At 46.1% G+C, this 72089-nt stretch overlaps 1 protein-coding gene and 1 long non-coding RNA gene across 6 annotated transcripts; both read right to left on the reverse strand.

The window, feature by feature from the left end:
* Positions 1-33374: 33374 nt before the first annotated feature.
* On the reverse strand, positions 33375-42862 carry LOC135388438 (uncharacterized). 5 transcript variants are annotated; one of them, XM_064618001.1, is made up of 8 exons: positions 42617-42862; positions 42115-42238; positions 38957-39176; positions 37921-38858; positions 36548-36605; positions 36124-36290; positions 34582-34732; positions 33375-33491 (listed from the first exon to the last, which is right to left on the reverse strand). In XM_064618001.1, the coding sequence occupies exons 2-6, from the start codon at positions 42232-42234 to the stop codon at positions 36136-36138; spliced, it is 1491 nt and encodes a 496-aa protein (XP_064474071.1). In that variant the 5' UTR covers positions 42235-42238; positions 42617-42862; the 3' UTR covers positions 33375-33491; positions 34582-34732; positions 36124-36135. The 5 variants fall into 5 exon arrangements, with proteins under 5 accessions (XP_064474071.1, XP_064474073.1, XP_064474072.1 ...); XM_064618003.1 differs by lacking the exon at positions 42115-42238; XM_064618002.1 differs by lacking the exons at positions 42115-42238; positions 42617-42862 and adding an exon at positions 39528-39656.
* A 1699-nt stretch (positions 42863-44561) lies between these two features.
* Positions 44562-45243, reverse strand: LOC135386914 (uncharacterized). The gene is made up of 2 exons (XR_010420708.1): positions 45094-45243; positions 44562-44742 (listed from the first exon to the last, which is right to left on the reverse strand). It is a non-coding gene; the product is annotated as an uncharacterized LOC135386914 (long non-coding RNA).
* Between the last annotated feature and the right edge of the window lie 26846 nt (positions 45244-72089).

Below are 72089 nucleotides of genomic sequence, written 5' to 3' on the forward strand. Positions count from 1 at the left end.
GTACCATACATGTACTGCGTACAGGATGAGGGCAAGGAAGCAGAGGGATATCCCCCATAGGTTTCCAGCTATTAGTAACTGGAATCCCATTCCAGTTACTAGTGCAATGACAGCCGCTAGCACGAGCAGTATAAGAACCTTCAGGACGTCCATGACGAGAAGTGAGTGTTCATGTTGAAGTGTTCGAAAAGGCATATTAATATCATTGTTTTTGGCGAAACGTTAGTTCAGCTTTGACAACTAGTTGGCAAACTACTTCCTTTAATAATAATATTTATTTTACTATTATAATTGCCATCTTCTAGATTCCCTTGTGTCTTAGAATCATTCATACTGTCAAAGCGGCTTATATCACCGTACATTATGTGGTTATGGTTTGTTGGTCTAAAACAGAAAGAAATATGGAAATGTTATTAGGCCGCCTACATCAGCAGACTCATTCCAGCTCAAACGTCTGAGGTTGATGACTCGACCATCAGGGATTTCGACGAACTTTTTTTTATCTTGTGGTGTTTCACTTCACATGCACAAGATAAATGCAAAATATTTCGGTACCGAAACTAGCCGCTTCTCCACTACGTGGCGCTTCTTCTGCGCCATTGTGTGTCATGTTGCAAACGAAAACTCATGTCGCATAATATTGATACGGGCAGCACAGCGTGGCGATGGCAATGATGTAATGGACAGAATGATAATGCGTGAGATGACATGAGTCGCGTGAGATGAGTCCTCATTGTCGTCGTCACAATACCCCCCCCCCCCCTCGAAGTCGTGACCTCCTGGGCACGATGGTCAACGATGGTCAATGGGCACGATGGTCAATGGTGGCCAAGTGAGCGAAATATGAAGTGACGCTGTGCTGCCCGCAGTAGTACCCCGGTGCCTCCTTGGTAGCGGTGCCGCCTGATGGATGGTAGCGACGTGGATGACAAGGCACAGGGCTAGGAATGACGTTCGGCACCAATGTGGACGATGAGGCGATGGGGACGCTGTGCTGCTCGCTGGAACGTCTGTGGTCCGAGGGCGGGAACTGAGCCATCACTGGGTGCTGCTGTCACAGGCGTCGGTTCTCAACAGGGCTGGGGGCTTCTGGTCAGGTCGGGTCATCTTTGGTCTGTCGGCAGGTCGGGGCTGGGGTGTCGATGGCCATGGCAGCAGCAGGTCGGTCGGGGCAAGCCAGCACCTCCACCAAATGATACGGGCAGCACAGCGTGGCGATGGCAATGATTTAATGGACAGAATGATAATGCGCGTGACATGAGTCGCGTGAGATGAGTCCTCATTGTCGTCGTCACAATATATACATGTGTCTGATGATAAGCATGCGGTACATGTGGAGAAGTAGAGGGATGTGCGGACCCAGGCAGCACAACGCGACGACCCAACATCGGCGCGCCGGCGGCGACCAACCCGTGGCGCTTCTCCTGCGCCATTGTGTGTCATGTTGCAAACGAAAACTCATGTCGCATAATATATACGTGTGTCTGATGATAAGCATGCGGTACATGTGGAGAGGAAGAAGGATGTGCGGACCCCAGCAGCACAACGCGACGACCCAACATCGGCGCGCCGGCGGCGACCAGGCCGACCGTGTCGGCTCGCGACCATGGTCCGGCATACGCTTTGCAACACGGGGATGTTAATGGTCCGTTCTCGGCAGCCTGTATCGTACCCCAACGATTTCCCGAGGTGTAGCCAATGCACACTTACGGGTACTTCCTTCCCCCCCAACGAGAATTAATTTGCGCGATTTTTAACAACAAAATCAATATGTCATTGTAGAAAACTCTTTATTGCGTCATAGTCATCAGATACATGGGTTCTTTATGGCAACAACAACAACAATAAATCATGACGATGGTGATCGGGTGTATCACCGCGGTGGTGGGGTACCCACGAGAACTTTATGTGAAGATTATGAAGGAAGGATGAAAACACAAGAAAGAACTAAAGCGTCAGAAGCAATCCAGTGGACGACAGGAAGGTCCATGAACAGGTGAAGAACACGACGATGGAGCCCAGGATCTTCATAGGTGAGTGCAATAAGTGCAGCTAAGCTGAGCGGCCTCTTGCTGATGCGGGCCAACTCATCACGCAATGGCATCACTGCACCAGCAATGAAAAAATGAGTGTTACATTGAAAGTATACAGTCACCAGTCCCGCATATGTACTATTTACTTCACAAATATTCACTTAACAGAGGTTATATGGAACAGAGATAGAAGTTGGAACTCGTGGCCAGTTGAGTTAGACTGTTGAAAGATGGATGTCATTGAGAAGGTCAGCCAGAACATAACTGTCTCGAGTTATACTGTGTAAGAGTTGTAGGCCAGTTTCACGTCAGCTCAGACAGGCAGGTCCTATGGGCCTTGTGGACTTTCCATAGAAGCTCATCGTACATGATGATCAACATGTGTAAAATTAATCATTTCTACCGAATAGTTTCCGGCCCTGAATTCGAGTGTTGCAGTTTTGCCGTGTTTGCACGTGTATACCTCCCGAGGTTTAAAAGATATCATGGTGAATTTTTTTCATGCTTTAGTGTACCTACAGGCCAGCAGTCCGTACGCAAATTTTGGCGCACAGGTGCAACTGTGTTGTATAAAAAGCGGCGAACATGCTCTCTCGCGCAATTTTGTTCCAACTTCGACGCTGCTCACTTGGGCTCATTTCACTCAGATTTTAATGCTTTTACATTTGATATATCTGTCCTGCATATACCTCCTAGCCGTATGTGAAATAGGCAAATATTTATGCATGTTTCGAAAAAACATGGATTTTCCGCGTGCATTTCTCAAAAAGGCCCCTCTTCCTTTCATTTATATTTTGTCAAGACATGGCCCGAAGACATGGCCCTTTCATCTAACGCAACCATTAAAAATAAATTATTGAAAAACACACGCTTAAAATTCCAGTCACCAAAATCCATCCGCTGAAACAAACCTCTGAAAAATCTATCCCTTTGAAATCCACACTTTCAAAATAAATCATAGTGAGGCTTATGTGTACACTATGCCGTGCTACATTGGGTGAGCAACGCAGTGTTTTATGTGGGTGGCAACAAAAGATTAGGGCATTTTGCGATGTTCTGCCTCGCATTTACCGTGTTTCTTCAAATTTGTAGCTGGTATCATCGAAATATTGGCAAAATAAATTGTCGGGTATGAATACATCGATCTACAGGTCCCTCAGCGGAAAGCAACTGACACGAGGCTATCGGAGGCTATCATGTCTGTATGAAGCGAGAAGTTACGACGTAAACAACGAGAATTGCCGAGGTAGACCACAATTAGGGACGACACAGACATGTGAGCCTCAAACCCCCCAAAATAAACGAATTCAAACAACTCAAGGAAAAGAGATGCTGACGTCAGGAATGGAGCGATTGCTGGCGTGAGCACCTCTTTTCTCCGAGTTGTTGGAACTAGTGGTAGTTGTATCTGGTTGTGTTTGTTCAACTTAATATGGCGAGTTGGAGCAAAAAAAAAAAAAACAGAGCGAATTTCAGCATATGTGTCCGTTTCTCATGCGGTTGATCTTGACACATAACACTGCCGTGTTTTGCCCCTTCGTGTATCACAGATTGCTTGTACGGCGTTTAGCTGTGTGTAGAACTATTACACTTCGTGTCTTCGTTTCTTTTTACACCTGTCATTCGTCCCTTCAAGTATATCCGAATCCTCCTCTATACTCTTGCAGCAGGGTGGGAAAGCAATATAATATGTAAAATTGTAACCTGCCTCCACCCGTCTATGTTACAATATAGGTATTGCACAGATGACCCTATAGTTAATTTCTGAACTGCACGCATGCCACAAATCTCTGTTTTATCTTTATTGCGGCTGTGTCTGTAGCGAACCTCGCAGAGGAGCATTTCAAGGATGGCCTCCTATGCGAAGAAGCAGGCGAACTGCTGTTTTCTTCTCTTTTTCTTTCAAATGGCTGACTGTGTCCTACCCATGCGCCCTACCTATGAGTTGAACTAAATTGCCTGCTTTTTCAAATAAAATAATAATAATTTATTTCACCAATGACACTTGGTGAGGGGATACAGACAAATGCTGCAAAAACTGCAGCTTGACCAGGTCTGACCCCCCTTTGTACACTCGACAGATACAACAACGCAATGACAAATAGCAAACCAGACAATGCAAAGCGAACAGCAATGACAAAATAGCAAACCAGACGAATTACGGAGTGATACACAATGCATTAAGATGCATAAAACAAAAAAGTTATGAGAACACACGAAATAATATCACTTTCCTGGTGAACATACATGGCCTTTATAGAGCGAATTGAAAGACAGCTGATGTTAATGTTGTTTTGGATATGGGAATTGATATGTCGTGGAACATTATATGAAACCAACTGTGAGCCATAATTAGTTCGTGCACACGGTGTGAAGTAGGGCTGTGAAGTAGCATAGCAAATAAGAGGTTAATCTCATGGTTAAATTGGCTAGGGCTAGAAAGATGTGATTATTTTGCTTTACTGAAGTTACATACAGGGTGTCCCAGAAAACGTGTCATTGAATTATAATAAAAAAACTACGCCACCTAGAATCATGCGGTCAACGGCATTTGTTCTTATTATGTTTTTGCCACCTTGTAAAGTTAATGTCATGTACCCCAAGTTTAATATATGCTAATATTTGCGAACTGAACTCAGAAATTTGCCAAGGGAAGGTCACTTTTTTACCCCAATATGAAGAGCGTGCCGAGTTCACTCAAATTCATGATAATTGACAGTGATATTCACGAGCTATCCCATCGGAAAACTCGCCGAATATCATGCTTTTCGGAGCACCGGACCATAACGCGCGATCTTTCTGAGCGCAATCGCTCGCAGTCCGACGAAAGGAGGTTCCGAAGCCAGCCCACAGAGTGATAGTAGAAAAAGTAACAGTTCCTAAAATTGGGAGAGGGAAAGCATTATCCCAGCGAAAGTCGGGCGTGATAAGCCATGCCTGCGTTATCTCTTTTTGCGATGCCGAGGTGGGCTGGGTTTCCAACCTCCTTTCGTCGGACTGACACAGATTGCGCTGAAAAATTCATCGTGCGCTATTCTGTGCGACCTCCGTAAGCATGATGTTCGGTTATTTTTTCCGATGGGATAGCTCCTGAATATCCCTGTCAATTATCATCAATTTGCGTAAATTAGACACGCTCTTCACATTGATGGGGTAAAAAAGTGACCTTTACTAGGCAAATTTCCGACTTAAGCTCGCAAAAATTTACATAATTAAACTTACGTTACACGACATTCGCATGAGGAGGAGCCAAAAACCTGGTAGAACAAATACCGTTGACCGCATGACTCTAGGTGGTGTAGTTTTTTTTATTATAATTCAATGACACGTTTTCTGGGACACCCTGTATGTAATAGACATACGGTACTTATAGAGATCCATAATTCTGATTATGCTAAATTTCGCGAAGACGGATCCTGTTGGATGTAAAAAGGAAAGATTTGCTATGTGACGAAGTATCTTCTTCTGACACAAAAGTAACCTTTCAAGATTTGTTTGCGCTGTGGTTCTCCAAACTAGGTGACAGTATGTGAGGTGAGGGTAAACCAGTACGTTATAGGTAATAAATTTTGCCTTAGTTGGAAGAACGTTTCTGTGTCGACCTAAAATGCCGATCACGCGCGATATTTTGTTAGTGATGTAACCGACGTGTTTATCACACGACATTGTATCAGTGAACCAGACGCCCAGTGACTTCACCTCCTTGACAAAAGATATCGTGCTTGTACCGATAACAATAGGTTCGGAGCAGGAAATAGCCTTATGCCGTGGGTGGAAAAGCAACAGCCTTGCCCAGGCAGCACAGCGCGACAACCCAACGTCGGTGCGCCGCCAGCGACCGACCCGGCCGGGTCGGCTCCCGACCATTGGTCCGGCATACGGTTTCCAACACGGGGATGTTAATGGTCCGTTATCGGCAGCCTGTATCGTACCCCAACGATTTCCCGAGGTGCAGCCAATGCACACTTGCGGGTACCTCCGACCCCCAAACAAGAGTTAATTTGTGCGATTTTTAAAAACAAAATCAACATGTCATTGTAGAAAACTCTTTATTGCATCATAGTCACAAGATACATGAGTTCTTTAATGCATCACTTCACCAGCAACGAAAAAAAAAAGAGTGTTACGTTGAAAGTATATAACCACCAGTCCCGCATATGTACTAGAGCCCTGCACGGGCTGACTTTTCCGGGCCCGACCCGGCCCAGGCGCATCGAAAAATGACCCGGCACGACCCGGGCCCGGACCTTCATATTTTTATGCGGCCCGACCCGGTGATCCAGTGACTAGAGCCCGGCCCGGAATCTACGCAAATAGAGCCCGTCCCAGCCCGGCCCGGCCCGGTGACCCGGCGAGTAGATCACGGCATGGTATTTCCAGCCGCGACGTACGCGTTTCTGGCGATTATCAAACAAATTTATCAGTAAATTTATAAGGAGAGAAGACAAACATACAAGTGATGGCGGTTTAACACCATAACCGCACCAGACCAAATTAAATCCAGAACGTACGCGGGCATGGGCGTTATCATTACACTGTCAAGATTTTGCGGAGGTAGAGGATGCTGTCGACAAACTCCTTCTCCCAGTCCATACCCCTCTCACCAAGCTTTGCCAAGTGATTGTGAAATACGTGAGGAGTGACGAGCAATGTAAAATGGCTTTCAGAATGTTCTAGAGGGTCGAATCATATGCCTAATGCAGTATCCCTTGCTTGTCTTTGCAAAACATGCACAGGAATGACGCAAGCGCATGATGATATGAACTAATGCATCTCCATTGTGTGGAATTAGCTGCGTGGCCCGGCCGGGCCTGACTCTCGGAAACATATTTGTCGGCCCGGGCCCGGCCCGGCCCGCGGTGGTGGCGTATCTCCCGCGGTGCTAGCGTATTTTGTCGGCCCGGGCTCGGCCCGGCCCGGAGCACACAGCCAATAACAAGCCCGGCTCGGCCCGCGGGCCGGGTCGGGAGCCCGGGCCCGTACAGGGCTCTAAATGTACTGGTTGCTTACAAATATTCACTTGACAAAGGGTATATAGAACAGAGATAGAAGTTGGAACTCGTTGCGAGTTAAGTTAGACTGTTGAAAGATCGAAGTCACTGAAAAGGTTAGCCAGAACATAATTGTAGGCCGGTTCCATGTTAGCTCAGACAGGGAGGTCCAATGGACCTCCTGAATTTTCATAATTTTTTATATATATTTAGATGCTCATCGCAGATGATGATCAACATTGGTAAAATTAATCATTCGAATACTTTCCGTGCAAAAAATCGAGAAATCCAGCCCTGAATTCGATTCTTGCAATTTTGCCGTGTTTGCACGTGTGTACATCCAGAGTTTTAAAAGATATCGTAGTGCTTTTTTTTTGTGCTTTAGTATACCTACCTGCCAGCACTCCGAGCGCAAATTTAGGCGCACCGGTGCAACCCAAGAACACCCATGTCTCGAATTTGGTCGGTGCTCAAAGGGCTCGCCACTCCCGTTTTCCAAAGGCATCCTTTCCGCTCACTATCGCTTGCCACTGGGTGCCCTGAAGTCGAGGTTGCAGAGCAGTACTGTGCCCGCCTGACGTCGACACCTGCCGCTCCTCTCGCGTCTTCCCTTGACATCCCTGTAGCCCTTGAGTCCTGCGCAGATCCGTCATTGGATGCCCCATTTTCGCTTACCGAGCTCGAATCTGCTATAGGGCTCTCGCCTGCGCACACGTCGCAGGGTCCCGACGGAGTCACCTACAAAGCATTGCTTTATCTCCCGCTCTGTGGCTGCCAGCTCCTTCTGGGCCTCTTCAACGAAACTTGGCAGGCCAGCTCCATCCCGCCGCACTGGAAGTCCGCGATGATCGTGCCTATCCTTAAACCTGGCCAGTCCCCTCACAACATCGGCTCTTTTCGGCCAATCGTGTGTACAACAAGCGCGATCGGAAGGGAAGCTCACAGCAGCGGTCTTCCTTGACGTCAAAGAAGCATATGACAGCGTGGTGCACAGCACTGTCATTGCGACGATCCAAGAGGCTGGTATTGGGGGCCGCCCGCTCGCATGGATTCGGGACTTCCTCGTTGATCGCACCTTGTTTGTGCGCACCTCTCAAAGGGACACTGCACACTACAGAGTTCTGCGAGGTGTCCCGCAAGGGAGTGTGTTGAGCCCACTGCTGTTCAACGTCATCATGGCCGCTTTACCTGCTCAACTAAGTGAACATGTCAACATCACAATATACGCCGACGACCTCTGCATCTGGGCCTCCTCCACCCGTCGGGATGTAATCCAGCGTCGCTTGCAAGGTGCTTTGGACACTATCGTATCTTACCTCTCCAACCGTGGTCTTTCTATCTCACCTAGCAAGACTGTTGCCATGGCATTCCATTCCATGCCATGCCATGGCATGGCATTCACCCGCCGATCCTTCCGCAAATTCCCCCTCCGCGTTGACGGCCAACAGCTCGCCTTCGTACGTCATCACAAATACCTGGGCATAACCATTGACAGGGAGCTGACCTGGTCCAAGCACGTCAAGGCCCTGTCTACCGCGGCGACTACCATCGTGAACGTCCTCCGCCGCATCTCTGGTTCGTCCTGGGGCCCATCATACCCTGACCTTCGCCAGGTGCATACCTCACTCGTCCTAGGGCTCCTGCGTTACAGCTTACCGGTATTGCACGGTCTAAGTTCAACGACAGAGCGCGAACTTTTGAACATCCAGGCGCGAAGCCTTCGAGTGTGACTTGGTGTCCCCAAAAAGACCTGGTCTTGGCTGAGGCGAGGGAGATGCCAGCCCACGTCCTACGCGTATGTACGCAGAATTATGTATTTCTAGCCGTAACAAAACGCTTTTGAACATGTTTTGTGTATGGTCGGCTAATCTAACCAATCCAATTCAAGTCTCGGAACCGCTGGATGACCTCGTGACTTCACGCCCATCATATCCCTTTCCACACTGTCACGCACAGTCACACCAAGTACAACGATGCTGTGGCAGTCGAGCGAAATGAATGAACGTCTACTTCAGCTAGTGAGGCAGCCAGCCCAGCTGTCCAGCCCCAGCCAATAAGGCAAGCAGCCGCACAAATTTCACAATATGGTATGCGAATAGAGATGCTCCCAAACGATGTTGTGATGCGTTGGCTGTTGTATCGTGAACTAACTGCAAAGTGAACCAAGCAGAAATCAACCATATGAGCGGCCCCTCCCCCGTACAGCTGCAGTGTATGTCCTGCACATGGTAGGAACATTTTCTTGTAGGTTAGAAGTGCATTGCGTATCATAATTCCATAGTCAGCATCATAAAAGAATGGAACGCGTACTATAACAAGCATACGAATTCCCCTGTCATTAATTTTTCGTTTTCTTTCTCCCTCATGTTGTACGTAAGTAGCTGGTGCTCTTAACGAGTGCCTACATGTAAATTTTTCTTCTTTTTCATTCCATTCATGTCGCACATAGATTTCCAAATCTGTAAACACATTTCTAACACTCTGTGCTCATGAAAGAATCGTGCGCTTTTGACGTAAAAAAATCACCTTTTGTTTAAATGCTAACGTTTTGCGCAGGTCAGACGAGCAGATGCTTGGCACATCGCTCACATGTGTGTAGCTTCTTCCTTAATGTCGTGGTAGATTGCATCTTTTGTACAATGTTTCTTCCCAAACAACCACAGACGACCGGAAGATATCCTACGGACGTCCAGTATGGGACATACAGACGTCCACAGGAGATCCGTTTATGTCCGAAAGACGTTCGAAAGACATCCCTCGGACGATCCTACTCACTTCCCGGGACGTACTGTAATAATCCTGCGGACGTCCAGTGGGACATTCCTAGGATATTATTTGGTTATTTTACTGCCACCCCTCCGAGCATTGGCACAAGGGTTGCATACTGCACTGGCAATGCCAGCGGGAATGCATATGAAGGCGGTATAGGGCCTTAATATGTATTACCAGTAGCGTTACCAACAATTTCACGTATATATGCAACATGTTCCATGCCTACCAAGAACGAACTGCAGTTTAGGCCTCCTGGTATAAAAGCTGCATGCAACTAAGTCGGACATACAGCATGCAGAATAATATAGTAATGGTTTTATTTGGCGGATGTTAAACACACATTTTCACTAGGTCACGCAGCTCTTATGCATGATGCGGCTATATGATTTATATAAAGACTACAGAGGTCTTCTAAGATTAATTCACATAATATGCTTATGTAAAAGTACAGAAGAATAACAGCTAATAAGGCATAAAATGGTATAGAGAATGCTGTGACTAGAATTATGGGACATTTTCACCAGGCAGAGCAGCTCTTATGCATCATGTGGCAAAATATCACAATGACTATATATTATATGACATATGGTTAAGGAAACTTTAAAAGATAGGAACGTTTACGCAACATAACAACAGACTGAAGGAACACTGTTGTAGTACACTAACTGGCAACAGTTACTAAGCGTACGACAGTAATGCATTGACTAAAGTTGGTAGCACCCATTTTCACAAGGTCAAGCAGCTCTCATGCATCATGTGCAGAATATCACAATGACTATTATGGACCTAGCTATGACAACTATGACAACGACTACAATGATGTACATGAATAGTGTACATAATATAACAGAAACAATAGACTTAAGGGGAGTGTGCTATAATGTGCTGACAAATAAGGGTACGAAGGTATCGAGAATGATATGACGAGAGTTGTAGCCATAACACACATTGCAGAATATCACAGACACTATAATATAATGTCTATGATGGCCACAAAGGGATCTATGGAATAATGGAAAATTTACATACTATTATAACGACTGTAACGATGGTGTTAATAAGGGTACCATCGTATATACAGTGCTTTGACTAGGGTTATAGCCGTAATGAACAACTGACATCATAAACGGTAACAAAGCTCCGCTATAAAAATGACTGGTATGAAGAACTAACATAATATAATGTAAATGTTATAATATAAAATGTTATGAAATGTAATAGCTATACGAAGTGTCAAAAAAATGGCATAGAAAGTTCTTCAGCTCGATCTAATTGCCACACAGGAAATTAACTGAAGCGTGCCAAACATCTCTGACACCTCTGGACATCGGAACATATCTGAAGGTAAATAAGACTGATCCCATATTTTCACCGCCGTACTAATGAGGGCCGTCACAGTAGGTGGGATATTCTGTGTACAACAAGGTTAATAAAGTACAGGGTGAATTTAGCAAAAGATACACATTTCGATCAAGTCGTAAAAATACAAGATAACGTCTCTGGCGCTTCAAACTTTGCAGACTGATAGTCATTCGCTCGAAGTTTTACCGTTATTATTATTATTATTATTATTATTATTATTCTTTTTCAGATGCCATCACTTAAGTTAGAAGAAAAGCAAGTCCTCACCCCATGCACTTCTTAAGTTCTTATGGCCTATACTGCACGCAAACTGCCATTTTTTCCTCTGTCTGCTTCACGTTCATATCACCACGTATAGGTGACGCAGCTTGGAGACGAAGCAAAATCAGTACCTATGGAACAACCAGTAACCGGATGGACCAGAAGCAGGGTTTCGAAGCAGCACCACCTATACATGGTGATGTGAACGTGAAGCAGAGAGAGGAAAACATGGCAGCTTTCGGGCGGTATAGGCCATTGGAAATGAATGGGGTGGCAATTTGCTTGGTTTCTAACTTTTTTTCTACGAAATGAAACCGTTTGAAAAAAAAAAAAAGATTGGATAAAACTTCAGATAAATGACTAAGTGTGCAAAGTTTGAGGCGCCAGAGACGTCACCTTCTATTTTTTTGAAATGATCGAAATGTGTTATCTTTGCTAAGTTCACCCTGTACTTTACTAACCTTGTTGATAACTTGGCACGAAGAGAGCAAAAAGTCCAAACGCCCTTATGTAATCCTCCTAGACGATGTGTGAAAGTACACAGCAAAGGTGAGCTGCCCTGTCTCCCTTAAGATACAGCGTACCACACAGAACTGAAGCATACTAAATTAAATGAATGAGATCATGTAGAAATGTCCTCTGAACGTGATGCTAGCTTCTCCCGTGCTGTCATCCTCTCTTTTGCATGGCGCAGCCATGACTTCACGGCGCTTTCCACTTCACTCAAAGATGCTGACGTAAACGCTTTGTTCATTCTGAGGGCGTCTGAAACATTGCGGGTCATATTGTATATGGCTTGCCACTGTGATACATTGGTCACACTCACCGAGAATAACACGTGTGAAGTTCAATGCCGCAAACTTCTTCTTTCCTTTCTGGCCAAACCAGCTATATTGATTTGCGACGTCATCAGTCATTAGGTAGGACAGCATGTTTCTGGTTGCTTGTCCCACTGTTCCTCCCCCAAGCGTAGAGAGCTCCCGAGCCTGTTGTGGTACAATAAAAGTTTAGCTCCCATGATTTGAAAGTGACGTTACATTCATGAGTATGTAGAAGCTTAATATCATGTACAGTAATGCATTCAAAAGGCATGCACTGTATTTCATTTTGTTTTAGTGAAATTTCTGGAGAACAAAAGGACTCAATTCACAGAGAATGAGAAAGAATACAAGCAGAAAATAAATTGAAAATTGCATTAAGACAGCCCTGCTTACAAGTCGTGCTTTTTGTGGTCTCTCAAGCGTAGCACAGAACTCTTCAAGACCATCAGGAGTAGAAAACGGACCATCAATTAGGGCAGCGGCAGCAGCACCAGGGTTGACGCCGGTATCAACGTTAAGGTGGCGATCAAGAATTGCTTGAAGAACATCTGTGTATAGCTGCTGTGTTAGCCTGACGAGGTTGAGAAGTCTCAGAATCTGTCGCTGAAATTCTAAAACAAAGGTTGTACAGATCAGGCGAAACTACTCTTAAACTCTGATGAAATGAAATGTTACTATAGTCAGTGACAACGTAAGTCATACACTTCACCCCTCCCCACCACACAAGAATTGCTCTGCACGCGCGAATGTAATGTGGCGCGGCCAAGTGGGGAGAGGGAAAGCCGGCACTACATCCCGAAGCGGGGGCGTCGTGATAAGGCTGGCAGCCAATCGCAGGAGCCTTCCACGGATGAGAGGGCGGTTCCAATTCTGCTATGCCCAGATAAGTAGACTCACCTGGAATAACAGCACTCAAAACAAAATTACTCACCAGCATCCGGAATTGCCCTCTTTGAAGGTTGACCCAGATTACTGAGACCATCCAGACCGTCTAGAAAACATGTACATGGCTTTCCAAGAATGGTGACGTTCACGTGATGATACAGAGGAATGGGAGCGCAAAGGCTTGAAATGTTCATACTCTGTTCCTAAGCTTATACAGGGTATTTCACCTAAGGTGATCAAAAATTCTAACTGGCGACGTACTAGCCGGAGGATTGTGGGACTTTTGGCAATTACCTTCTGAAAACTTTTACCACACTCTAGGAAGACTTTGGTCAATTTTTAATTGAGGGAAATTAATTTTTTCAATTTAACTTTGAAAATTGGCAAGCGAACCTCACTTTTTTTACAGAAATATGAAGTCCTCCACGGATAACCACGGACCCAACAAAAACTATGCACAGTATCGCAACAGAAATAGTCGAAAAAAATTTGTGAAAATTACGCTTTAGCCCCGCCTGTCTGATTTTCGCAAAAACGCGCGCGCGACAAGTGCGTCTAGAGGGAGGAGTGTCCCCGCCGGCATTTGTTTTTCCTTCCTTGTGATAAGACGGTTATTTTGTTTTCTTTGTGATAAGTCAGTAGTCACCAGCATCAAGGTCAAAGCAGGGGAACGAAAGTTAAGACAAGAGGCGGGGGCACTTCCTCGTCTCCACGCACCTACAGCGCGCTCTTCTTTGCGAAAATCAAGCAGGCGGGGCTAAAGCGTAATTTTCACTATTTTTTTCGACTATTTCCATTGCGATACTGTGCATAGTTTTTGTTGGGTCTGTGGTTATCCGGGGAGGACTTCATATTTCTATAAAAAAAGTGAGGTTCGCTTGGCAGTTTTCAGAGTTCAATTGAACAAAATAAATTTTCCTCAATTAAAAATTGGCCAAAGTCTTCCTAAACGGTGGCAAAAGTTTCTAGAAGGTAATTGCCGAAAGTCACACAATCCTCCGGCGAGTACGTCGCGAGTTATAATTTTTATCACCTTAGGTTAAACACCCTGTATGTACAAGCTTTGTTATAGTATTATATCAGGTGTCCCGGAAACAGTCTCCACTTTTTGTTATAAGTGTAGTGTGCTAATAGTACACTTGTGGTTCTGGGAAAATTTTTGCTGGGCAAACTAAAAACAGAATATATGGCACATGCTCCTAACAGCTCATAAGTGTGAGCACCAGACATATGAGAAGCCCGTGAGCAGCCTGTGAGCACCAGATATATGAGGATACTTGAATGTTGATTCTATCTTCAAATCAAATAAACATATCGGAAAATTCTTATTTTTCGTATAATTGATTGCAATGAACAGATCTCAGTTGCCTCGCGACGTAAACCCCCAATTATTATTCTTGCAATGAAGAGCAAGGCTGCTCTGTAAGCAGGCTTCGCCACAAGCTCTCGTGAACTACATGAAGCTCACTTCAAGGCATTATGGGTGCTGCCGGATACAATTCTTGACTTATTGCACTCTGTCCTGTCTGTCCTCAGGCTGGTTTGTCAACCTTAACGGGTCAGTGGTGTACTCAATTTCTGGAAACTTCATAGGAAAGGAAACTTGCATGCTAGCTGCTTTCCTGAACCCACATTTCAAGATTTGTTAACAAATAAAACTTAGCAAATTATCTTAGCTTAGTGGTCTTTGTAGGAAGTATCAAGCAGCAACACTGTTACAGCACATCATGTTATGATAATATGATAGTTGCCACCAGCATACAGAAACTGAACAAAACCCGATTGTTAATAGCAGACTGAAAAGACCGTCATGTTATCAAATGAATTTGCCCATCCACATATAACTCGATTTTTACCCCAAATTCAGAAAAAAAGTATTTCCAGAAAACTTCTGACTCTATATATAGTGTAGGGAAACATACCTTGCATTCTGGATAGCACAGCTTCTGAGGAAACGGTTGAGGTTGTGTCTGCCGTGACAAAGTTCACGGAGAATAGGGCGTTAGAGCATAGCTTATTTAATAGCCATATACAGCACTCACCATTTCTGTTATCTCCTGAGCTGATAACGTTTCCCATTCGGGCTGTGAAAGCTGGTCCTTCAATTTCATCACCTAGAGACATATGCAGTATTGTGGAAGTGCAATAAAATTTAACATTTAAATGCTGTTGAGACTTGTCTTACATTGAGACGAGCTCCGAGGAAAATTAGGAGGAATGTGAGGAAGATCCATAGAATCTACATGGTGGTCCTCATCGGAGTCGTCAAGAGGCGGTAGAGCTCGTTTGCGTTTCCCTATTAACCAAAATATGAGGTGCCATTTTAATAACATTAAGCCACTTACGACAACAAAGCTAACTTTGCCATTTAAGGCACAAGTTTATCTTTTTTTCAATCATGAAGCAGCATAAGCATCTGCTATGTACAGTGTCTTTCATTTCAGAATTGAACAAAATACACTAGAGTTGCAACATTAAGCAATTTACAGGACTATATCGGTCAGACATAGCATCACTGAATGCAATGTTCTATTGCACTTTGAAAGCAATACTAGCATGGTGCACTGCTGCACATGGTGGTAACACTGCTATGGTGCTATCAGCAACGAGATGCATTTTTTTACATACCAAAATGCAAGGACAGTTTCTATCGTACTATTTTGAAGCATTATTCTGGTTACACTGGTTTGTTGACCAGTTTACACACGTCATTAATTATGTTCTTTCGTAACCCCATACTAATAAAAACGCTCATATATAGAAACCGGGCTAACAAAAGTAATTATAGTTCAATTCTCACTGCGTGCTGAACGCTGTGGGTAGCTTGCAGGGATAGCATGCTGCTCCTGTGGGCGTTCTTGTATCTCGTCATCTGAGCTGTGAAGTGCCACCTGGTTGTCTTCTCTCTGATTGTGACTAGTAAATTCAGTTATCCCTGAACACTTATTCAATGCTGATGTGTAAGGTCTTTATAAAAGTACTGTTCTCTGCAAGACAAAAACAATGTGTTCTGTAGTTGCACTTACAAATATAGCGGACATCCTCACCTGACATTCGGGTACAAGGGCTTTGTACGTGAAATACAGTACAGAAACAGGAAGGTTTCTATTATCAGCAATTGATCACATATGTGTATTCACCTTGCAAGTTCATCACAGGGCTACTTTCAATGAAACGAGATGGTGGCTGACGTTTCCGTTTTGTTTCTACGCCAGAATCTGTGTTTATGTCAGATGTATATTGCACTAGGTCTAGCTTGCGGCATGCTTCTTTGTACGTAGCTGGAAATAGTGAAATAAAATTGATTAATAATATATAAAAATGGAACACTAGTTATAACACCAGATATGGTTATACTGGATACTCTGTCACCATTCCTAGATAATACGTCATGGAGGTGAGGATCAGCATCATATAGTCCAACACGATGTTACAAAATCAAATTTATACAGGTGTAACATGCATGTGCAAGCATCTATGACCATTAGCTGTGTTCAGTACAAATACATATACTTACGTATTCAACTAGCTGAAACAGAAATGAAAGCAAAAAAGATCATAGAACAGTGGAGAAAAACCCATTGATCCGGTAGGACACAAATTGAAGAAAGCCGCCTCAGGTTGGGATTAGCCAATATTTCGCACAGCCTGTGCTTCTTCTGGAAAGTAGCTTCCACTGCTTCCAGAAGAAGCACAGACTGCGAAATATCGGTAACTGCCAACCTCACGCGACTTTCTTCAATAAAAAATAATGGCGATTCATGTGGACAGTATGGATTTACTTACAAAATACCCCTTTGACTGTAACTTGGTTGCTCTCCCATGTAGTACTTGGAGGAGTGCTGTTTAAAATTAGCTTCTTTGCTTTACCGGCAGGTAGTTTAGGCCACTTGTATTTTGTTCCGTTAACCCAGCTAGCAGGAACGATTTCGACTTCATTCTTCTCAGGAAAGTGTGCAAGCAAAAACATCTGCAAAAATGTAAGCATATTAAAACCTCTGAATGTTAGTGGTTATATACTTAACATACATTAAATAACAAGAATGCATGAAATTCACGTAACATTTGCTGCAATATACTGGAAACAATAAGCACTGCGCAGTAGCAATAAGTAGACTAACCTCTAATGCAATAAAGGCACTACAACATGCCTGTCTCTAAACGGTAGTTTCACCATCTTCTTAACTTGTCTTAATGGCCAGCACTTTAAATCAGAAAGGTTGCGTATAGTGTAAATGCCAATGGAAGAAGAGTCACACGGCCGGCGGTACAAGTCGCACTTGTCTCGAAACTCCCGCCCTACAACACAAGGCTCTCCTGTCAACCGTAATGTGGCAAAATTTGAAATAATGACGATTCGGCCTCCGAGCGAACAGCAGTTGTCCCCTTCGTTTGTTCCCAACATGTACTCCTCAAACTCCACGATATGGTACTCCGGGCCTCTGCATTCTGGTACAAGAGGTCCCTGGAAGTGTGGACGATGAAATCCAAACTTCTGGTGTCTTGGCTGCAAACACTGAAGACTGCTTCGTCTTTCAGACAGTCTGTTGTACAGCTGCTCCAGTGGGCATTCTTACTTCCGTAATTGTCTCTTTACAAATTGAATGTTTTTCTCGAATGCGAAAGCACTGAAGGAGTCCAGTTGACCATGCTTTTTTACGTCTGCAGCCAGGTGAATGACCAGGTGGGAGACATGATGATCCCCGTAGCTACGAGCGAAGTGGTCCACAAAGCATCGCAGCAGTTCATTTGCGTAATCAGCGTGGTGCTGGCACAGATCTTTGTTGGCAAGGATAGAGAGCGCACAGTGAAGTGTCAGGAAATTTGTATACAAGTTGCCAGGCAACACAGATTTAAGGATGACAGGTCCAGTATAGAGAAGAAACATGCGGAACTCCGTTGCCTTCCACCTGTCTAGCTCATCCAAGGATCGGGGAACTCTGGCAAGTTCTCGCGGCATGCAACTTTTAAGGGCAGCACTGCTCTGGGAGAGAATGTGTCTATCAGCTGGGCCGAGAGAACATTTAGGACCGGCAACCCAAAGTTTCAAAAGTTTTTTCATGACTCCAAGACATACGACATGCATGTAATCGAGAGGCACTGAGGACACACAGTCAATGTCCAGCTCTGTGAGTATACTTGTTCCCTTATGATAGTCACTGTCGTCCTGGTTTCGAAATGACTCATCGCTTCGCAATGGCGCATTTGAATTTGGAAAGCACATTCTTCTTTCTTTATATACACCTTCAACAGTACACTTCGAGCAGGCAGACTGAGCATTGTGACCCTTTGTTACAAAAATAAGTGCGCGAGCTGGTGCGTCACATATAATGCTCTTGATCACGACTGCATGACTTCTCTCCTGGATGGTGATTCCATCTGTCTGCAGAGCTCTGAGATCCTCCACGAGGGGTTTCAAGAAGTCATTTACTGGAGACGGTTTCTCGTGGCCAGCGTACGCTCCGATGAGAAATGACCTTTCTCCAGTAATATTATGAACCTGCCACTGAACTGGCCACAACTGAAGCTTCGAACTTTTACTTATTGGAAGCCCGTCGATATTAACAGAAAATTCAATAACAGAGGGCACGTCGCGTCTCTGATCAAGCACAACGTGAAGGGCATTCGATGTACCGAAGTGACAGTATCTTCCATTGTCCAAGGCTATCGTACGCTCTGCTGTACATCGTGGTGTACGAAGAAGGCTACGAGCATCACAAGGAAAATTTACGTGACATCGATGAGTCCGAAGGAGTTTCAGTAAGGAGCTTATCGCAGAGTGTGTCACGTTTTGTTTCAAAGCCCAGTTTCTGAGTCCGTCTAGCAAAGATTCGGCGGTCGGTTCGGCAGGCTGAGAGTTCGATGTTTCGAAGATATCTGCTCATCTGGGGTGACTGCTACGCTCCATCAAATCATTGTGTCCTCCGATATCGGAGGATACACCGACCTGCCACTCATTTGAATCTGAACTGTCAGCAGCATAGCTCTCCCCAGAATCTGATTCACTGAACTCGTTGTCTGATCCCTCTCCTATGCTGTATTGAGCAAAATGTGGAGTTTCGACAGCGGAGCTCGATGAACCGCCGTGTCCACAAGCGTCCACGTTGTCACGCAAGGCGGCAAATACATTATTAGCCTCACGTACAGCTTTGTCGTAGATGTAACGCTTATTTTTCACCTTTGGCATATTTGCTCAAGTCAAAGAAAGTGAGAATTCATTCCACTTACGCCGATTCACCAGCGCCAATCTTCAAACGCAGGTTGCACTTTGTCCAACACGGCCTTTTGCTTCCGCATAGCCTCCTATATTTGAGAATGCCTGCTCATTCGCCTCGAAGCGCCCGTTCAACCTCCTCCCCTATCCTCCTCTGCACCGCGCAGCTTGGGGCGCTCGCATCCTAGGGTTCTCCTCAATGCAAATGCTATGGAGCGCTCGCGCAATTAGTAGTAATATGCGTTGACGACTGCCACTACTGGGATGGATGATTGGGAAATCTATTCATATTAAATCAGGTATTTTTTAAGAAATTCGACTGCTCGGGATATTGATTCTGAGCTGCGCAAAAACCTAATTGAAAAGTGGAGAACCCAACGCTGCCGGCGCTCTTGGTGTCATATGTGTATTTTGCATTATGTAAAATTGCAGTTGCGTCTTGCTTTGAACTGTATGCGCAAATACGTGGCCTACAGGTTTGACAGCAGCTGTTGCATGTGTACATGTGTACACATTATTGTAACGAACTACTCCAGGAATTACGAAATGGTGTTAACTGCGCGCTTTGATTTCTTTATTTCTTTCTCTCAAGAAATATAATAAAGCTGATCGTTACAAAGAAGCAGGCTGCTTGCTGTTGTGCCCTCTTGTACCAGCATCTTCCGCTACGTCAAGGTGCAGTTATTGTGCGCCGGTCAAAAAGAAAAAAAGAAAGAAAAAGGAGAAGCGGGTGATCAAAATACCGCGGTTGCTCATCCCCCGGGACTATTTGGCTAAATCATTTTAAATCTCCTAAAGCAAGTACTTCTTTTCAAAAGACTTAACTTCATGAAAACGGCTTCAACATGCAAATGCACTTCTCTGCCAGAGGATGTGCGATACGAACGATAGCGCACCTGTTCGTGACCAAGCTTTCGCGGCTAGGCGTTCCCCGCCACGAGGCACACATAAAGCACACATACGTGAGCATGCATTGGCAGCATTGCAAACGGCTTTATTTTATACTTGTACTTTTTGCTTTCCACCACCATGAGATTATTTGTTAATTTTTATTTAAAATGCTTCCGGCATAGAAAGCATTACGAGGAAGGTAATACATTGGAAAACAAATACATTGCTTGAAAATCTACATTCAGGTGATGCTAGCAAAGAGGAGGAACCTGAAACATCCCCTTAAAGCAGCTGTGGAGCACATGCTACTGAAATATTAAATGAGCGGGAAGTATTAAAATGCTCTGTTCCTTGACATAACCGGCAGCTTCTGGAAGCGTTGCTTAAAAGTTTTTCCGCACACTGTTCACAAATTTTGCTCTCGGAGTAACTGACAAGAATGACAAGGCAAACTTTTTCGCCTCCAAGCCCCTCTCACCGAAGGCACAAAAACTATGAAGAAATGCGATAACAAGCGGGGCGGAGTATAACCGGAATATATATAACCGAATAAATAATTTGTCTGTATTTTGTTTGCTTGTATTTTTACTGTCATTTTTGCGTCGCACATTCTATGCGTATATAATCTACACCGCTGCACTATGATGATCTGTGCATTCGTGAAGCTCGCTCAGATCTCGGGGCATCCATACTAAAATCCGTGTCATCAGCCCTTTTCACTCCCTAGTCACAGTACAACATGTTCACATAATCTCCCCTGCTTCATAACGTCAGCTACAATTCGACGTGAAACATCTTACTGCCGGAAAATGGATATTTTTTGCGGCTCCGACGTTTGCGCCTTTCATCACTAAACACCCTCGAAAATAACCTAGCGCTTATTTTCTTTCTATTATCAACTTCTCAACTAATTATCGTAAGCCCTAGTTCGCGTTGCAGTATTAAAATGTCGAAAATATGCCACATAAAATTAGTTTCGCGATGCAACATCGCTCATAGAAAAGCATGACAATCGCAGCGCAGTATCCTAGGGAGGCAGCGCCCCTTGCGGTGGGCGCCGGAAACGGATTGGACGGGCGGTGCTCTTTGATCTCGGCGCCGTTGAACAGGCATTCTCAAATATAGGAGGCTATGGCTTCCGTGAACAAAGGAGAGGAAGCGGATGCGCTGCTCTCCCTTGCGATGCGGATTCCCTTGTCAATGCGAGCGTCGCCGCCCCAGCTTCTCCGCTAAGGGAGGAATTCACGACAGGTTTCAGCTGAAATTGTGTGCCTGTTGTACTATACAAATTCAGCTACGGTCATAATATACTTAACTGCAGTAAGCTGCTCTGCGATTCCTCTAATACCCTTGCGATCCGTGAGCGGCATAACGAAGATGATTGTAACTAAGCGTGTTTGCATTTTATTATTGCATGTTTATTTCATTATTGCGTGTTTGCATTATTGGGAATACATTTTGAATATTCGAAACGTCGTCAGCTCTGGATATCCCAGCAACGTCCTAAGGACATCAGACCCAACATCCGGTGATGACTGGTCGCGGATGTTTATTTCATCCTGACGTGACTTCCTACGGAAGCCCTGGGGACGTTACACCGGGACTAGGATGTCGGGACAAGTTTGGGACGTCCCTGGGACATTGATGGTTGTCTGGGTTCTTTTAAGTCTTAGAGTGTTAACAGGTGCTTCCCGAGGGCCGTCTCAGGAGGTCTCCTCGCATCGTAAGCAAATATCTGCATTTGCTTCAGGCGAAAGGGCAACAAAAAAAATTCTATAATTTAATTTAGCCTTTACAGCTCAAGTGCTCAGAATGGTGAATGGTGCAAGATCAGATTGGTGCGCGGAGCTTATTCAGGGGCACCACACCGCGCAGCCAACTAGAGTTTGCGAAACCAATTGAAGACGAGAACATAACAAGAAAAGGCGATAAATGTTGCATATCAAGAACAGTTGTGGAATGTTTCGGAATGCTTTGTTCGCATGTATCTTTTCGTTGAAACAAAGTAATTAGCTGTGAGTGATTTCTACTATTTCTAATTATCTATTTTTGGGCAGAGCTGTAAGTTCGAAAGTTGCAGGCTGTCTTGGGTAAACACCATTCCAAGTGTTTGCTGCAATGAATGCCTTGCGTAGACGATGTTCGCAGCAAACAGATCGCGAAATTACCACAACACGAATAGAGTTTCCAATCTAACTTAGAATTGAATTGCAATCTTGAACTTAGCCAAGTTAACAGCGGGACCAACGGAAGAACCTGCAGAAAATGACATCTTGAGGGAGCCATTCTAGTGTCTTCAAGAGCTTCTGCGATTCGATGTCTCTCTTTACCATCACACATGCTATAATTCGTACGTTCTGCACAATCGCACGCATACTCCATATTGTATACATATATTTGGGATGAGGTTGTTCGTAAAGTTTTGTTTTCGTCAGTTGAGTAGCTCATGGCTTCTCTTAATTTTGCGTAACATGTTCTTCTGACATGCGGGGGCAGCGATGAAAGGGGCACCACTAGACGGATAGAAGGTTGCCCACTCGACGGTTCATCCAGTGTATAAATTTGTTGACGGATTATTTGCCCCCTGTAATCCTGTTTTCTATCGCAGGGTTTAATATTCGCAGTGGTGCACAATGTATTTTTTTTTTCTCTTTACTGCATCCACTGTAGCACTTTTTTTTTTCTTTGCTAGACGTCTCTGTTGAAAAGAACATTTATGCAGGAGAGTTGCAATGCGATACTTTTCCGCGGCCAACTAGATCTGCGTGTCAACAGTGCAGACGGGAGTTATACTGTGACATTTTCTGGAGTTTCTCGATATTTTCATAGTTTATCCAATAGAAGTAGTGTACACAAGAGTTTCTTGGGATGTGAATTGAAACGCTGTTCCTTGAAACTGTATTATGCCAGGGAAAAATCTAAATCTTTTGTGGTGTACAGTCTCAGCTACGTATGATGGAACGACGAAAGTAACAAGAAAAGGCGATAAATATTGTATATGAAGAACAGTTGTGGAATGTTTCGGAAACTAGTATGCTTTGTTCTCATATATCTTTTCCGTGAAACTGTGGGGGCTACGGCTGGGGCAACAACAGGCGTAGAAGGAAACGGCTCTTTATTCTACGACTTACATTCGCCAAGATGGCGTGGCTTGCATTTGCGCTTGGTTCTATCACGCGCTCGTCTTCTCAAGTCGTCGTCTTCTACGCTTGCGCTGCTTCCATACTCACATCCTACCCTTCTTGAAAAATTGACGAGCCGTTTCGGCATAAAACAAAATAAACCCTTTAAAATTACGAAAACTAACACAAGATAGTTACACAAAGTCACAGTAGAGTTCTCGTTTATGAGATTGGTTGGGGTCGTCCACTTATACGATGTCCCTTTCGTGGAGGTAGCCGGAGTTGTTCATGGAGGTGCCGGGGACTTCGTCGCTTTCGTGTGGTTGGTTTGTGTGGCGGAACAAGAAAGGGTCTTGACAGGGTGCCTTGTAAGGCTTGATTTGGCTGATAGGGACTATACGCTGTTCCGACTTGCTTCTTGGTGAGCTTGGGTTTATGCGTACCACCTTGTAGGTGTATGGTGTTTTCCTTTCGAGAACTGTGTAGAAACCCTTAAATCGGGGAGCCATCTTCGAACACATGTCTTTGACTGATTCTTGTCGTTGTATCCATACGATATCTCCAATGGAGATTTCCTTGTGACGGTGTTCGCGGTTGTATCGTCTCTTCTGATCTTCACGGGCTGTTTCAGACGTTGTCTGAGCTTCGCGGCGGTCCTCGCAAAGCAGTAGGAGGTGATGTTCGACTGTGTTTTGCTATGGTAGCTTCGGTGTGTAGCCATGTAATAACTGGAATGGCGAAAATCCGAGTGAAGCATTGGTCGAAGTGTCCACTGCGAACGCTGCCTCTTGAAGGTACTTTTCCCATGTTTGGGGGTGATTTTGGCATATTTTCCTAAGCTCTGTGATGAGCGTGGCATTACTGCGTTCAATCATGCCGTTGCTAGCTGCTCGATATGGTATTGGGTGATGTGAACTTATGCCGTGATGAAGTTCGCATAAAGTTCGTGAACTCTGTTGCTCCAACACATTTTCCGTTGTCTGTGAGGCAATGGTCTGGCGTTCCGTGGAGGTGTGGCGTTCCGTGGAGAATACATCGTGGAGGTGTGAAAGTACTGCTTTGGTCGATGTGTCTGGCACTGCTGCTGGAACGATGTATCTCGTAGTGAAGTCTATTACATTCAGAATATACCGTGCTTTGTTGTCTTCTGACATTGTGATGTGGTCCATCGCGATAATGTTGAAGGGAATGTCGGACATTGGCATTTCCCCCATATGTCCCACTGACTTCGTTATTGGACGATTGTTGATTTGACATGTTTCGCAAGCTGTGACGTAGTCTTTTACAATTTTCTCCATTTGGGGCCACCAGTAGCGATCTTGTACTTTCGCTAATGTGCGGTCATAATCCATGTGATCGTTTCCATCGTGGGATAGTTCAGGTGCGGATTGTCGCATACTTCTTGGCAGGACGATGACTAGAAGTCCTGAGCCTGTTTTGCTGTACAGTGTGCTGTCGATGAGTGTGAAAGCGTCATCGCTTTCTTCAGTGCTTTGGACATCTGAAATGATGCCCTCAATTTCCGGATCTCCTTGTTGAGCCTTACTTATTGTCGATGAGCTTAAAGGGACTATGAAACGATTTTTTTCTTCGTTTCGTTCGAAAGAAGACATTTTTCTGAGTCTAGAACCGAAATTTTACTTTCGTCGCGCGAGCGGATTTCTCGGGAGCGAATTTAAACGGAGCGGCGAAGGGAGGACAGCTGGCGCCGCGCCGTGACGAGCTGCCGAGCGGAGACACAACGGGTAACTTGACGCGACCACGGCCGGCTCAGCAACACGTCATCGTGACGTGTTGCCGAGCCGAGGAATCCCGCCAGGAGCATGCGCCGTAGGACCCCGCGTATGCGTTCATCGGGAGTGGAAATCTCCAAGACAGCAGCTTTCGCGCGATCGGCAGATTTCGGCAGTGGCGGCAGCCACAGCGCGAGCTCGCGGCATTACTTGCCATTGTGCAACACCGGTGACGTAACGGGGAACCGAAGAGCGGTCCGTACAGTTACACCATCGGCAGGGAAATATGCGGGGGAGAGGAGGAACGCGGAACAGACATTTCCAGCGCGCGCTCCTCGCAGAGTGGAGCGATTTCGTCCGGAAAAATTTGTGGCATATTCATTTCTCTGCGGGAAGAACAGTTTCCATCGAAAAAAAGTATGGGGGTTCGGGAAATTTCATAGTCCCTTTAAGGTTGTGTACGACAGCGTGGAAAGCATGTCTGCTATATTGTTTAAACGGCCAGGGCGGTTCTGACCTGTGAAATCAAACTCTGTGAGGTTCATTAGCATTCCAGTGAATCTTCTGGACGGCTTCGTGCTTGACGTTAGACATGCAACTGTCCAGTTGTCAGTCAAGATGCAGAATTTGATTGTTAATAGGTATGGTCTGAATTTCACGAATACTGCCCAGTGCACCGCTAGCCATTCGAGTACGTTGCTATGGAGGTTCTTTTCGTGTGATGTCAGCGAACGGCTGGCGTTCTTTGCCTTTTTGCTGCTGCGATAATACGGCTCTGAGTGCAACGCCTGAGGCATCTGTGGCTACCGTGGTTGAAGACTGAGGGTCGAAGTGCCCTACGCTCTTAAAAACGAACTTCCCCACATGGCACGCTCGTAGCCGACCACTATCACAAATGACGATGTTCAATAAATTAAGGGCGAGAACGTTATTGTTCGCGATGATGGTTCGTCACCAGCGTGTTATGTGGTGAAGTTCATTTTAGGAGTGTAGTCAACCATCATCCCGAATATGACAGCGTTCAATAAATCACGTTTGAGAACAATGTCATTCAAGAATATTATTGACTACGCTCTTAAAGACGAACTTCCCCACATGGCACGCTCGTAGCCGACCACTATCACAAATGACGATGTTCAATAAATTAAGGGCGAGAACGTTATTGTTCGCGATGATGGTTCGCCACCAACGTGTTATGTGGTGAAGTTCATTTTAGGAGTGTAGTCAACCATCATCCCGAATATGACAACGTTCAATAAATCACGTTTGAGAACAATGTCATTCAAGAATATTATTGACTACGCTCTTAAAGACGAACTTCCCCACATGGCACGCTCGTAGCTAACCACTATCACAAATGACGATGTTCAATAAATTACGGGCGAGAACGTTATTGTTCGCGATGATGGTTCGCCACCAACGTGTTATGTGGTGAAGTTCATTTTAGGAGTGTAGTCAACCATCATCCCGAATATGACAACGTTCAATAAATCACGTTTGAGAACAATGTCATTCAAGAATATTATTGACTACGCTCTTAAAGACGAACTTCCCCACATGGCACGCTCGTAGCTAACCACTATCACAAATGACGATGTTCAATAAATTACGGGCGAGAACGTTATTGTTCGCGATGATGGTTCGCCACCAGCGTGTTATGTGGTGAAGTTCATTTTTAGGAGTGTAGTCAACCATCATCCCGAATATGACAACGTTCAATAAATCACGTTTGAGAACAATGTCATTCAAGAATATTATTGTCTACGCTCTTAAAGATGAACTTCGCCACATGGCACGCTCGTAGCCAACCACTATCACAAATGACGATGTTCAATAAATTAAGGGCGAGAACGTTGTTGTTCGGGATGATGGTTCGCCACCAGCGTGTTATGTGGTGAAGTTCATTTTTAAGAGCGTAAGATGGGTGCATTTGTCAAACACCTCCGAATCGTTTGGAAAGCTTGCTCGCATTCGTCGGTCCAAACGTATTGTCCTGATTTCACGATGAGTTGGACAGGGGCAACAATTGTAGCAAATCCTTGGATAAATTTTCTGTGGAATCCTTGCGGTTGCATCCTTGCAGAAGAATGCGGTTTGGATCCAAGAGAGGACAGCTTTTGCTGTTGATGGGGCTGGAATCTTCACTAGTAAATCTACTTTCGCAGGATCTGGAGATTTTCCTGTCCCTGATATGATGTATCCGAAGAACTTCATGGCTGTGACTGCGAGACAGCATTTTGTTGTAGATATCTTGAGTCCACTCTGTTCCACAAGTGTTAGCACGTCTTGAAGAAGCTGTAGAAATTCTTGAAAGTTTTCGGCGAACAGCAGAATATCACCGAGGTACACTCTAACGCCACATTTTCGATGCCGGCGCGGGCACGTTGCGCAAGCCGAAGGGCACTCTTGTCCATTGGCACGTTCCAGTGTGAGTTATGAAGGACGTTTTGTGCTGATCCTCTACTTTTAGAGGTATTTGCCAGCAGGAGGATTTTAGATCCAGCGTTCCAAATAGTGTGCAACCGCAGACGTCTTCCATCAGATCTTCGGCTCTTGGTAGTGGCTGCGCGACCAGAATCGTAAGGCGATTCAATGGAATGTAATTGTCGCAGAGCCTCTTCTTCTTATTTCGCGTAACAACTACGGCCGTGCACTTGTTGAGCGCTCGATGATACCGCTTGCCAGAAGTCTGGTTGTCTCCACTTCACGGTATCGTCGATCATCTTGAGAATAGCGGTAAGGTTGTCAGCTGTAGGGCTGGTGTCCTGCTACGAGCTGAATTTCGTGCTTCGTGCCCGTGTAGCAACCGAGAATGTCGTCGTTTTTAGCGAAAGCATTTGTATGCTTGTTCAGAACTGCTTTGAGCTTGTCTTGCTCGTCTGTTTGCAACTGTGGTCCCAATTTGACATCAGAGAGCAGTAGACTGTCTTCTGTAGCTAACTCATTTGACTCAGCTGGCCCGTGTACTGAACAGTTTAGTTTTGTCCACTCTGTCTTCTCCGCTGGGAAAATGCGTTCGGAGCGGACTCCTTTGCCCTGGCTAGGTGATTCGGTGAATATGCCCAAAGCTGGTAGCTGTAAAACAACTGCGTTGAGCATTTTGCGAACTAGTTTCTACTCGCAGAGGATGGCAGTTCCAGACGGCGGGTGACGTATTTCTGAAGGATGGGGCGGTTTGACGTGAAGTTCTGCTTGCGCGGCTAGGAACCAATCCTCACCCAGAATGAAGGGCAAAATGTTGCGGTGAAGGATAGCTGCTTCTACAGTTCCTGATATTCCTGCAATGGTTACCGTGATGGGCGTAGTTCCTACAGGAGTAACGTGTCCACCACCAACCACAGACAAGGGGGGCTCCATTCCATGGAGTTACTGGTCTGTTAGTGTCGATGTCTGAAATGATGGTCAACTTGGAGCCACTGTCCGGGAAGGCATGAACGGAACCATATCCTTCTATGTTGGTTGGTACCATCGGACACAAGACTTGTGATCCTTCCAGCATATGAGTGTGACAAGCTGGTAACTTTGGGGCTGGGGAGTTTGTGCCGTCTTGTGCTGTTGCGTGTTGCTGTCGGCAATGTGCCGCCAAGTGCCCTTTCTGTTTGCATTTATAGCAAACTGCTTCATTAATGTCTTGTCCTCGGCGAAAAGCTGGTGCTCCATACTTCTCCGAGATAGCTGCATAACGTGATTCTTGTTGTGTTGCAGGTAATGCTGTGATGCGGCGCGTTGCGTCTGGCTGGGCCTGTTGTTGTCCTTCAGGACGTGGAGTTACTTGTCTACCCGGCGCGCTAGCGGTACTAACTGTACCTGTTGAAGTTCGAGGAATGTCCACTGCGTGGTTTCACGTGAGCTAAAGTGTTATCGAGCTCCGTGACGATTTCGATAAAGTCATCGATAGACTTTGGCCATTGTGCGCATATTGATGCCACTAACATTGGGTCATTAACTCCTTGCAATGAGAGGGTTACCGGACTTCGTGCCAGAAGCCGCAACTTTGAAAAACTATACTGGTGGAGCGTTTCTTGCGGTCCTTGCTTCCTATCTGCAACTCTAGTTTACCACTCTACAATCGTGAGTGTGTCGTCAAACTTCTTAAAAAAGGCGGCTTTGCATTGGGTCCCCGTGTCGAATAAATGCCAATCTTTTGCTGTTCCACGAAGTTTACTAATTGCGATTGCTCGCACCGTTGAATCCTGCCATGTCGCTAATTGTTGCGTCTTTTCCATTTCCTCAATCCACCGCTTAGCAGATGTGTGTTTGCAATCTTCGAAGGTACGGACAGAGGCTGATGAGTCTGGCAGTGTTGCTACCTGCAGTGGCTGCTGCGGTCGGGAAGCTTGTAACATTTGTATAAGTTGGGCATTCTGCTGTATGCAAGCTGCCAGCAACGCGGTAGTATCCGAAGGCGCCTGTGACGTGCCGGCCGGAAACGACGGCGTTTCTGTAGTGTCGGCAAGCTGCGTTCTTTCAGATAAAATAGCTTCATGAAGGTGCTGCACTATTTCATCTTTTGGGCAGTAGTTTCCGATCCACGGCGGTCAAGCTCAGCTCTGAGAAAGTCGATTGTCAAGGCATATAACTCACTGGACGTTGCGTGGGTCCAGTTGAATGCTGTCTGGCCGAGGGAGTCCGTTGTCGACTGCGCCAGATGTGGGGGCTACGGCTGGGGGAACAACAGGCGTCGAAGGAAACGGCTCTTTATTCTACGACTTACATTCGCCAAGATGGCGTGGCTTGCATTTGCGCTTGGTTCTATCACGCGCTCGTCTTCTCGAGTCGTCGTCTTCTACGCTTGCGCTGCTTCCATACTCACAAAACAAAGTAATTAGTTGTGAGTGATTTCTACTATTTCGAATGATCTATTTTTGGGCAGAGCTGTAAGTTCGAAACTTGCAGGCTCTCTTGGGTAAACACCCATTCCAAGTGTTTGCTGCAATGAATGCCTTGCGTAGACGATGTTCGCTGCAAAGAGATAACGAAATTACCACAACACCAAATAATACCACAAGTGACAATCCGTTTTACGCATGCCTTACGATAGCCTCTTCACTCGTACTGTAAAAAGATGTCCACCCTTTCTGTGGATTTCCAGATTGTAACGCCATGCATTTTCTTTAAAATTCAGACTAAACGTGTACTTGAATTGATACAAGGAGGTACGTGTTTCTTACCTACCTAAAAAGGCGCACGCAGTATCATCCCAGCTTCATCGCTCGGGTGATCCGTGGGTAGCTTGCAGGGATGTTACTCGGGTGGCCAAGTTGTGCGTTTTTCGGAGTTTTTTCGTGGATATAACCACATACGTATAAGGGATCAAGGGAAGTGCCTCAGGACGGGAGCCGGCAATATTTCGAACAGTCTCTTCTACAGTCTCTGTTTCAAATTTTCGATCAGTCTCTGTTCAAAATATCGGCGGCTCTTGTCCTGAGGAACTTCCCTTCATCTCCCTTACCGGTTCGCTGGATTTTCTACTCATCTATGTGTAAGAGATGTTCGTTGTACATGTTCGTCATACATGGACGACGTCATGCTCGTGTATAATGTCTAATGTATAAGAAGTGTGACTGCCGCCTTAGCGATTAAGCCCTACGAGATAAAACACGGCATACAGGTGCGATAAGGCATGCCTGTCTTACTGGTACCGAAGCAAGAAAAAAATAAAAACAGTCATTTGCCGCATGTTGAAATTGGGAGTTTGTTTGTAGGCGTACTGTTACATCACAGAAAAGCGGTACAGATGACTAGTGTAGTCTATTCAATAAATGAAAAAGCCCAGGTGGTTATAACTCTGGGTGCTGCGAATATGGACTACAATACTGTCGTTCAAAAGAACAGAGAAGTAGTCCCATGTGGCAGAGTGCCCACAGCACGAACCATTAGGAGAACATTTACGCGCCTCTCTTCAATTGGCCAATTCCAATCCAGACAGCAGACCAATTTACGCGCTCTGGTGAATCAATGGATGGATGGATGGATAGTAGGGGCACCCCTGGCGGGCCTCTTTGTAACGAGGGTCCAGCAAACAGCGAACTGTGCGGACATGCCAATAAGTTTCCTGCATTTCAGTTTCAATGCCCTTTCAATTTTCAATGTTTCTTTTCATTTGCGTCCCTGTCTTTCTGTGGTTCATATTTGGCTTCCGGTGCATGTGGTGGCGCTGGCCTCTTCGCCGTTGACTTTGCTTGGTACTTCGCGTATGTGTAGGTTACAACTGCCTTTGTTGCCCGGTACTATTTCGTAGTTTGTTGTCGTTGAGCTGGGTCCTGTTTGTACTGGGGTATTCTCCTTGCTGCGATCCTGTTTCTGTCGTTCCTCTCTGTTCAGTGTCATCCACCGTCTCAAACGGCGTTTCGTTGCTGTCACCTCTGCGTTTTCTCCGCTGGTCGCATAGAAGCCGAGTGCTTCTTCTATAGGGCATGTCCGTTTACCTCCCAAGGCGACGTAGTCCAGTACAACATGCAGTATGTTCTCCACAAGTCCTTCCTTGCATAACTGGCAGTGAGCATCGATGGGCTCAAACTTGCTCCTCCACTCCCTTGTGCGCAGCACTCCACACCTTGCCTCAAACAGTCTACCGCTTTCCTGGGAGTTATCGTAGAGCCCAATGACATTTGCTATACGTGTCTTCTCCGTCCTATAGATTTCCAATGCGTTTTTTTTCTCCATGCTTGTTCTCCATGTATCTGTTTCTGTTGCCGCAACTTGTTCTCGAATTTCTTTGTCCGACAGTCCTGGTGATGTCCTTTCTAGGAGCATAACAGGTATATTGTACTTGGCTTCTAATTTTCGCGTTCTAAGATTCCACCGAGTAGAAATTCCCGCAAGCAACGTCATTTTGTATATTATTCTTGGCCATCTGTGCTCTTCCATGTTCATCAGCCTGTTTTCGAATGTCGCTTTGCTACTTGTTTCCCTTGCTTCAAATGTGGAGAGGCCAAGGTCTCCTATTACAGCTTCATTGGGTGTTGATCTGTGTCCTTTCAGTGCCATTCTTCCAATTTCTCGTTGTTTCCGTTCAAGAAATTCTCTGGTACTAGCAGATATGCACAGTACTGCATTAGCATACGTTATTGTGGGCACCACGACGGTTTTCCAAACTTCCCGTACCACTAGTGTGTAGTTAAAGCTCCATTGTGCCGTCCTATTCAGATATCCAATTGCTCTTTGTACTCTTCCTCTTAGCTTTTGTTCATACTGTTGGAATCCATGCTGTGCAGCCTCTATATCAACACCGAGATAGGTATATGATTCCTGATATGGTACAACTGAGCCCTGAATTGTGAATTCCGCTTCTCCCTTTTGGTCTCCGATACTCAGTATGGCTGATTTACTGGTGTTGAATTGCAGACCCCTTGCTTCCGCAAATTCTCCGCAGATACCAAGCATTTCCTGTAGCTCTTTCTTTTCCTCTGACAGCAGTACAAGGTCATCCGCGTAGAGCAGCCCAGGAATTGTCACCATCTGTTGCAACCCATTCTCCCAGTAGCTCAATTTCACTCCCATGTTTGCTTTCATCAGTCTTTCTTCCAGCTCTGCTATGTATACATTGAATAGTATTGGTGACATGGGACAGCCTTGCCTTAATCCTTTTCTAATTTCCACTGGCTTGGTTAATTTTCCTTTCCACTTTGCTGATGCAGTAGCCCCGCTATAAATGGCCTGGATAATGTTGATCGTCTTCTCCCTGATGCCATATCGCCTAAGCAGGTGCCAAAGTGGTCCATGTAGTACGGAGTCATAGGCCTTCCTAATGTCAAGAAATGCTAAATGTATCTCTCCTTTTTGTTTTTTTTTATGTTCAGAATCTGTGTGAGTATATATAGATTGTCCTCCAGTCTTCGTTCCTTCCGAAATCGGTTCTGCATTTCCCCCAGGATCGCGTGTTCTTCTACTTGTTCTTCTACACTGAGAAAAATTTCTCCGTTGTTTCAACGGGGAAATGCCGGAAATTAATAACCCAGGGCCCCCGTTGAATAATACGGGATCCCTGTTAAAAATGATGAGTACGGTGTTCGTAAGTATTACGGCAAAACCCGTTGCTTTGACGAAAGCATCTGTTTTCACTTAATAACAGGGATCTGTTAATATAACAGAACCTGACTGCCATTTTACGTGCAACACGTATTGTATTCATACGGGGCCAAACCGGCCCAGTGGCATTACGGATGCCAGTTTTGCCTTCAGAACAGGGCGTTCCTAAATTTATCTGTTGTTGTTTATGCGTAATATTTGATATAGTTGAGGTCTGACCGTGTGGAGGGTACTGAAACAAGGAAGCAGGAGCAAGGATGTTCTGTGAAAGTCAACAAAATTACGTTTATTCAATAATGCTTACAATGTTTATCCACAACACAGTCCCTTTCGGTCCACCGGTGCTGTATCTTCCAGCGCTGGGGAAGGATCCACCTAAGGATAAATGAGCTGTGTGAGCAACAGTCTTGACTCAAGCAAAAGTCACATTTTAGGGAAATAAGTGAAATTACTAGACCCTGGAATTCTAAGCAAATGCCTTTTTTTCCCACATCCCATCGTGCCTTCTTAGTGTACAAGCACGAAATAGGAAACAGGCATCCCAGTAACATTGATTCTATATTGCCTATAAATGCCTATTTCTCAGTTTGTGCATAAAACAGCAATTATGGTGTGAAAAATGCCCAAAATGACATTTCTGGGCAAGAAAACAAGATACGTCTAGCATGTAATGTGAAAGTCATGGTGAAAATGGTCAGGGATCGGAACCAATATTTTTTCTGTCAGGGTCAGGCACACACATACTAATTCGATTTGGGGCGATTCTGCGAAGCCGCCTTCGTCTTGTGCATGCTCTGATGATGTTTTTTTTTTTTTTGGAGTTCTCTGGTCTCAACACAGTGGAACCCATCGCATGTTGCCCGACAGCTGCTGTTCAAGATGGTTCTTGTGGTTGTTTTGCAGTTTCATACCTTCGTGGTGATCTTCGAATATGGCTATACGCATGCTGTAGTGCACTGCAACTGAAATGGCTATATGCGCTATGCGAAAACTGGTGAATCGTATGCTGGAGCTTGACTTCTTCTGCAGTGTGTGTGTGTAGTTTCTATAGCATGTACTTCCGTATTGAGACCACTAAAACGCATGTGAAGGAGTTTATAACCCTTCATAAACAACAGTTCACGGAAAGCTTTTTAGTTGATTTTTTAGTTGATTGTTTTTTAATAATAAAATTCACGGGTAGCATTAGTAATGACGGCAACAGTTCACACCAGTCTTTTTAGTTGAATGGTTTCTTTAAATAAAATTCACGGGTAGCCTTACTGGTGATGGCAACAACAACAGTAGTAATAATAACAGTTGGCTGTGACTAATAATGATAAAAAAAGGATCGCAGGGGGTCGAACCCACGCTGTAAGAGCATCAGCGCTTCCGCACACATACATCCTACCACTCGTTATGGTTATTATATGGGTTATAATTTTCGGCTTCTTTTGTGGATTGTCATATAAACATGTACACTTACGTTTTCATCAGTTCACCCAAACACCCAGCTGTTGGCCTCATAGCGTTTTATGTCTTCTACGAAAGACAGCACCTTTTGGATCACTGCTCCTGGTCCATGACGCTTCTTTTTAAGCCTAGTTCCAAGTTCAGGGTTGATTTGAAGGAAGCACCTGCACAGAAGAGTTGCGTGTCTCAGGGTTGAGTACTTGCATTTGCGTGAGTACGTGAGCAGCACTCTGAACTGCAATTGACAAACAGATGTGTTGCAAGGTGCTTGTTGTGACTTTAAGGGGTTGGGACAGTTCGCTAACACTATGTGAGATAAATGTGGATTATGAATCTCTAAAGTGAGTTAAAAGTAAGTTCTGTTTATTAACCCTACAAGTGCAACACAAAGAGAAAAAATCTGCTACAAGGTGGTGGTGGTGGTGAAAGGGCTCGCCGGTGTCAACCCCACATAGGTGGGCAACATCACGACTGGCGTCCGGGGGAATGTGCGTCCTGGGCAGACTTCTAAGGCAACTGTGTCGACATATGTTTGAAAGTGTCTGAGGAAAACCCAGGAAAAACCCCAGACAGCACAGTGGACACCAGGATTCAAACCCGGGTACCTCCCAGTCTCTGCTGCAGGACGCACCTTGTCCAATTGTAGGGCTTACGCGTGCAGTACAGCCAATGTGTAGCCATGTGTCTGACATCTGCTTTTTTTTAGCGTGCGTATCTTGGAAACTACAACACGACGAGCGAAAATGTTTTTCCTCAACTGCTGCTCATTCATGATAAGTAGATGCAAAGCTGTGGAACTGTCCCAACCCCTTTAAGGTTCCCTCACAATAAGTAATGGCAAGAAAAAAAATGAAAAAATGCAGTATCAAGAAGCACTTGGAAATGCATTACTTTGGGAAGTATTTGGGCTTCTTTATTTGAGCTTCTGGGGGATTGACCTATTCTACTATAACAATTTGACCTATCATAATGGGTCATTCCATGCATAACATGTCAACCTTCTCAGCCACCTTGTACTCGGTAAAAAGAAAATGCGTTCGAAGTGTTTTGCCACAATATTTTGTCTCGTAAATTTTTTTTCTGCAATGTGGGCAATTTTAAAGCGACGGGGATTAACAGTAATGAACTGCTCAAACTGCACAACATTTGGTATTTTTTTACACTACAAAAATAATACACGGCCTTTATTAAAATCACTCTGATCATGTCACCCAATAGTCCTGAGGTCAGCTAAACTAATAGTATGTGTTTGTCAATGTGGTATGCATTTGTGCTAGCACATGGTCAGAAAAGTGGCTAAAATCGCCAAAACCTGCCTTTTTGGTCATATTCAGCCGTGATTTGCGTACTGAGGTGGCCCTACTAAGAATATTTGCTTGCACTATTCATTAGGTAAACTTAACGTCAACCGAATCACAAAAGTAGGTCAAAAAACCTTCCGTTTTGAGAGAGATGATTTTTTGAAGTTGAGTGCAGCTCCTTATTAGCACTTCCTTAGAACCTTGCACATTTGGATGAACTACTGAGTACCAATTTTATAGCTATGAGCACTCACCTCTGCAAAAAGTCAAGTGTAGCCTGGACCTGGGGGGGGGTAGGCGATGTTGAAGACGAAGTAGATTGCCATAAGGCATGACAGAGCATCCGCGAACTCAGAGATACCAGACATTACAACTTGCTGGTCTGCTGCAATCAGGAAGTTCCTGCATCTGTACGGGCTTCCTGCAACCATTACAATATTACAGAGTTTCATAATAATCACTAGACAGTGTCCTGGACATTTGTTGGATCTGAAAGAAACTACATGACTCGCATGACTGGCTAAAAGAACACTAATTAGGATATTCCCTAGTGTACCCCTCCAAATGTTTGATGAAATCATACACAATTTCTTCCCAACGCCTACTAGACGTAAAGTATTATCGTGACATATGTAAATTTATTTATGTAAGGAGTTATGATCACTACTTCACCCTTACCTACGCAAACAATTAATGGTGTAGGAGGGAGCGCTGCTTCCTGGATCACCATGTCTGGCTGAAATATTAGAAAGTTCATAAACTTAATTAACTGCAAATGCTAAAACTAATGTGCTCTAGCTAGGAGCACATATGACACCTAAAACTGACTACAGGTATTCCCGACGATTCCAATCCCTGGGCCATCGAAGCTAACTTTCACGGTGTGTGCATAAATTTCAGTGGCACTTGAATTAAAATCACAGGGGAAACCCACACACCCTTGAAATGTTCATAAGGGCGTCTCGGTTGCCATTAATGCAAGTCTACTTCCGAATTTAAATGCTAGCTCGAGCAAGCACACGCAAAAGCTCCAGTAGAGTGTGCTTCTCAGTCAGTTTTCTTTCAACGTGGTCTTTATGAACAAGCTCCCTAATTCCAGACAGACACGGTTTGATGATCACATACCGGTTCCTCAGCTTAAACTGGCTCAGGGAGGCATATCGCTTTCGTTCGGGTACAGCTGAGAAAGACAAGAACAAACAAGCAAAAAAAAAAAAAACGTGATCAGTGGTTGGGGTGGTACTGGACTCGTACCTTTTTTTCAATGCTGGTTTAAAGCAGCGCATCAGCCACATGCACCTCACCTCGTGTCAATGGGAACTCCCATACGTTTTTTCACATCGTTCCGTACCGCAAAAAAAATTTCCTTTTGCATGAAACTCGTTTTGGACGAAAGCGTGTTCCAATTTCTAGGGAATGATGTTTTTTCATCTTTTTTGTCTCTGGCTTAGAAATCCACTCACACGAGAAAATATTGCTATTGCAATAGGAAAATTTCTAAGCTACAGATGAAAAACCGAAAAACATCATTTCCTAGAAATTGTATTATCTTTTGTTGAAAAGAAATTTCATGCAAGTCAAACAATTATTTGCAGCGGGGAACGATTTGAAAAATGCATAGCGATTCACATATACCCACGTATGGCCATATATTGTAGAAGCGTCAAGGGGTTATGCACTGCCTTAACCAGTGCTGCATGAAAGCCAGCTTACTATTCCATACACGGTTGTGTGCAAAAAGGTATGAAGCAAACGTTTCAGGTGAAAACCATTCATGACAAGAGGCGAAGTAATGAAATGATATACAGGTGGTACACCGATATTTTATGGTATTGCACTCTCGCGGTCGCCTGCTAAGCACAGAGTTCAAGGCATCTGGGAATATCAAAAACACCACCCAACCCAAGGCCACCAGCACACCGGTTCCCTTGAACATTTGCTTAGCAAGCTGCTGTAGCTATTTTCTACATAACAGCATAGCAAGAAAGAAAGGGAAAAGTTATCAATGTGCCTAAAACTCACATAGAGTGAACAGAAAATTTGAACATTACCTTCAGCTCGACAATGAAGAACGTGGACTCTTCACGGAAGGTGGCCAGTGTTCCCTGCAGTACACCAACAGGGTCCCCATACCGTGTTCCAGTTTGACGAAATGACTCGCCCACGGCGTCAAGAACCTTTTGTATGTCCTCCTTGTTAACTGTTGCAAAATACTGTAGGATAACTTTCCCTTTCACGGACATAGCCTCAGTAATGTTTGCCTTGGCGTCAACTCCTGTCAGTCTCTTAAAGTGGTTCAGCAAACATGTTATAGTTAAGAGCCACGGCCATTTGTCCTGCACGTCTGAGACTGAGATGCCTTCATTTATATGCTGCCTCTGCAAATAGTATGTCTGGTCCATCAAAGCCGCTGCATCATTAAGACTAACACTCTCTCCCGAGAACATCTCCTCCAGTTCAAGCCTCTTCTCCTCTTGTGACTCCAGTGTTTCACCAGCTGGAATTGAGCAGCTCCATTCGATACAGCCATAGCTGTCACTAGCTGGGCGTTTTTTCTCTGATGGAGTCGTCACTCGTGGAGGTGCTGAGGACCCACGGTTCATGTTGTCCAATCTGTTTTCCAATTTAGCTCTAAGCGAGTCATAGCCTGATCCAACTATGGAACCACCTAATGTGTCAGATAACGATTCTGGGTATGCATCAACAATTTTCTTGGCAATCGTAGCAAGAGCTGCCCGACCTGGTTTTGAACATATGGTTTGGATATCAGCGCACACAGTTCTCACAAACTCTAGCAAAAGTTTCTTCTTTGGTCGCCTCTTCTCCTGCAAATCTTGCAGAAAATCTGCGTTTGCTCGTTGAAAGGGTATCACAAAAGCAGATGGCCAGTCCGGGGAGAGAGACTTTGGTGCTGTACTCGAGTCAACGTGCACAGACTGTGGTTCAGATGCAGAGATTTCAGGCACGCTCAACTGCACGGAGTCCTCAACTGAAAAAAGAAATATTAACAGTTGAAGCCTTCTAATTTGCTTGTAGATTGCAGGACGACGTTCATGCAGCATGACGTTCTTCCCACTCGAAACTTACCGCTATTCCAAAGGTGCAGGAGCTTTCTGCATTGAATTGGGTTCAGCACACTTGACAGCTCGCTCTCTTTGACGTACGTTACATCAGATGGGCTGCGAACACCAATGTCCCACAAGCACGCATGAAGCTGCGAGGCCTTCTCCTCAGAAAGTCCTGGCAGGACCTCCTTCAGTCTGCTTATGATATTATGTGGGAGCTCGCTCATGCCGTAGATTTCATTCTGCATGAAACACAATTGTAAAGATACTAAAATGAAACCTAACTGAATTGCGAACATAGTGCATATCCTGCAGGTGTACTTGCTATCGTCATGCTTGTCATTTGCTGTCCAAACTACTGACATGTAGTGCGACACTCAGAACACGAGCTATGCATAATTACATGACCACCTTCATGTAGTGCCTATCACTATTTATATGAAGGTAGAAAATAAAATGAAAATACAGAAAAGAAACAAAAAAGAGGTAAAAGAAACAATTATGAAGCCACATGACAACTGCCATGAACTCAGAGCAGCTCCAAATCGCTATGATGCTGCAATAGTACCATAGGTCTGTGTGACACAACTTACGTAGCATGAGAGCAGTAGTCGAGTAGTCATCAAAGATGCTGTGCTTCAGTACGAGAACTTTGCGGTTAAGACAGCTGTACAAAGGAAGTGGGTAGTAATCTACGATATCAGTGATGTTGACGCACTGTACTGGAGTAGTGTCCGCAATGCCCTCAACTGCATAAATCCCCAGATCATCCAGGTAACTTGAGTGTGCCTCAGAAATTATCAAAAACAACGAAGTATCTTCACAGAGGGCTGCAGCCTCTAGTCTTGCAAATATCACAGTGCTTTCCTCTCTTCTCCAGGCGACGTAATATCCAGCAATATAACTTGTACCACGAAATTGCACTGCTCTGAACAGCTCAAAGGGTTGACAGAGCGTAGCCCTACATAACTGCACGTACTTCTCGGGGAATGATTGTTTTTCTGAAGCACTATTCGATGTGACAATGACTTCTGGAGGAAACATGGTCCCTGTTGAAAGGTAGCATTGTAGCAGCTCATGCTTCCTGGCCAATGTTAACGTTAAGTTGACAAAGTTGTTTGACACTCTGGCGACCTTCTTCGAGTATGAGTGTTTCGATTCAAATCTCATTGTCCAAAGCCAGATTAGGGGGCCATATTTAAGGATTAATTCTGGATAGTGCAACAAGAAGTGGTGTTTTGGTTTTAGCGTATAAGTCGGAAACAGTTCTGTAATAAGCTCAAGATAGAGCTCAATCAGCTCCTTCAAGTAAAGGATCTGGGTCAGTGAAATCTTGCGTGCAGAAACAAGATTAACGATGTCACGAAGGAGCAAGAAAAGCTTCCATACGGCATCTGTGGGGACAACGGCATCTGCCAGAAGAAGAGGCAAGAACCTCAACAAAGCCCAATTTTGCGCAGCATGACCTCCAAGTGTTTTGAGCCCTTCTTTAAGCGCTGGAGGCTTGTCAGCTCCATCGTGTCCTAGTAAGCGCAGTTTCTCCAGTCGAGAATTCAGCAGTCGCACCGAAAACCATCCTTTGCTTTGGAAGTACCTCAGGAAAAGAGAGGTGTCATAGCTGACGACTCCTTCAAAGACGTCATGGCCAAGGCACGGTGGGAGACCACGGCAAACGTGGTATCCTGGTATCGTGTTGAAAATAGAATTCAACTTGATGCCTTTGTGGTTTGTTGACCCCTCGTTTGCCAAGTGACTGACACACTCAGTGTAGTTTTCTTCTGTACGGCTTTCACCACATGTGGTCGGACAGCTGTGGAACTCCTCTCTGGTTACTAAACAAAATCTGCAGAAGTACTCACAGCTGAACGATTCTAAAAATCCGCCGATCTGATGGGACCCGAGATTGTCTCCAAGAATGGAGGAAAGACTGAACGTGTAATGCATGCTGCCAATTGTCAGACCAGAAGCCACAAGCTGTTTTAGGTCTGTGACCAGTCGTCCAAACACCTTCTCTTGGCCAAATTTCTTCAGATTTTTCTCAGTACAAAAGAGGGCAAGCTGGAGCTGGTCCACTTTTGATCGGTTATGCTGCTTCAGATTTCCAAGCGTGAAGTAGACGCCCAAAACTTTGTGTTTTTGTTTTGCAGATCCGATGGGGTTTACGACTTCAAATGCATCTTGGTAGAACATTAGGTGTAGATCGCTTTTGGAACTGCATGCACCAGAGGCCTTGAAAAGACTGCCATCTGTGAAATCTGCAAAACTTTCGCTGGCTTCATTACTGACGTTAAAGTCCTTCAGCTGTGCAATCACAGAGGCATCACGAAGCAGGCGGGGCAATGTCAGAGTCAATGGCATATAATGAATAACTCCCTGTTGAGTACGACACACACTCTTCAGAGAAATTTCCACTGGTTCAAAGAACTGGAAATGCTCCTTAAAATATTTCGCCTGGAGATGCTATGATGACAGCTCGCCACTTTCTCTGCACGATGCAAACGGCAGACTTTGCTCCAAATCCGAAAGAACTGCTTCTTTTACGCCATGTAAATCACTGCTGGTGCTATTTTCAAACCGATCGCTTACTTTTCTCTTTATCTCGTCCATTTTTATCTCGACAATAGATGCAACATCACTTAGTACCTTGGTCATCGTGGTAGACGGAACATGTAGCTTTGTGGTTGCCTGCAAAATCAGCCGCGCAATCAAATCAGCTTCTTTGATCTCCGTGACCATTCCTTCACTTGTGCTACGACTTGAACAACCTTCACTATCATCCATGCGGCCCATAAGCACATCTTCACAGGTGCTTAGATTTAAATGACATTCAACATCCTCACTATCATCAGTGCATACAGATGTAGAAGCCTCATCATCGGCAATGGCATGCTGTTTGGAATTTAAAGATCGAATCTTGCCGTGGTACCTGGTCATGTGAACTGACACTGCATTCCTTGATCTCATGGTGGGTTTGTCCTTGCATTCTGGGTAGGGGCATACAACATCTTGTCCATTTGATACATGTTCACGCAGATGCGACGAGACATTTTGCCTGCTACAGGGAATACCACAGAAGGGAGCACGGCATGGAAAGACGCTATCATCATTCTCGCAACGTTTATCGCCAGTGTGGCTTCTTTTGCAGTGATGGGAAAACGCAGAGTATGTCGAAAATGTAACCTGGCATCCTAGTTCGAAGCATGGGAACCGGTAGTTGTTAATGTTGATGTGGACTTTCTGGTGAGTAACGTAACTCGCCCGCGAAGAAAATGATGTTCCACACTGCCTGCAGCTGAACATCCTTCTGGAAAGAAGAAATAAGCTTCGTAGAACTGCGATTCTGACGATAGCAGAAACCCGAAACCATCACGCCGCCTTTTGCGCGGGAAAGTGGACAGACGCAACACGGTGGTCGTAGCTATCTTGAACCGTGTCAACTTGACAGTCAACTCGACTTAGTACCCAAGTCAAGGTACAACTGTAATCACAATGCTTTTCAGGTGACAGCATAGCTAAGCATGCTAAGCATAACTAAACATAGCAACGGTTTGGGCGAGACCACGTAACAAGATTTACACCTTGCAAACCACTTCTGCCTTAACACGAAACCGCTGACAAGTCTGGGACATGCTAGAAACGTGACAATCCTGCCCATGTAATAAAGAACGACAATCTTACTCACCATTCAACAAACAAACCGGTCGTCGATGTTGTTCACTGCACTCAGACTGACAGACGGCCCAGTGTTGCTGCGTTCCCCTTCTTTCGAGGCTGAAAACGCTCATGTGCTTGTGCGGGGCGCCCATAAATGCCCACACGGAACTTTTTAACGGGGAGGCCCCGTAAAATGACAAATACAGTTGTGGTCTGTAAAATTTTACCCCAACGGGTAGGGTAATCTGTCCGTTTTTTGGGGAAATTTTTTAGAGTGTAGTCTACTTCCCATTATATTTGCAAATGACCTGTAGATAGCTGATGTGACTGCAATTGGTCGGTAATTATTAAAATCAGTTTTTAAGCCTTTTCCTTTGTAGATCATTGTGATATGTGCTTGCTTCCATTCTGCTGGTATCTGACCTGATACGATTACCTCATTAAATAGTCTTCTTAAATATTCTTGTCCCTTAGGACCTAATTCCTTGAGCACTCTTGGGGGTACCCCATCTGGGCCCTTACTGCTTGAGGCATCCAATCTATGGAGTGCACTTCTCACTTCTTGCTCTGTGATGGTGTCTACCTCCATCCTTGTTTCTTCACTTGTACCTTGGTCTCCATTTGTCGCTTTCGTGCTGGCTTGGGTTTCCCCTGACATTTGCTGTGTCATCCACGCTTGTAACTGTTCCAGTTCTCTTTCTGTGCATTGATCTGTCTGAAGGCCGTTCCTGTATGATTGGTTTTTCTGAGACAATGATTTGATATATTTCCAAAATTTTGCTGGTGCCTTCTTTCCTGATGTTCTCAACGACTGTATAAACTCTAGATCCACTTGTCTGATCTTCCGTTGCACAGTTTCAGCTGCTTCTTGTTTACATTCCCTGTATTTTTGCCAAGTTTCCTCAATTAGGTCTATTCTGTGGTTTTTTACTGCATTCCTGTGTTGGGCTAGTGCTTCTTTCCTTTTCCTGATGCTAAGTTTGGCTTCCCTATCCCACCATTTCTTCAGTCTTCTGCTGTTTTCCACAGGTTCTGTCTCTTTTATTTTGTCTTTGTTTATGAGTAGTGCCAGCCAGTCCTGATATGTTTTGTCTGTTAAATCTTGGTTTTCTAGTTGTTGTGCAATTTCTCCTACTTTTTCGTGTTGGGGGTTGTCCTTGTGTGACCCTGTCGTTTTAGTTGTATGCTACCGAAGCTAATTGATATCCTGTTGTGGTCACTGCCAACACTCCATAAAATCAAGAAGACCACAACATCAGTGTGCGGGTGGTCGAAAGACAGATTAGAGTATCCAAGTCGAGTACTCTAAGAAGCCTACATGAAGAGGAGTACCACCTTTACCATGTACGCCTCCACCATAAATTTCAGCTGGACGGCTATTCTAACCGATTGCACTTTTGCAACTGGCTCTTAGTGCGAACAATGAAAATTGATATTTCATTGACAAAATCATTTGCAGGCACATTTTCCCAGGAGTTCACAGGTAAACCTGCACAATGCTCATTACTGGAGCTCAACACACCCTCACTGGCTACGGGGGTCCAGGCATGAATATCAGTGGTCCTTTAAAGTGTGTGCCGCTATTCATAAAAAAACAAAACTTGGGCCTGTTTTCTTCAATGGAAACCTCAACGTCTAGCGTTACCACGTGGAAATCCTGGAACGCGTAATATTCAGCTTTCTTGAGGACTTGCGCCGCTGCCAGAACGTCTCATGGTATGGTACCAACATGATGAAGCACCCCCTCAGTAGTAGGGGATGGACTCTGATAGTGCACAACGCTCAACTGTCCTGAACACGATTTAATTAGCAATTAGAGCTAATTGGGACCCCCCACATTAATCAGCACCCTCCAGGGAGCCACCACACTAATTGGGGATCGTCTAACTCGTGTCCAGACCAGCTGAGCGTTGTGCACTACGAGAGTCCATAAAAATAAAAAATAGGCAGAAAATAAAAGAAAAAGATAGAGATAGAGTGGAGAGAAACAATTTATTCGAAAATCAACGATGCCGCGGCGAAGAAGCCGCTCCCCAACACCCGAGTGACCAGCGCCCGTCATGTTGGTAGTTGGCACCCAGCAGTTGCAGAGATCGACGACAGGTGACCACTTAGTTGCAAGGCATCACACCAGATGGCGCCACCATCATAGCTCTAGGCGAGAAAGACGGAACAAGACACTAGCAGCAGGTAGAAAATGCCAACACTGCTGAACAAGTCTAAGCATGCGAGAGAAAAGGTCTAACACATCGGAGTACACATCGGAGAAAAGGCAATCGACTAGGCCTAGCCACAGCGTCACAACACTATGCAGCTAACACAAGGCGGGAACCGCTCAACGTGCGTCAACACGGAGAAAAGGCTTGGTCACTGCTGAACAAGTCTAAACATGCCAGAAAAGGCTTAACACGAGCACAGTCAAACATCGGCAAATCACTCGTTGGTCACCGCTAAACACGGGGGCACGGCAAACATGAGAGAAAAGGAGCGCGGCAAATCACTCACCTTTTCCCCCGCGGCGACTGGTTATCAGCCAGGCAGAAACTGAGCGGACGCAGGGACTGCGGAGAGCAACCGAGCACACACCTGCTCTCCGCGACAGCCAGCCAAAAACTGAGCGAGCGCGGGGACTGCGGAGCAAACGAGCGCACGTCTGCTCTCGGCAACAGCCAGGGAGAAACTGACTGGGGCGGCGCGCTGCGGCAGCTATGGATGCGCGCGCGCTGCTAGCGCTCTCGGCGCCGCCCGCCCGCGGGTGGTTTCGCTTTCGCCTCTCCACTCTCCCCCCGGTGCGCGCGCATGCTCCTAGCTGCGACGGGTGGCTTCTCAGTTTCGGTTTCACTCTCCTTTCTTTGCGCGCGCGTTTATCTGTAGAAAGACAGCGCGCACCGCGCTCGCATCATCAATACGTGAAGATGTTCAGCTACCACTCGTTACAAAATTGGTCCCGCACCCACGCTTCTTGGGAAGAAGTGGAGAAGGAATGTTTCAGCACCGAAAGTCCCCGCAATGAGCTCGTCATCACTGCTTTTCGCTTCGTGATTGACATGGTAGGCTTTGGCAATATAGGAGAGATCTCGCCGGGGCCGCTGCAGGAGATGGAGCGTCGGATCTACGCCCGTTACAAGAACGTCTGCATAACGGTTCCGGACGGACCCCTGGGACTGATGAGCGAATTTGTGAGTCTGGCCAACGCAGAATTCAACTACATCGCTGCAGACATTGTGGACCTTCTCGCTTGTGCCATCGCTCATATTAAGCACGCCCTGCGGAAGCAGCGACATTTGCAAGCAGTCTACATCGCAAACTTTGTCATTGATTTATTGAAATACCGATTGGTTATTGACATGCAACGCATTAAACAGTCCGAATAACTTTGATGAGACTCTGTGTTTTCTTTCGCTGAAACATATTTATTGAATACATACAAAAGAATTGGTCGATAGATGCCTGCACCCTCCGTGACTTGCCTCAACAGAAAGGATATGGGGAATCTTCATCGCAGCGTCGTCATTGCGCGGGTCACAGTACCTGTACGATGACGGAATGGTCATTCTTTTCGTACACCCATTCCGCTACCACACTGCCACGATGACCCGTGCTTCTCCTGCCTGAGAGAGAGAGAGAGAGTAGCATGTCTCGACTAGGACTTTTATTCTCGATTACATGCGCGTGCAGCTCTTTGTTCCACGGTTACTCGATGCCTGACGTCGACGGTCTCGGGCTCTCTTCCAGGTTTTCCGGTGCTGCACAAGGAGAGAGTACTATCGTAATTCTATACGCGTCAAAACATAACAAAGCTCACCGTATTCGCAGCTTCCGTAAGGGAAGGAGTGTACGGCATCCACGAGATAGCGTTTGCCGTCGTAGGGGACCAAGCCCTTCTTGAGTCTCGAAATGGTGTACATTGTTTGCTTTATACTCTGGATAGTGCACTGTTTCTGAGAGAGTGTCTTTTTATTGAACAGAGGATCTCAGTACACTTCATGCAATAAGTGTTTCCTCACCACGTCCTTCTTAACTCCTTTCGCTCTCGCGATCTGTTTGTGTGACCCAGCCAAGAGAATGCTGTACATTTTCGCTCGGATGGCTACGACTTCCTGAATAACAGCACCTGCCGTCTCGTCTTTGAAGTACCCCATGTGTTTCGCGTGCTCGTCGTTGAAAAGCGGGTGGTCCGGTGGATAGGAAGACAGATCTAACTCATTCTCAATCTTTATCAGCTGTTCTTCCAGGCATGCACACGTGAGAGAAAAAATTATGCTGTTCGTATCGCTATAGATCAATTGCACTGGACACGTCAAGCGAGAAAAGAGCGGCTCGTAGATGAAGTTGTACATTCGGACTTTGGATATTTCTAGAATGGCAAAGCCCACGTAAAGGGGGTGCGTGCATTTGATGCGGCGCTGTTTCATCTCGTACAAGATGCACTTGTCACTCAGAATGAGAAAATGCTGACTGTCGACGGAGCTAGCCTTTCGTAGTGCACTTTCTTTGTCGTAGGCTATAGCGTACCTTTTCATGCGTCTCACATTCTGTATCGACTTACCGAACGTGCTGTTCGACATGGTTTTGTACAGAAGTCGCTCGAATTTCGTGGTTGCGGCATTCCTCAACGCGACGTTTCTCTGCGCGAACGTTCGCAAAAAGTTGTCTTAGCGGAACGAGAGGATGCTGTGAACACGTTTCATTTTCATGCCCAACCTCACGTACAGAGCGAGCAATGCATAATGAACGACGTAGCGTTCTTTGTCGTAGCACGTCAGCAAGAGTTTCTTTGTGGGAGGGGCGTTCAGCGCAAACGCATCTTTCAGGTGTCGCTGGTAGGGGGACAGTTCGTTCTCGTCCACGTAACTGTGTTCGGGTGCCAGGGGAAAATCCCTGGTGAGCGCGTGCAGTTGTTTGGGATACAACAAGTCTACCACATATATGTAACCCACGTCCGAATCGTGAGGAATGTTGAGAAAATCGATCTCGCTCCACCTCGAAGGATCGACCCACTCAAAACCACCTGTCGGGAGATGGAAAGTCATCGCGTACGGGTAAAAACTATTCACGTCGAGGTACTGGATAAAAGTATTTTCTTGCTGGGGATCGTAATCGTCGCACCCCTCGTGATTAGCCCTACAGTATCTGTGGAAGCTGTTACAAATGCCTCCCCTGATTCCCTTCTCGATCGTTTCGTACATCTCGCGCTCGCTCATGAGCTCGAGTTTGACTTTCGTGAGCCTCAGAGCACTGCCCCACACGTAGCTGGCGAGGGATACGGTGCGTAGGATATCCATCCCATCCGTCTCTAGCGCAATCTTCCTGAAATGCGGCACGACGTCGCAGAGCTGACAGGCGTCGAGCGTGACGTAGAGACGCGTGTAACCACCGAGGTTCTTACACTCGAACAATTCGAAAATATCGAGGGCGTACTGATAGTCCTCGTCCGTGATCTCTTGGTCGTTCAGGTCACTTTTGAAAGCTTCCTTTGGCGGTAGTGCGGGCAAATTGTACGCTTCGAACCTGTCGACGAAGGTGTACGGGTAAATGCCCTTCCTGAGGAGGCGTCGGAAACGGTCACCATACATTTGGCGGGTACAATGAAACGCGCTCTCGCCACCGCTGGTGAGCAGGGTTTCCCCCAGGTTCGACAAGGACAGGTTGAAAAACTGCGTGGTATCGCGGAAATGGAGATCGCCAATGTTGAACCCTCTTATCTTTTCCGTACTCGAAGCTAAGATCCACGGCTCACCCAGATTTAGAACGTACATGTGGCGGAGAAGGGAGCTCATATCGTACTGAATGTTATACACGCACACGACGTGTTCTTTGGTGTTACGACACGTAAGGTTACACGTATCACACAGTGTCGCGACAAAATTCGAAGAACCGGGCTCTACGAAGCGGGTGTCGTCGTGATGCGATACCCTCCGCGTATGTCTGTTAAATTCGATTCCACAAAATTCGCAGTGCGTAGCGCTCGCGTGCCGAAAGTGGTCTTCCATACTCATGACCAACGGCGCGGGACAACGGTTCAACCTATCGATTTCATCGCTACATCGCTTGAGCGAGAACAAGTATTTCTCTGCCGCGTTGGGTCCCAAATAGCGATCTAGGCCTAGTATTTTTCCGTCCCAACTTCTCACTACAACGATGCAGTACGAGCTCATCCTGTGCACACTCACGGCGTCCTTCACGAGCGCGTCCTTTTCCAAAACGCTCTCCGTGTCCAACACCGCGAAATAGGGATAGGGGTGCATGTTCTGTATCTTGTTGAAGGAGACACTCTCCCCCGCTTTTGGCATTTCGAGAATCACTTCGTTTACGTCTAGACACAGGCGTTCGTGTTGCTGCAATGCCTGTCTCATACCGTAACCGGACGTGCATTTCTCGCAATAAAAGTAGTCACTTCGTCCCATGAAAGTGCTAAATTTTCGGATCCCATAGAAATGCTCCCTAACCTCGAGCAGATGGACTTTATCCTTATAGAGGGTGCAGGGAACCCGTCCGGTAGATATCGAACTCGTCTGCTCAATAGGTTGAACACGTAGATGTAGACGGAGATTTTGTTTTTTCTCTCCCACAGGGAAATGTCTTCGTAAGTGACTGGGAAGCAGGGTGGCCAGTACGTTACGCGCGTCGCCGGATTCGAAGGATTCATGTACTTGCGGTATCTAACATAATCGTTTGGGTTGTTCCTCAACGGATGCAAGAGCGCCAGCACGCTATACTTGTATAACAGAGAAGCGTGTACCTAGTAGCCGTTCCGTCAAATGCCTCATCTGTGACAAAGAAAGGAAGGAATCGTCTCTCCGTGACGGAGGAATGATTCTCTACGACGTGTTCTCTCAATTCAACGATTCTGCGTCCCTGGACAGGCTCAGCTTCGTTTCGAAATTCTGGGCTCGCATCTGGTGATTCATCTCTAACCCTACCAGACAGAGGAATGAAATCTGCATACGACTGATCCCCTTCCCACATGAGCAGATCGTCTGCACTGTCGTGCCCATCTAGGGGTTTGTCGTCGTCCGTTTCAGGTATTACGAAAGGCGGACTACTGACTCTGTCGTCGTCGTCGTCATCTGAAAGGACGACTGGGCTGTTACCGAGATTCTCTATTCTAGCTTCGTGCTCTCTTTCTACGGCCACGAGCATGGCATCGATGGGGTCGTACTGACATACGAGACACCGCGGCACTGCTGTCAAACAAAGTCAGTACGAGATTTCCCCTCACGAAACAATGCTCACTTTTCCCTTCAGTTGAGGAATGCTTGAGATTGGTGATGAGAGAGAGGATGGGATGAGTCCCTGTGTGTGTTCAGTGTCATGCGGAGACAGCGGCTATTGGTTCCTGAACAACAACGCCATGCATAGAATACACTCTCACAGCAGAGGCGGTCAACTTACATTTTGGTCCACGAAACGACTCACGTCGTCGATGGATGCCCCTCGTGGGCTTTCGATCAATCGTCGTAGAACCAGCGCACCTTTTATAGTGGCTACGCCACTCTCCTCCTCCTCGCATTACGACGGTGCCGTCTGTACTTTGGCCACCCCGCCTTCCGTCTTTCGCGCCTTTTGCGATGTCGCATATGACAATGGTACCATCGACCTTGAATAAAACATTACACTAATGTCTAACTAACACTCTGGGACGACTTGTATATGACGACGAGAAAACCCAGTGTGCGATTCGAGCCCAGGAACCTACACTGGACGCGACACACTAACCACCAATCTAATTTGTACTGCGTGACGTTTTTCGTATTGCGGGGTTCGTGTCTACACACGTCACAACATCTTCAAACACGTCCAAACATGTTCAATGACGTCATAGAGAGGGAGAGAGAAAGAGAGGAACTAGTGTGTCCAGGAGCGACTTCGACGGTTCGTCGCCCGTGTCTGAGCACGTCCAAACATGTTCAAACACGTCTTAACATGCCCAAACACGTTCAATAACGTCATAGAGAGTGAGAGGAAAAGCTTTACTATAAATATCGAAGCGAACGTTCGATCGTCATTCTCGTGCCATCATGATCAGCTTGGTAGATCCTCGTATGTAATACCCATGACGTCATTATCGAAATGTTTGAAGAGTTTCGTTTCCAGTGTACAACACTTTTGCTGCGCGTGAAGTCGGTTTTTCCCGCCTCACATATTTCGGGAGATTGGCAGCGCTCGCTTCTTCTGCACCAAGTGCGGTGGATTGTGGTCCAAAGGTACGCTTCCTCGTTGCTTTTTAACACTTTCTATAATCATTCACATTTTTTCAGAGCAAAAGCATTGGACGGACCGATTGATTCGCCCGTTTCTCGGCTGTCGGACGGTACCGTTCGACGTGCGTTGCGAAGGACTTCGACTATTGAAGGAAGATGGAGAAGATGGACCATCAGTGTCACTCTGTGACTGAAGAAGATTGTACGTGTGTGTTTTAGATTTAAAAAAAAAACACGTGTTTCTCACGCTCCTTTTGTTGCAGACTACGAATGGCTACTGGCGGGAGATCCTTCAAACCTCCTCCGAAGACCTTCTTTTTGCGAATCGGCGATCAACTGACCACTTCTCGTTGCGGTGGACTCTGGTCGAGGAACACCAGCCATTGGTTAGACTCGAGCCTTCGTCCGTATTTGGGCTGTCTTCCCGGCTACGAAACCAAAGCTGGAGCCTAATTCATGTGTAACCTCTCACGAGAAATAAAAAAAGGTTGCCTACTCTCCTTCCGTCTCAGTCATGACGCCCGAGCAGAGGTTCGCAACCTTTGTGCAAACGCGAATGTATCGGGACTTGCTGCGATTACGCGATTATATTCACGGCGATAGCTGCGAGGGAGACTTTCGCTCGATTCTCAAGACGATACCCTTACGTCTGTTCACCGTCAGTGGGAAAATTGCAAAGAAAATGAAGCGTTTCGTAGATTACAAGCTCGAGCTGTTGGAGAAGTATAGACGAGGAGAGACAGTCGACCCGTGTCTCATCAACGCGGGTTTCAACCGACCTATCGTCCGTCGCTACTGGCTTCTCCACACATCCCTCGACGTCACGGTGCAGACCGGCGACGACGAGCGTCGGGTCAGCACGTTGGAAGATCGTCTCGCAAGCGTCTTGTGTATGTCGTGAAAAAATATACTATTTTTACGAAACGAGTTTGCTCACGAGGAGATGTTTTATTGTTTCGTCATTCTCTTCGAGGTTAGAGGAAAACATGGATACACAATTTTTCAAGCAGTAGCGTTTCGACGTGGCTACGTAGATACAAAAAAGCCCGCAGTAAGGCCAAAAAGGCGATTGAATACACATGTCGTTATACTCGTGCACTGCAGGTAAAGTCCTTCGAAGGTTTGCTTCGATGGCGGGAAGTCCGTAGCTGTCGAAAAACACGGCAGACCCGTCGTAGTTTTTCAGGTAGAGCACCCAGTGCTGCCCGCGCTTTCTTCGCTCTTCCGTACTGATGATTAAATAGCCGGGCTTGCGTAAAACGAAGGCCTCGTCGGAAGCGCAAATGCCTCTCAGCATGGAGGAAGCGAGGGGGTTCAGGGACACGAGTTCGAAGATGTCGCTCTCATACATCTTTTCTATGGGAAGGTGACCGTACGGTCCTTGTCGACGCACATGAGCTTGGGACACTCGGAAATCAAGAGGACGGTGACCGCGTGTGGAAGGGCTTTAGCGAAGCATAATTGCAGGCGTGCGTTTCCTTTTCGCCACTCGTTCACATGCGAAGGAGAAGAACACTTGTCCACGTCCAAGTTGAAGTAGAGAAGGAACCCGTTCGTTTTAAATCGCTCGTAGCTATACTTGAAATGCTTCTCACCCAGTTCTTGCAAGAAGTTAAAGTAGGGAATTTTGACGAGGTCGTTCTGAAAGTCGTACTCGGCTCGCACTTGCTGGCCGTCCACGGAGAGCATCGAATGAGACAGGTCGTAATGGCGGAATTTGTAGGGGTTCGATTGGATGTCGCCGAGAAAGTCAGACGTGCCGAGCAGGGCGACGCATAATTTGGAAGGTACCCTTTCGGGGTAAACGTGACTATTCTCTAGAGATCTGGCCTAGGATTTTCCCTCTCCCTCGCGCGCCCCGCCCACCCGGAGCGCGCCAATGGGAGGACGCGTGGGCGGAGTCGACTTTCATTGCCATCTGGGGGCAGAGGTTCGAACGTAGACGGAGACGTGCTTTTCGCGATGCTACGTCCACGGGGTCGTTCCATTCACCATGGCCCTGAGTTGGCCCGTGTTCCATAGATTGCGCTGCTCGATCTGTGAATCTAGGGACGCGCGTTCCTTGGGACCACGAAAATGGTCGGCCATAAGTACTGCGTCTGAGCGATGCTCGCGTTTGTCTGTTTGTTTGTTTTTGCTTTTAATGAACGTTCTATGATGGCTTGTTTTTGCTTTTAATAAACGCTTCATGATCGGCATCCTTGGGCGATGCACGCGTTTGTTTGCTTTATTAAACATATGGAACAGCGTTGTTAGAATGATCTTGATAAGACGTCCGCGGAATCGTTGCGCGCGTGTTTGGGTGATAGTAGGGCATTCTTTGGCGTGTGCCTTCCCTTTTATTGAGCATGTCATGCGATTCGTGTGCGAGGCGCTGTGGACCGGACGCGGGCGGTGAGAGGTATGCCCCGCTTTTGTTTTTTTGTCGTTTCGCGGGACAATGCGTCATTATGGACTGTTTCCCTCTGCGTTTTTTTTCCTCTCTCTTTCATACCCCCTTTATGTCTTCACTGCGCCATGCGACATGTGTTGTTACTAAACGAATTTGATAAGATTCCATGCCCGTGCCGTTTTTGTGCGTACGTTTAGGAGGTAATGCCGACAGAAGACTCTGGTTCTTTTCCCCCTTTTACTGAACATGATGACACAGGTTGTTACAGAAGGACTTTGACGAGACGCCCAGGCCGTTTCTGTGCGTATGTTAGGTAATGCTGGCTAATGACGACAGAAAACTACTGTTTTGGTGGTTTCTTTCATTAAACTTTGGTGGCACCGTACCGCGCCGTATCGACTAGGCGCGCATCATCTTTCTATGTGAAACCAGGAGACGCATGCAACTGACCACAGCGGGCTGCGAAATTAATGCACATGACATTTATTGCAAGGAACTGCATGGACAGGCTTTTGTTGGCGATGACAACAGTACATGGGGTTGAGGGCTGTCCTCTGAAACCCTGTTGTCACACTGTTGTCAGGGAAGGCACACGCCAAAGAACGCCCTACTATCAACCAAACACGGGCGCAACGATTCCGCGGACGTCTTATCAAGATCATTCTGACAACGCGTGTTCCATATGTTTAATAAACCAAACAAACGCGGGCATCGCCCAAGGACGCTGATCATGAAGCGTTTATTAAAAGCAAAAACAAGCCATCATAAAACGTTCATTAAAAGCAAAAACAAACAAACGCGGGCATCGCTCGGAGACGCCGATCATGAAGCGTTTATTAAAAGCAAAAACAAACAAACAAACAAACGCGGGCATCGCTCAGAGACGCCGATCATGAAGCGTTTATTAAAAGCAAAAACAAGCCATCATAAAACGTTCATTAAAAGCAAAAACAAACAAACAAACGCGGGCATCGCTCAGAGACGCCGATCATGAAGCGTTTATTAAAAGCAAAAACAAACAAACAAACAGACAAACGCGAGCATCGCTCAGACGCAGTACTTATGGCCGACCATTTTCGTGGTCCCAAGGAACGCGCGTCCCTAGATTCACAGATCGAGCAGCGCAATCTATGGAACACGGGCCAACTCAGGGCCATGGTGAATGGAACGACCCAGTGGACGTAGCATCGCGAAAAGCACGTCTCCGTCTACGTTCGAACCTCTGCCCCCAGATGGCAATGAAAGTCGACTCCGCCCACGCGTCCTCCCATTGGCGCGCTCCGGGTGGGCGGGGCGCGCGAGGGAGAGGGAAAATCCTATGCCAGATCTCTAGAGAATAGTCGTAAACGTTTTCAAAGTGAGCGTCCAAGCTCCCGGCACTCAAGCTCTGCACCTTGGTTTCCAATCCGCGTAACACGTGGATGGCTGGCGTGGTCTGAAGCCGCCGCTCGTATTCCAAAAACAGGGAAGGTGCCAGCGTCACCTTTTTCAAGTGTAACGTCATTTCTTTAATGTCCACCTCATAACTGTACGTTTTCTTGTCGTTGGGGACTGATATGAGTTTAAATTCGTCGCTGTTTAACAGGAAAACGACGCGAATTTCGACGGCAGGTACCATCAGGCGCGGCTGTTGAAACAGGTCGGTATTGATCTGACCGACCAGGTTAAAGTATTTTCCACCCTTCGTCGCTTCGTAATGTTGTTTCGGACCTCGAGACGAGACGTCGTAATCGTTCTTTAAATGTTCGTCGTCCTCGACATTGAGTCCAGCCGCGTGCACTGTTTCTTGAGCCATGGGCGTGGAACGAAGCACGACGTCCAAAATACTCCTGTGGGCGTAAAACTCGTTGGAACTGACGAGCTTGTTGTTCGCATAAACGGTGACCGTCTTAAACATGCCGCTCAACAGGTGGTTTATTGGGAAAACGACATCTTTCTTGTCCATTTCTTCCCCGTCGTCGCGAACAATGCGCACGATCAAAGACGCGAAGCTACCGTAGAGATCCAAGTGTGCCCTTTGCAAATTTTGAATAGAAAATTCGATCACGGAATTATTTACTCCATTGACAGGATAAAAGAGTTGGTACGAAGTATCTTCCACGCCGTATTGAATGGAAGGGGGTTCGAATATCATCACATCATTCGTTAGACAATGCGGTGACCGTTGCGTCTGTATTTTTGCTTTCGTTGACGTCATGACGGAGCGCGCGCAGCGGAAGTGCGACCTTCACGGCGTACCAAAGATATCTGCAGGTGCGTCGTGTGTCGGCGCCTTTTGTTGTCTTTTGCGGCGTTTCTTTCCATTGTTGTTGTTTCCAGAGCCCTCCATGGAATCCAGCACGTCTCTCCCCGTTGCTATGGCCGTCTTTTTTACTGCGCGCGATATTCCTTCGCCATCGGCCAAATTCCGCGCCAAGCGCTTCAACGTTCTCTTGGCGATCGGTTTTATTTGCTGCCAGCTGGGAACGATAAACTTGGACATGTTGCTCAACACACCGCCGCCTCGTTGGAAAAGGGGTCCTGTGTACACGGGGATTATTTTGGGGGAATTACGGTACATATTTGAAATGCAACGTTAAATTGGTTCTGCCTTTGGACCGCAACGGCAAACGTCTTCCCGTTTCGTCGGCGAGAACGATCGTCACTGAGGGAATTTCGAATTGAGACAGGTTAAAATACTGGATGTTATCTAACGTGTAGGTGACGACGTGCTTGTCTTTCTCGTAATAAAAGGGTAGTATTTTTAATATCGTTTTTTTTCCACTCCTCACGTACGTGGGTTCCACGATATCCGTGTAGACGGTTATGTTGTGAAACGGGGTTCCAGGAGTACCTCGACGGAGCTCGTGGCATCCTCCTCCCCCGTGAACACGGTACGCGATTCGAAGCCCAAAAGCACGGCCAGGTGCTCGGAACGTCTTAAGGTGGAGGTGCCCTCGGAAAGCCGAATTTTACATTTCTGTTTGGTTCCGTCGAAGCTGAAGCGCGCGCGTTCGCCTACACGCTGGTTAATCGCATCCAGAAGTGCTTGTGGCGTCGCATAATAGCCGGGAGGCAGATGTACCTGCAAAGATCGAGGAATTTTCGTCTTGATCGTGAAAGAAAATTGGCGCGCTACGGGGAAAGAGACGCATAGCGTTTCTCCGTGTCCCTCGATGGGTGTGAGATGTAGCAGCTTGACAAAGTGTTCCGGTACGTGCAACCCTTTCGGCGTTTTCAGAGAGTAGACGTTATCCGCGAACTCTAGCGAGGCGTCCAGCTTGTGCGTCTGGAAATACTTGTTGAGTGTGTTCCGTAGGGACGTGGTTTCCGAATTCAAAGTGACGTCGCCGAAAGCGACGGGTGCGGCGTGCTCCAATAAGATGGAGGTGGCTTCGCGTTCGCTCAATTTGGGAGGTTTCACCGCACGACCTGCTTCGCGGGACGCTAGCGAGGCGTCAAGCGCCTGTGCGAGCCGAGGGTCCAATTCCACGGCTTTCACGTCCACGAGTAAGACGAAGTCGTATCACGATTTATTGTACGCGAAAGAGTACCCGAAAGGGCCCAAATCCCTCTCGAGATCCGAGGTGACACGAAAAGTCCTGCCGGCTTCGACCGTGTCCTCGAAAGTAACCTCGATTTTCGCATCTTGCCTTTCGTACCCGATATTTAAGAAATCGTTGCTTATGCTGAGATCCATCAGACCGACTTTATAGCGGTTCGAGAGCTGAAGCGGACTATCGAAAGCTACCGTAAAGGCGTTGAGTTTATTCGAGGGAAACTTATCCATGCTGGCGTTCGAGAGCAGGTGGACGTAGATGTCTGACGTCATTTCCCAATCTTGACCACATCGCTGCTCGGAACCCAACTGTCGTGTTCTTTGTCGTAACCGAACCAGCGAACCAAGGAGAAGCTCTGACCGTTCACTTGCTTCTTTCTCAGCACTTTCGTTACTGGCCAAGGCTGATTGGCGTCTCGGGTTACTACGAATACCTCCTCCGGGTAGAAAGATCCGTCCACTTCCTTACCCCAGTAATCTTCCAGGTGCACAACGGGAGGGGAGGTGTCTCTCAGGCGGGAGACGGTGAAAATCTGAGGCGACCAACTCCCTTCCGAGCTCTTATGAAAACCTTTTCTGTGTAGTAGGACCCCTCACTTTATCCCCCACATTGAGCTTCTTTTTCACGGAGGGTACGACGGGCATCCCATTTATCTCATTGAACAGCTCCAATTCGTTTTCGGGTGTGACTTCGGATGGGCTGATGCCCAAAGTCCTGTGTTTGGTGGTGTTGTAGTCGCGCACGATCTTGGGAAGCGCGGAAACGAAGCGGAATATTCTGTCGCGTAAAGTGCGTATCACGCGTTCTGCCTGCGATGCGTGTAGGTGCATTACTTCCCAGAAAAAGTCGTATCATGGCCCTTTTCATTTCGGCGGGGCGCTTCGTCTTTAGCGGGAGGGTGCGCAGAAAGCGGGAGAGGGAATCGATTGCCACGAGAATGTAGCGGTAGCCACCGTTGAATCTCTTGCATTTCGAAAAGTCGGCGAGGTCCATTTGCCACACGTCGTTGATCTTGAGTGCGATAATGCGTCTCCTATTAAACTTTCTTCTGACCAGATGGTGTAGCGTGTAGGCATCCAGCTTTCTGAGAATGGCGAGAGCCTTCTTCTTGCTCAAGCGATGCGCTTTTCTATAGCGGTCCACACCCCCCAAACCACCCTCTGGTTTCTCATATCCCTCCATAAGTCGTCCACGCAATGGAGGGGAGGCTTGCTGCTGCTGTTGAGGCTCGCGAGATTTGGGCAGAGAAATCAGGCGCAATAGTTTCGAGAAACCAGGAAGGTATCTTTTCCGTTCTACGTTGCAACAAATAATTGACGAGTTCGTAAACGGAGGAGTGCCTGATGGGCTTGCCCGACACGGAGACACAACCCTCGCGATCCCAGGAAAGAACCTTCTTTAATTCCGAGACGACCCTTTCCGCTTCCTCTTCGTCCACCTCTGGAGAGAGGAGCCAATAGTCAAAGTCATTTGTAGCGTCAGACGCCTTGTTTTTATTGTCGTAGGGGTCAAATCCGTACTGCTTCAGTATGCGATACAGTGCTTGCAGTATGAGTTTCACTTTGACGTCGTCACTCTCCTTCGAGGAAAGAATGTTTCCGATGGAGGAGGTGGTCACTTCAATTCTCTTGGCCATTGGCGAAAAAGTTCAACACGGCGGAAAGCAGGAGAGGAAACACCGACGAAAGAATGCCCTGTCCTCGCTGGTGAGACAGATAGCGCTTCAAACGTTGCGGATTCTTGTGAATCTTTTTGTAGGCGAGCCGTCGTAAAAAGCGTTTGTGCTTCTTCAAACGCACGAACGTGTCTGGAGCTAGAGCCACCTTTCCGTTCAATACATTGGGGCAAATTTCGGAGAGGTGTTTCATGTCGGACGAGGAAGAACGTCTCAAGACGTCGCGACGGCGTGGAGGGGGTAGAGTGGAGAGTACTTTGAGTAAAGTGAGGTGAGGACGCAGATTCATTTCGGGGCGTAGATATATTGACGTTCGCCCGGAAAGATATTGCTACGCAACCTGTGATCCTCGTGCGTATAGTTGTGAAGATTCAAGAGTATATGAGCGTGGGGCGACGACATCGCTTCTTTATATGCGTCCAGAAAATACTCCAATCTTTTTCTGCCAAATAGCTGTTGGCCGAAATGTTTCATCTGGTGCACGCTGCGCACGGTGCGGCACAGGACGACGTAACTGGCGTCGTAGGATATAGTTCTAAAATGGCTACTGTCGAAAAAGATGTTTTGAACGAGTAAGAAGATCGACGCGTTGGCGTGGTGAGAACCCCGAATGAAAAGATCGGTCACCTCCTTCAAGGAACCGGCGTCGGTCATGTGATCGTCGACGACGATCAGCGTAGCGCGCGACGTGTCCCACTCTCGCGGTAGCTCCTTGGTAAATTTTACGGAGTCCCCAAATTCGTCCTGCATGCTCGGCGAAGCATATTTCTGCACGTAGAATATTTGTGACGGAGGCTTGTCAACCACGTCGTTCAGGTTCCTCAGCACGTTCGCAACGAAAGTAGATTTGCCGCACATGGAGGGGCCGCTTAAGATACAGAGAAAAGGATGACGGAAACGAAAAGGTTCGGGGGAAGACATGTTGCGTGCGTACACGTTGCACGAAGAAAAAGAAGAGACTGAGACTCGAAGAGAAATGCATCGCTCTTATTTACACATCGTCGTCGCCGTCCTCTACATCGGAACTGCGTTCCCGATACAGATTATCCAGGCTAAAGTTGGACTTCTTTTTCGCCAGTCTGTCCGCCGCTAAGATGCGGTCGAGCGTCTTCATCTTGTCCTGACACATTTCTTGACGCGCTTGCAACCATTCCAGGCGGTGGAAAGGCTTCCTCCACGATGCCGCGAATAAATTCGCGAAGTTCTTCGTTTTTTGTCTTTTCCTAGCGACGACGAGAAACGCAGGAGAATAAACCACACATGGCGTTTTCCACGTATCGGTCAGAATGATGACGCGAGCGCGGTACGCGCTGCCTTTGTACAGATAAACGCGCGCAAAAAGAAAGGAGAATGAAACCGAAAGTGAGAAGCCATCCGTCGCCGCTAGGACCGCGCGCGCGCAGCGGGAGGAGTGGAGAGGCGAAACCGAAACCACCCGCGGGCGGGCGGCGCAGAGGGCGCTAGGAGCGCGCGCGCATCCATAGCGGCCGCGGCGTGCCGCCCCAGTCAGTTTCTCTCTGGCTGTCATGGAGAGCAGACGTACGCTCGTTTGCTCCGCAGTCCCCGCGCTCGCTCAGTTTCTGGCTGGCTGTCGCGGAGAGCAGATGTGTGCTCGGTTGCTCTCCGCAGTGCCCGCGTCCGCTCAGTTTCTGCCTGGCTGATGAGCAGTAGCCGCGTGGGAAAAATGTGAGTGATTTGCCGCGCTCCTTTTCTCCCATGTTTGCCGTGCCCCCGTGTTTAGCGGTGACCAACGACTCATTTGCCGATGTTTGACTGTGCTCGTGTTAAGCCTTTTCTCGCATGTTTAGACATGTTCAGCAGTGACCAAGCCTTTTCTCCGTGTTGACGCACGTTTAGCGGTTCCCGCCTTGTGTTAGCTGCATAGTGTTGTGACGCTGTGGCTAGGCCTAGTCGATTGCCTTTTCTCCGATGTGTACTCCGATGTGTTAGACCTTTTCTCTCACATGCTTAGACTTGTTCAGCAGCGTAGGCATTTTCTACCTGCCGCTAGTGTCTTGTTTTCTCTTTCTCGCCTAGAGCTATGATGGTGGCGCCATCTGGTGTGGTGCCTTGCAACTAAGTGGTCACCTGTCGTCGATCTCTGCAACTGCTGGGTGCCAACTACCAACATGGCGGGCGCTGGTCACTCGGGTGTTGCGGAGCGGCTTCTTCGCCGCGGCATCGTTGATTTTCTAATAAATTGTTTCTCTCCACTATATTTCTATCTTTTTTTTTTATTTTCTGCCTATTTTTTATTTTTTATGGACTCTCGTAGTGCACAACGCTCAGCTGGTCTGGACACGAGTTAGACGATCCCCAATTAGTGTGGTGGCTCCCTGGAGGGTGCCGATTAATGTGGGGGGTCCCAATTAGCTCTAATTGCTAACTAAATCGTGTTCAGGACAGTTGAGCGTTGTGCACTATGAGAGTCCACCCCCTACTACTCCCCTCACAGCAGTCGTCACACTGTGAAATTTCTGCAAAACTTCTTCCACGACAAATGGATTGGGCGTTTAGGGCCATTGCCATGGCCGGCTTCATCTCCTCACTTGCCTCCACTGGACTTTTATTCGTGAAGTCGCATTAAGGAGCAAGCGTACAAGAACGAGCCTGAGTCCCCTAGTGACATACAAGAAAAAATAACGTCATCTTTTGCACCACTCCCACACTGGGAGATACAAGAGGCAACACGAGATACAAATATGCATCGGTGCCGAAGGCGGACATTTTGAGCAATTTTAGAAAGAACAAAGAAGCCGGTATGTGCCTATGTGTTCAGTAATACGAGATACTTTTGTTGAATTTACCTTGTGCTGCGTTTGCTCAGAGTTATAGGTGCCGCGCAAATAAAATCCTAATACAACTGAGCAGATAATTCTTCTTCTTCCGGGAGCGTAATTTTACCTGCATAGTCACAGAAATGTCTTTCTGCAAAGCAAAGAGGTGCGACAAACAGCACAAGTGAAGCTTTGACAAACGGAATCACTGTTGCGTGCAGAGGAATGCAGTCTCACACTAGTATTCCCTAATTGTTTTCACAATAGCTGGGTGTAGCTTGTATCTTGACCACCTTGGTCCCTCGTCACGGTGTTCGTTATCGTGGATACTTATCACGAGCACGTGTCTTCCTTTCTTTTCTCCGTCACTACGAGATAAAACAGGCATGGCGTATCGCATCCGGCTTCTGCTGGGATAATGTCTTCCATCTCCCAATTTCAAGAACTGTCACTTTTTCTAGCATCTCTGTCTGGGTTGGGTTTAGCAACCACCTTTCGTCGGACTGACAACACGATGATGATGACTCAGCTTTTAGTAGCGCAAAAGCAAGAACTGACAACACGGACGTCCAGAAAGTCGTCAAGCGCCAGGTTGTTTGCGCTCCAAAACGCATGCTGTTCGGCTGTTTTTTTCTGATGGGATAGCTCCTCAGTATCCGTGTCAATTACCATGGACTAAAGTAAATTCTGCACGCGCTTCGCCTTGGTGGAGTAAAAAGCATTCTGTGCTTGGCAAATTGCAGAGTTCAGTTCGTAAAAACTGATATAATAAAGCTTAAGTTAGATGACGTTCCACCAAGAGAAGGCGAAAACCTAGCAACAACAAATGCCATTTACCGCATGTTTATACGTGTCGTAGTTTCTTCAATATAATTCAGTTTTCGGGGGCACCCTGTATATAAGTTTTTGTACGTCCAAGCACGAAATGAGTTACTATGGCCACCCTGGCCATATTTCTCTGTGCTATCGTCTGTAGGTTTGTTCGTTTTGTGACGAGTCATTCCTTACGTCATTCACTTTGTGAGCCGTGGTCTGCCGTGCCTTCAACCACTTGCGATTTGAGTGTGCCTTGTTTCAGTTGCTGAATGAGGCAGTATTTTGATTCGCTTACGTCATGTGTTGTGCCTGTTGGAAGGTAAGAGCAAATCATGCGAGCTACAATTTTCATTTCCTGAAGTATCAGAGCATGCACATCCGTTACCTATTAGTCACTTCAACACTGCTGCTTCTACAAGTCAACAACCTATTGAAAAATCCTACAAACGTTCTTACAAGATTAGAGTTTTCTTTTAGGAATTCTCACAGAGGATGTGGATTCCTACAGACATTCTTACAGAGAACATATTTTCTCACACAAAATCCTTTAAATGAACTTTTGATGGTGCATCTTAAGAGAAATTTCAAGGATGGTTTTTGTGAGAAAAGATGCCGAGCTCTGTAAGATCTCTCACGGCTTCTAAGATCTGTAAGAGAACTCTTTATCATAGAATTTCTCACAGCAACCCTATCTGAGTCATGTGACAGACTGGCGACGTGTTTCTCTCTCTACTAGTACGCTCTATTGTGTTTCCCTCTCTCAGACTGGCGCCGTGCCTCAACGAAAGACCATCTAGTGGACCGTGGCGTTCGTGGTTTGACCGTTTGGCACCGCCATTCAAACACATGTAGTGAACGGTGCGGGAGTCTGCTGCGAATACTCAATATGCGTCCACATAAACTACATCGAAGACGGCACGGAAGTGATACTTCACGCAAGTTTATCACGGAGTCTGAGACAACGACATAGGAAGGCCTCAACAAGAACATTAAACCGGCGTTTTGGTATGCTGAGGACGGCAGCGTGGCTGAAGCCGTGCAGAAGTAAAAATGCGTGGAGGTAAGCTCGTTATCTCATTCAACGTGGTGACCGCTCCCCAGGGGTACGCATTTCTAGAGTGCATTGCATTTGTGTAATGGAGTACAAGCGTCTTGTAGAGGTTTACAGCTTTACCTACTTTTGTGCAGAAACCGAGGGTGATCTTATTACGACTGGAAGAAAAAATACCCATACCTCGTGTTTGAAGTGCGAAAATTTATTTCAGTAGACCAGTTCCTACCATTGTTTCGACTGGCCGCCGAATCCGTCCATGCATCGCGTCAACTGTAGTCAGTTTCATGTTACTGTTTGCATGAGGTGTTCGGTCTAACGTCTAAAATTTTAAAATAACTGAGGTATATAAGCTAACGGCAAGGTTACGCTGATATCGGAAGTACTGTACTGAAGCTTCCAAGATTGTGTATTTAGAATATTGTTGATCTCCCGCTAGAGAAAATTATATCTCCCCCAGCACACCATCACATATCGTATTTGTTTACTAGTTGTAATATCCTCCACGCCTCTTCCTTTTTTGGTAGGGGTGGGAGATGAGGAAAGTACGACAAACACTTACGAATCATGCAGAATGACATTTCTTGTCTTGCAATTTATGTGCTGTGCGTGGTTTTTATGCTGCATTTGTTTAGGTCTTGCTTGATTGTGTATTTGTATTGCATGTTTTTACAACTTTCTTGCTCTGCAAGTCAAATTATGCTTTATGCTCTTAGACAATCGCGTTTGTATGGTGACCCAAAATGCATGACTACTCTGGACGCATGACTACCATGCATCTTTATTTCTAAACGATTTTTTTCTGTTTTTACTGACTTAAGACATTCTGCTTTCGGAACCTTCTGCATGGTGAACATTCTGTACCAAACGTAAGTCCGTATAAACACCATGTAGATGGGTTTACGGTCTTACGTTTGGAACAGAAGGTGCAGACTACGGAAGGTGCATAAAGCAGAATGTGTTAGGTCCATAAAAAGAGCATGAAAACTAAAAGCAGCGTTCGTTATTCTCATATTGGAATTCTATATGACTCGCAATAATGATCTCTTCACAGCGATGTGCTTTATCATAACTAAAACAGCTTACCCGCACAGTAGTCACCATTACCTGCGAGTATAAATTAATACTGCGACTGAACTGAGCGTGTGCGTGTGTATCACAATTGTGGTACTAAGGATTTAAATAAAGAGTGAACAGATTACACAGATTGTCACTTGGTGTAGAGTAGAACATAATTTCTTTACTGTCTCCTGCAAATCTTATAAGAACATTAGGACTGAGACTTGTGAGAAACAACTATAAGGATGTCTATGAGAAACCCTCAAGAGAAACTTTATGAGATCTCATAGAGATCCGGTGAGAAATTCCATGAGAAAGCCTGTAAGAATTTGAGCAATAGTCCCATAGAATTTATCTTAGGATTCTGTGAGATATTTCTTGTCAGAATTCCTGTAGGATTTTTCGATAGGGCAGATCTTCACTATCTTGAATAGGTGTGCAACATATTATTTGACAAGACAAAACAAAGTCAAGTTAGTTTGCTTCGCAAATTCCTAGAAATGTACCTGCAAGGGCGTATCCCAGACGAGTCGACCCTGAGAAAAGGCCAGCTCCAGCCGTTGTACATGTCGGTCCTTAACAGCGTGAGGGACGAAATAAGTGACGGTCCTCACTGGGTTGGTGTGGACGAAACGACTGACGCGTGCGGACGTTATGTAGACAATACGGTGATCGGAAAACTCTCTGCCCACGAATACTCCTCCCCCCATTTGGGCGCTTGCAAAGTGCCGGAGCAGGTCAACCATTCAACAGTTGCAAAACTTGTCGACGACACTTTGAGGATGATCTGGCCAATTGGAAACTCTGATAATTTCCGTCTGTTTTCGACAGACGAAGCAGCCTATATGTTAAAGCCAGGACAATGTCTAGCGGTGTTCTACGAAAAGGTAATTCCCGTGACCTGCATAGCCCACGCACTTAGCAGAGTGGCAGAGGAAGTCCGCATATCTTTCCCAGCCGTAAACTCCCTCATATCGTCTGTAAAGAAGATATTTGTGAGAGCCCCACGTCAACAGCAGTTTCACAAGGAGCAGCTTCCCAATTTGCCTCTGCCACCTGAGCCCGTCATCACGCGCTGGGGACCGTGGCTAAATGCTGCAAAATGCTATGCCGAAAATTTCAACGACGTGAAGGATGTTGTAGACTCGTTCTCGCCATCTGAGTCCGCTGCCGTTGAGAAAGCGCACCAAATGTTCTCTCAGAATGGAGTTTCAAGAGAAACGGCAGCGGTGAACTGCCATTGCCACAGTCTTGCTCCTGCTGTAGGCAAACTACAGACGGCAGGTCTCTCTCTACATGAGTCTCTGGGAGTACTGTCGTCCGCTCAGCATACTTTAGCAGCCATTCCAGGAACGCTTGGAGTAAAATTAGCAAACAAGCTCAAGGCTGTCCTTGCAAGGAACCCTGGACTCCCACAGCTCCTGAAAATTGGGGCTGTATTGGCCAGTGAGCGTGACGCAACCTTGCCCGAGCATATAACTGCTCCCACATTTCGTGTTCGCTCCCATAACGACGTGCGATGTAGAGAGGAGCTTTTCAGCATACAAGCTTATACTTACAGAGAAACGTCAAAGTTTCAGCCCCGAAAACTTCGAGTGGTATATCGTGGTTTACTGTCACCAGAACTACAAGTAGTCGCTCGTGGTGTGACATTCGACCTTTTAGTCATTGTTGTTGTAAATGTGGCGTGTACCCTGAAGTTCTGTACAACACGTATAAAAATACACTATGTGCATATTGCATATTTCTGCACTTTTTGCCGCACTTGCTGCATGCTTAATGCTTGTTTAGCCACTTTAGATGCATATGTTAAGGATGTTTCGCCATTTTTTTGCTGCATGATTGCATGCATATTTATTGGCTTTTTAGTGCATATAATTCCGCGGTCTGCTTATAAGCCACTCAAAGTTCCTGTCTTCATAAGCATGACACTTGGCAATGTTAGTGGGAAAAGTGACTGCTGGTCTTTTGAAACATATCTTGCGGAATGGGTGACAGCAGACTGTATCGCTTGTAAGTGCACGCGTTTAAGTTGTGAAAATTCAGGATCTCTTGTTTGAATATTTTGTAACATTAACCAATGTTGACCTGTTAAACATAAAATGCCGGGCTGTCTCCTTATTTTTTCGACAGCTGCCGTATTTTTATACTTTATTTAACTAGACATCTTGATGCTTTGTTGGCGCGTCTTTTTACAATGAAACCTGGCAGATGAGCTCAGACGGGCAACTAAGCAATTTGCCCAATAAATATGCGTTCACAAAAACTTTGGCATGTACTGCAGCCAGCCATTCCCCTCACTCGAACTATATGGGTAATGTCAGCCTCATGGTATCCTCACATTCTGGCGGGTCTTCTCCCTTTTCTTGCTGATACCCTCAGGCCTATCTCTCCCTCACATGCGAATCTTGAGGTGCCCTGGACACCTTTCCCTTACGAAAACGAAGGTTTCCTTTTTGTTGACAATTTGTTTGCTTCGTTTTGGCTGTACAGACTTTATATATTTCATGACTTCTTATTAGCAGTTGTCAATAAGAGTCAATTGACATATGAGTGGCAATAAGTTGACACCTTTCAATTGACATTTACCAATTCCACGTCAATTGATTTGTCAGTGTCAATACGTTGACAGCCATCAATTGACATTTGCCGATTCCACGTCGATTGACCTCTCAGTGGTAACACGTTAACTGGTTTCACTTGACATTTGACAATTCCACGCCAATTGACATGTTAGTGGTGATACGTTGACAGTCGTCAATTGACATTTGCCATTTCTACGTCAACTGACCTGTCAAGAGTAATACGTTGCCTGGTTTCAATTCACATCTGTTAGTTCCATGTCAATTGACCTGTCAGTGATGATACGTTCACAGCCTTCAACAGACATTTGCCAATTCCACGTCAATCGACCTAACTCAACATCACATGAAACATAAATGAAAATATCGCGAAACAAAGTTTTTCAACTAGGAAATATTAAATCTGATTAACTCCGTGTTTGTGGTGTGTCCATTAAAAATTTACACGCGGGTTCAATCCCTTTTGGGAATCATGGAAACGCAATAACAAGTTTTATTGTACATGAAAATACATAATTTTGGGTTAGTGCATAATTGGAGACGATTCATATTTTTGCGTAGTTTTGCCCTGAGCCGGACACATATTTTCTCGTCGCTACTGGGTCCAAACTTGTAACTTCATCGAAATGACACCCAGTGCGTCTGTAAACATGAACCTTGAAGTACCTCAACCCATTCAGGCCTGTAGTGCCGTTCATAAAACGAACCAGAATGGCAGAAGCGTCATGAAAATCACTCGAGCATCAGCGGAAGTACAGTGGCTGGAATATATATAGCCACTATAGCGGAAGCATGCTACTTGCGCTCTGCGTTCATCCGAGCTCATCCCAGCAAAAACGCTGGACTCTACTCGGCAACTCGGCATGCAGCGCACACTAGATGTCCCTTAGAAATGCCACAGGAAAAACGCCCGTCTCTGAGAATCTCTCCGAAATAGAAGTGGCTGGGTAGGTAATGAGAGAGACAGAGAAAAGCCAATGACTAAGCCAGCCGCCGGCTCTAAAGCGAAACGCACCGCTTCGAAAATATTGTCGCCACCGGCGTGCGAGCTCGGAAGATCTCTGATTGGCTGCGCATTATATGTATAAATATTTGGATGCTCATTGGTCTAAAAAACTGGCGTTTCCTTCGCGCTGATTGGGCGAGAGTCATTTGACTGAGGAGCGAGCATCCGAACGCGCGAACCGCTCAACGGAAGCAGTCGAACGGAGGAGAAAGAAAAACGGCAGAACGGAATGGCACATCCACCTCATCATCACAACAGCGGGAAGACGAACATGACATGGAATCCCTGCACCTCCAAAGGACGCAGAAATCGTCAGAGAGGAAGTCCGACGTACTGCATGTGAACGGTAAGACAAGTTTGATTACTTTTTGTGACTGAAGGAAGTAATGCAGGTTTATCACGCGAAGTGTATTACGTACAACATTTACGAGGCACTCGGTCAGTTAGCGACGTTTCATTGTGCAGTGCATTGCCGTAACTTGTACGTTTCTGATATGCCGTTAATCAAATTATGTGTGGTTATGTTAGTTGCCCCTCATGCGCGTCGCAGCCGTTCATTCACTGTGATCTACGAACATTCGTGACAAATGCCTTGGTGTGCAAATACGAAATCAACATCGATTGCCTATCATAGCAGTGATTTTCGTGCAGAGTTACGGAGCATCAATATATTTTTTGTTTTGTTTTAGTTCTCCCGCAGCCATCGGCAACAACGACGCATATAGCTCAGCAGTGGCTTTTGAACTGCCCTTCGATGTCGAAGCACCTAAAGCTCTAGTGAAGCCTGTTACAAGACGTAAAAAGATATGTACTGTAGCTTTTTCGAGGCAGTTCCCGAGGGCAAATAAAGTTGATTTGTCACACACCATCGCTTTTTCATTGTCTGCTTCGGGACAGCATGATCGTTGCTCTACAGCAAGACAGCAAGTGCCGAAGACAAACGGACGAGGCTGGGGGGGGGGGGGGTAGGGGGGATGAGAGGAGAGACGAAAAACCCGAGGAGAGAAGGGGAAGGAGGTTGGGAAAGGAGGTCGGTCTGCGCATGCGCACTGGGCCCCAGCTTTTTTCCCGCGCTGCAGCTCGGGGACGCTGTGAGTGGCTCCTCAAGATCACGTGGTTTAGGCGCCCACCATTTTCCCTGGACCATTGCCGTAAACGGCAGCTTCCGGCGGATGACTAAGCATCAACGGACTTTAACCGATAGGCCTGTGGTTCCCTGCAACAAGAAATTACAAAGTGTTGTTGGTCTGTGCTTGTTCCGAGCAGTTTCTGATAACCTTATTGACATTACTGAAGTGTTGGTTATCGCTCAACACGCAGTGGTATCATCAGAATGAGTACCTTGCAATATTGATGCTGCATATTTTATCGGTTAAGAGTGCATGTTTGCATGCATGTTTTGAGCATTTTTAGTGCATACAAATCCGCACTCTACTAATGAAATAGTTTTCCCGCGACGTAAAGCCGCACATTTTGAAAATGTTAGTAAACCGGCTCGATACGCGCGGTAGGATACCGCGGAAACCGGAACGAATGAATGTGAACCGGACATCACAATCTTATCTGCTGAATGCATGTTTCGATCTCAGTTGCTATGGACGTTTCTTTCCTGTTAACTCTGCTGTTGCAGATGCCTCACGTATGGTGCACCAACTGAAAGAAATTATGTCTCAGGGTTCTTCTCCATCATCGCAGCCAGACAAGGTAATGAGTGTTGCATTCACGTTATACATGCTTTTATCATACACAATGCACATGTGGGTTAAGCTGGCTTGTTCTCTGTTCGCATACAGAAGCTTAACCTTGCACCGTGCTGCCTCAGCCTCACTGTTGCCCGCCATTAAGTATTGCCACAACGTTACATGTTTCGTCATGAATTAGCTATTGCACAAAGATACAGGTCATGAATAGGGCTATGTTTATACTGCATAAACTCTGCATTTGTGATTTCTTCTGGCCAGCGTCTGGTCCACGCCTCCTCAGGTAGGAGCTGAGGAAGCGTGGACCTCCATGCGAAAGCTTCTACAAATTAAACTTAAACAAAAATCTCCAGTGTCGGTTTCTGTATTTTGTTTGTTACAGGACTTGACTCCCCTCTTCGTATTCACTTCAACTACATGTTATGTGTAACCTAGGAATGCTGGTACGTACGTTGGTGGAGTGGCTAGTTTGCCACAGTACCACAAATAGGAACACAAACGGCTGATAAATCTGTTACAGAATCTGGGCCAAGACGATGAGCACTTGAAATGGAGCACGCGTGCAACTCACGAAGGAATTCATGGGTGAAGCGACATTGATGCAGTCGTAGCTGTTTTGGACAGGAAATCGGGTAGTGAAAAATGTCCAGGATGAGCAATATATAAAACGTACCGCAAAACTGTTGTATCAACCATTTGTCACGACGGTAATCACGTAAACATCACGCAAACGTCTCTTGCTTTCCTCGGCCTCAGCCTAAGAAGGACGGCTAATGTTATGTTTGATAAGAGTCGTGAAAAGTAGTTCAGCAAGGTAAAACTGTGCCGGGAACACCGTCATAGGAGGGAGATGTTTAATTAGATCACAGTGAAAGGTAGCAAAGGACTGTTACTGCTCATGTAGAAAGCAGGTCTCGCTGACCAACAGATCAATGGATTGTACAAATTGTCTTCCTGTCAATCGACAACTGACATTTTCTTTCCTTCTATACTGATAAATTTTGACCCAGAGCTTGGTTTCTGGATGCCACAAAACACTTCTCGCCAAGATGGTGCACTGTGACTGAATGGGGCTTTTACAGCTCAGTAGCATTACCACCCGAGGCAAGTTGACTGTCTCAGATGCTGTCACTGCAGTGCTGTAGAAGACCCAGAGCATATTCTTCGTCATTGCCCACACTATCAGGCTTTCCAAACTGCCATTTTCGGATCCCTTAATAATCTGGACTCTTGCCCCTCTCTCTAAAATTGCTTGGTCTATGGCTAAATCGAGCCCACGAATGCCTGCCCTCAAAGCTCTTGTGACAATTTTGAACTCCATGGGGCATTATTTCTTTCCTCACACCACCAGCAGCTGTGGGGTAGAGTATCGCCCCTGGCGATGAACCTCACTGTCCATCTCAAAATAAAGTTGACATTCGAACAATTAACTCAATTTCTTATAATGTTACTGAACAGCATCTGCAACTTCTGCGAGGTGGTTTAAACCACTCTTAAACTACATGTTCTGTGTAACCTAGGAATGCTGGTTTGTGGGTGGAGTGGCTAGTTTGCCACAGAACCACAAATAGGAACACAAATGGCCGATAAATCTGCTACAGAATCTGGGCCAAGAGGACGAGCATTTGGAATGATTACAGTTTTTAGTACCATGCATAGGAAGATAGAGTAGAGTACCCTCAAATTTTGTACTACTTTTTCTGAATTACTCGTAATTACGCAGCAGCTACATAGACAGCAGTTCAAATGCTACTCACAATCGCCAAAACTTCATGCTAGCACTCAATTCTTTTTACAAACTTTGGTTTGTGATGTGATGAATGTTTCGGTGACTTCCATAGGCCCGGTTTTTACCAACTCTAGTTAACTGAACCAATATCAAGGGTTGCCAATTCTTGAACTTAACAGACACTTCTTTTTTTCCATCGGTGATGTGGTGAATATTTCAGAAATAACTCCTTTACTGAAGCAGATAGTTTAATGACCATCTTAGTTCAGATGCTGAAAAGGTTGATGAAACTGGGTCATTATGTAGCATTTGTGTTCTGGTGCCGTGCAATGGTTTTTTGAGGGATCCAAACTACAAAAAAGGCTAATAATAAAAAAAAATGCTTGGCATACCTAACTACATACATGTCCCGGACAGCACGTAAGAAACGCAACAGAATATAAATGTCATCGTGACATTGGTAGACAGACTGATACCGAAACAAATCGGAAGGGGAGGGCTGGGTTCCACGAATGGGCACCTGTTCGCTGCCTCCTCTTGAAAGAAAAGTAGGACAGAAAGTCGCGTGCTCTCTCAGAGACCACCGTAATCCCCTCAAGACCGTGCCTTTTAGACGCGAACTCGTCCCCCCTAGCTTTGAGCGTAGCTCAACTGTAGCAAATTGGTGGCTCTGTTGAACAGTATGATGTCATTTGTACCGTTTCCAAGGCATTTTGTACAAGGGTTTTGTATGCCAGGAGCGTACTGTCTGCGAAAGATAGTTTTCGTGTCCACTTCAAGAAAACAATTTTTTAAGAGGCTTAGAGGATGCGTAACAACTGTGTGATTTCCACTAAATATCAGAAGAGAGATGCACACCTAAATACCTGAAACCCTCAACTCAATTAATTGTAGGATCAAAATTACATGGGAATATATTGAGGTTTGTCTTGTTCACAAAAGATATCATTGCACACTCTGCAAAGTTCATT

The sequence above is a fragment of the Ornithodoros turicata genome, chromosome 3, assembly GCF_037126465.1.
Source record: "Ornithodoros turicata isolate Travis chromosome 3, ASM3712646v1, whole genome shotgun sequence".
Taxonomy (NCBI): Eukaryota; Metazoa; Arthropoda; class Arachnida; order Ixodida; family Argasidae; genus Ornithodoros; species Ornithodoros turicata.

What these genes read in the sequence shown, in the direction of transcription:
- LOC135388438 (XM_064618000.1), bottom strand. Translation starts at nt 39,299, where the DNA reads ATGTCAGTAGTTTGGACAGCAAATGACAAGCATGACGATAGCAAGTAC. An exon ending in TCTTCATTGTCGAGCTGAAG is followed by an intron (nt 36,606 to 37,920) that starts GTAATGTTCAAA and finishes CTAATATTTCAG; the next exon opens with CCAGACATGGTGATCCAGGA. An exon ending in ACCATTAATTGTTTGCGTAG is followed by an intron (nt 36,291 to 36,547) that starts GTAAGGGTGAAG and finishes TAATGGTTGCAG; the next exon opens with GAAGCCCGTACAGATGCAGG.